Below are 55,722 nucleotides of genomic sequence, written 5' to 3' on the forward strand. Positions count from 1 at the left end.
TAAAAATTTTACAACAAACAAAATAAGTTCTTGCAGTCACCAAAGTTCACTTACATCACCAATTCAACTTATTCTAAAGTCCCTCTAATTTAATTGGATAAGCCTCTAAGTCACACTTTTAGACAAGAAAAAAACACAGGTAATACAACCACTTAACGTATCAGCAGAGGAAGTAAGCATCCTAAAACACCCCCTCCCACACACACCCACACACATGCGCGCACCCATACACACATATACATATGTCTACTATGAAGCGGGCTGTAATGCAAGTCAGAGTTTATACCAGGGAGACTCTATGGGGAAGTTCTATTCTTAAATTTCCAATCTCAACTCTTCAAGGGAATAAGAAATATATATTATCTATAAGAAGACAATGGGAATGATCTTGCCAAAAAAAGTACCTTTGGCTTCTTTATTACTGGAATGTGTTAATTGAAAATAATCATCAATCCAAACTTACTGGCTTTCAGTACTTTTCCTTAAATCAAGAAGGAATAGGTGCAATTCAAACCGTGACTATCAGATCCATTATTTTATAGCAAATTAACCAATTTCAATTAAAAAAATTTGTCTTGATTTTTTTACAGAGAGGAAGGGAGAGGGATAGAGAGTTAGAAACATCAATGAGAGAAGCATATATCAGCTGCCTCCTGCACACACCCCCTCCTCCCCCCAACTGGGGATGTGCCTGCAACCAAGGTACATGCACTTGACCAGAACTGAACCTGGGACCTTTTAGTCCGTAGGCCGATGCTCTAACCAGAGAGTCAAACCACATACCAATTTCAATTAAAAAAAAAATTTCTTAATGTATCCTAATAACTAATTTAAAAATGGCCAGCCCTAACCAGTTTGGCTCAGTGGATAAGAGTGTTGGCCCGCAGACTATAGGGTCTCAGGTTTGACTCTGGTCAAGGACACATGCCCAGGTTGCAGGCTTGGTCTCCAGTGGGGGACATACAGGAAGCAGCCAATCAGTAATTCTCTCTCATCATTAATGTTTCTGTCTCTCTCTCCCTCTCCCTTCCTCTCTGAAATCAATAAAAATATATATGTAAAGAAAGTCCAGATTTCTTTTCTAGCCAGAACAAAAATGCTGCTTTCAATATCAATCATAAAAACACATGTGCAATTGCCAGTTTACTTAGTGGCACCAGTTTTGCAAACTAAAGATTATTCCTACTTTTCATCTCACATATAATTTGCAACCATTCAAAGGCTGAATGAAATTTATCCAACAGACTTATAAACAAAAAGTACATTCTTAAAGTTAGAACGAATTCACTTCTTTCCCTTGGAACAGGAAATGATACGTAATACAAAATATATATTTATGGAATTTCATTAAAAGATTGGATCACATAAATTGCAGAGTTGATGAGTAACTAGAGAATTTTGTTATACACTGTGTTTAGGAAAAATATTTCTGCAGTTGTATTAGTTTTTTTACACGTAGAGATTTAAAAAATCTACATATTATACAACATGCTTTTAATATGTATATGGTCTCTCCACTAGTAACATTTATCATTTATACAAATTAAAAGAAATAATTTCAAGAGTGAAACTAAGCAGAAAAGGACATATTACTACAAACAAGTTACTTTCCTTCTGGTATGCTGTTGACTTAGTTTGGGCTAACCAGCTAAGAAAATGAATGGTTTTGTTTCAAAAGTACCACAAATGGGAAGTAAATAAGCTGTAACTAAACATTCAATTTTGGCAACAAATGGAACAGCTAATGATTTTTTTCATGGTAGTTATATTTTAGTAGAAATCTCATTAATCCTGTATATTGGCGACTGCATGTTAACATTCTGTATCAGTAAGTAAATATCTAATTCTTTGGAATCTGAAGTGAATTAAACATTTAATGAACTCTAACACCAGGAAGCTCAAAATCTGAGATCTGACTTAGTTAAACACGTTGTTTGTGAATATATTGCATCTGCACCATGAAGGTTAGAAACATTCCAGAAACACTCAATTTCTGTTTTAACTCTTTCCTGTTGACTTTCAAAAGTGGCAAAGTCAGATAATAATTTTATCCTCTGAAACTAGTTTTTCACCTTTAATAAATCTCCATTTCCTCAAAACACAACCTTTAAAAAGCATATTTTAATTCCAGGCTAGGCCCACATCTACCTTCCCTATTTTTCAAAAAGTGAAACAATTCCTTAAGAGTCAAATTATTTTGATGCCCTTGAAATATTTCTTATGGCTTTGTAGGAAAAGAGCTGATGCCCTGTTGTGCTATTGTATGGGATCTTAAGCAGGGGTCCCTAAACCACGCAATATTGTGTACTTCGTGGAGTTATGTAAGGAAGTCCCTAGGATTCACCAGTCTCAAAGGGCCTATAACCCTAAAAGATTAAGAAATTGTTATAGTGAATTTAAGCTTATACCCAAATCCAATCATTACTCAATCTCCTACAAAAATCTAACTTCAGATAGTACCATACAAATGCAAACATTATTAAATGTCTTTTACTGGGTCAAGAGTACTGTGTAAAAAGAAAGGAAAAATTAAAATTTTCTAAACATTTCGTTCAATGACAAAGCTATTAGTAAAAAACTGGGTTTGGAGCAATGAAAAGAACTGAAGATTGGGTTTTGTGGTGAAGAACCATTGCATTCATTTTTCTGTTTTTATGTTGAAGAAACAGTTATTATTATTTCTCTTGGTGGAAAAATCATATTATCTGAAGAAGCAAAGTGGGTTCTTGCAGGTTTACTTAATGCAACAGTTTTTAATATATAGCTGGGTCCAAGGAAGACCTTCCTATGACCTTAAAAATAATTGAGTAATCCTCCTCTTTTATCCTTACTGCCATATCCCCACTCCTCCATCTCCCAAGTTTTCTTATTTTTGGACATTTTACATACTATTAGTTGGCCTTGGTGAGGTAATACATTAAGTTTTCCTGCTCAAAAAAAGAATTGACCAGTTTCCATCTGAAAAAAGAGAAAACACCAAGAGGCTAGTACAGGAAATGAAGCAACATTTCATGAAGAATAAGTGAAAAAGAAAAAAAAAGTCACTTTGCTATTATATCAATTTAACCGCCCCCCCCCCCCCAATCTATTAAAAAAGTATAAGTTTCCAACTACAATTTCAATACAGTTGAGTTTTTCTAATTGGCACACTCATACCTGCTGGTAATATATTTAGAAAAAGATGAGATCAGAAGCCACGAGTTCAATATATAAAGCAGGTAAAAGAGAAATAATCTGTGTTGTGGTGAATAAAAGTGGAAATGTTCATTTGACAACGAAGTGGAGCCTAATGCTTCTCATCATTTCTGCATACAGCATTCTATCAGTAATAACTAACACATAACTGACACATTATTCTGATTAACAAAACAATAAAGTATTAAGATCATAACATTTAGAAAGTGTATTCTTAAAAATTTCAAGCATATTCTGAAGTAATGTTTAATTTAAAACAAATACAATCCAAAACTCATGGCACATTATTAAAAAAAATAAAGTAAAATTAGGATTCTAAAATTTTAAGCTATAAAGAAGTCTTCCTAAATCCTAAAAACAAATACACTTACACAAGAAAACCCTTACTAATGAAAAGACTAGATGACTCAATTAAAAAATGGTCACCTTACCAGCAGGATCTGCAAGCAAAAGTATATAAACCTCTTTAAACTTCCTTCAACCTCAAATGAGTGACATTTATATCCTGAAATATTTACATAATATTTTCTAATACCAAATCCTAACATAAAACTGTACAAATAGCAACCAAAACATTAAAAGGCTTAAACCTTTCACTCAAACTTTATGAATTAAAAGCATATACATCATGAAATTCAAAATTAAAACAGCAAAAGAGAAAACCCTTAACCAATTCAATCATTTCTTTCAGAAGTCACAAACTGAATTCCCATTTGAATTTGTCCAATAAAAATAGGCAGTGAAATTATTTTTAAAAATTAAAACACATAGTAATAATTTAACTAAAATTGGACATTAGCACTGGCAGTATGTTTTCAAGTAAAGAACAGAGTTTTACTTAAATAAGATAAATTTAGCTAACTATATATATTTTAGCTAAAATTTCAAAATCAACCAAAATTTTCAGGGTTGCAGAATGCTATGAAATCCATTATCCTTTTCTCTAACTTGCTGCTCTCAGCAGGAAAGTAAAGGCTATCAAGCATACTGTTCAAGGCAGTTAAGCATACTGAATAGACTTGAGCTTCATCAGTCCAACCTTATTCCTATGCTTAGCAAAATTTTCTTTTGAATGAAATTTTTAACTTTGTGGAGAAAATAAACAGATTTTTAAATGATAAAAGAAGTATAAATCAGCTGTGTAGGGTAGAGACCTGTGTGTTTAGGAAATTATCTGGCAGACAGGTGGACAATATTTTTTGGATGAGTGACCCAGTTTTATTAACATATCTACTCAAATGTAAACTCCTTGAGGGCAAGGACCTATTTATTCATTTCTTTATAGTACAAGATGTTTTGCCTAGCACAGTATTTTGCAGATAACTATTCAAAACATTTTGTGGAAAAGCTGAGTTATTAATTGGTCAATAGATGATCACTAAAAGTACTGCTAGAATTCAGAGCATCTGAATTACATAATTTATTCTCTGACCCAAATTGGTTATTAAGTTAGTTTTTTTTAAAAAACTAAGTGGCGGAAGCAGTACACTCATTGCATAGTACTCTAGAAGCAAGTTAATGCTTTATAAAAAAAATTTTGTTTCAAATAGTTCTAAAGCTGAGTAAGAAAAATATCTCTAGGATTTTCAAAAGTTTACACTAATATTAAGAACTGCTTTTGTTATCTGTAAAAGTATAGTCCCTAAGAAAGTAGAAATTAAGAGTTTAACTTGCTAAAACAATAAGAGATCAGTGAAATTCTTTAATGTTAGGGTAACAAGAGTTTGCTATACAAAATGGATCTCTCACAAAAGCAGCAAAGTGGGTTCATACTATTAAAACATTTAAGCGAAAGCACAATGAATAGTATATTATCATCACACATGAACTTTTTCCCTCCAAAGAAAATAACATATAACACATCAAACAAATTTTGAGGCAATGCCCTGAGATGCTAATTAGCACACAAAAGGGGGTGGGAGGTCAAGAATTTAAGTGGTACAAAAATGAAGTGCACAACAGAGGTGCAAAAGTGCCTTTTAAAAGTGTGGTTGGTTCCCAACCACCACCATTACCCCCAGGAATGAAGAACACAGTTTGCTGTTATAATGTATATTTTTTCCTATATTTTTATAATGAAAAAACTATATCTAGTATGGCAATGCTGATTCATGTAGAAAAGATTTAGTTTTCTCAGATCACACTTTATATAGTTTTCTCTCACTTCCAAGCCTAATTTCAGTACTAATAAACTTTAACAGAGGAATATTTAACTTCTTTTTTATTTAAAGATCTTCAAATTTTAAAATGCTCTATATATGCTGTTATGATTTAAAATATAGCTTTCTATCACATATCTTCCTTGGGATTTAAGATTTTTCATTTCAAAAACTAATTGAAATTTCCAGAACTAAAAACTGAGTCTACTTAAAAAATTAAGGACCTGGCTTCTCGCAATAGGGATTTAGTTTTCAGTACCAGTATGTCTGGTAATCAATCTATACTACAAGCACTGCTATTCATAAAATGCACATTTAGATGCTTGCAAAGCCATAACTTAAAACATTACCATACTTTGCACTTTACCACAGATTTTAGACATTAAGCATTTATTTGTAAGTTAAGTATGGAATTGGTTCTGTAATTCCAACTGTTATGAATTTCTAAATATAAATAGTACTTGTTTTTCTTCATTCATGCTAGATTAAAATATAAATTAAGTACAATTAAGTTACATTTAATCACCTCATGAATAAGAGGGATAATGAAAAGATTTTGTTGGTATGTAACTACTTAAATCTGAGACATTTCACATCACTTTTCCCACTATTCCCCTACCTTTAGATTAGTTTTAAGTCTATATATACAAATATGTATATTTTCAAATTATGGAAAAAGCAAAAGAAAACTGGTTATATTACCTTTTATACACAAAGTTTTGATCTTGTATTCAAATGTATTTTAATATTTTTCTAGTGGGGAATCTGCCTACCGAATGATTAAATTACATGGCGATAAATACAATATTCAACCTAAAGAGACAAAAAAATACAGAAGGGCACAGAACAGTAGTCATTTCAATGTGACAGATTTAAAAACTTACTTTCACATGCTTAATCAGAGGAATTTAAGCCTAAATTAAATTAGTTATTTTTATATCTACAGTTCTTTAAACTTTGAGTTATTTTAAAGGCCAACAGCTAAATATTATCAACATGCTGTATTTCAAATTACAAATACATCTTAACTACTAGGATTCTAAAGACATGGGCCAATTAAAAATCACAGGCAAACACACTCACAAACACACACACCTACCACAGAAAGTTAGATTGTCAAGCTCTGACAATTATTTTAATTAAACAGTAGGCAAATTCGAGCTGATACATATCTTAATGAAAAATAAGCAGCCAGAAAGAAACCCATTAAAAAATAGATTAAAGGACAACAGAGACTAAAATCTTTTAGTCTTGCCAATGGAAAAGAAACAGTTCCATCTATGCCTTGAGTGACAGGATGTTCCAATTAAAAGAGACTAACATCTTCCCCCTGAAGAACTTCTCATTTACAATGGCATGGTGTTTTAAAAGGGCAAGGTGAAGGAGGAATTACACATACATGATTAAATTTCTTGTTTGTTAAATCAAGCTTTATTGATAAAATGGAATTCAGAATATCTTACTAGGAACAGCAGCAGGCCCAGCCAATCATGATAGCAAAATGTGGCAGTCCCTACTATCTGTAGGAAGCTGCTGCTTATCAATTAATAATTAAATGTAAGGACTTGTAAAAGAGGTGCAAAGAATCAAGGCATTTTAGCCCCAAGACTGATATTCTTATGAATATACTGTATAACCTGCAATACTCATGGCAACAAGAAGAGAACAACCTAAAAGACAATTAAGTGAAGGGACCAGTTTATCAACAATGCCAATCCCACTGCTAAGAACATTAAGATAGTTTCCAATTAACTCCCTGGATGCTCCGCTTTATAAGATTTTGGAATTTTTCTCCATAATCATGTGCACAGTTGAGCGTCTAAGAGCTGACATGGCTGCTGCTCTCTCTGTCCCAACCCCAAGTCCAAACACAACATGACTTGAAAGTCTATATTTGTTGCCTCACACAACAAGCCAAACATTTCTTATAACTTTGATAATGATTTAAAGCAGTTCATAATTAAATATGAGCATTTTGTACAAGGACAGTTACACTTTACAAAAAACAAAATCATACAACAAAAATTGCTGGAGTCTGATTTACAACATGAATTATGGTTTAAAATCACGTTTACATAAGTCTCAAATTTACAAAAAAAAAAATAAATCAGTTCTGGGCTAGCTGTTGTACTGCTGAAGTTCTCTGGTGTGTAATCACTCTCACCCATGTCATATGCTCTTCTTTAAAGTTGAGGATGAATGTTAAAAGGTTCAATGAAGTTGAGTTGTACTCTCCTTTGGAGGTGAAGATAAACTCCATGGCTAGATGAGCAGTTTTACCACATATCATCAGTCGATGTAGAGTCCTTTAAAAAGGAAACAAAACAAAACGAACTAAAGTAAAGCACAGAGGTGCCACAATACATTACTTTCTGGATAATGAAGAAGTTAGGTTTTGTGAAGTTGACTTTCAGAATATGTTTCTTAAAGCTTATGTGTATATGTGTATATGAAATATCAATGTTTAATCTTTCAAAAAAAATTGTTAGCCCTTTGTTTTGTTTTGTAATACAATATTACTTGAAATATGATTTTACCATGATTTTGACCAAAAGTATTTCTAAGCCAATAAAACCACTAAAATTTTTTTCTTCAATAACTCAATTTTTTAGAACATTATTTTTATAAACTTTTTTATTGCATAGGAGATTAAGACCTCAAGTAATGTGCTATTTGAGGAAGATTCATATGTAATATATAAAATATTTCAGAACTTGCCCAAATGACTTGAAGTTACCACTCTTCTACACTCACCATACTATAACATAACTATAATAGGAAACTTAATTGAAGAATGGCATTCCAATGTCTATTTACATAAATAGAATTCTTTAATATTTAAATGAAGTATTAGTACTTCAGGTTCTTGGCAAAAGTATTCCCAACCATAAAAAAACTACTTAGTGGAGATGGGCATTCTTAAGTTCTGTTGTAGCTGCTTACAAACTCAGAATAATTCAAGATTCTGAGTAGATATATTATTCCCAACTTCAAAAAATATTCAGTGCAGGCAAACCTCTTGAAATTGACTGCTTGTAGAGGCTTAAAAAACCCACAATAATTCAAAGGGACTTTCTTCTTTTTTGAGAGAGGTGGCCACTCACCATGATTATGTCCTCAATCACTAGAACTGTGGTGCAGGCAGAGTTCAGAGCAATCAATCAGGGGTGTGTGTAAAAGAATGGGTGCAGTGGACAACTCTGCAAAAACAGGTAGGAAGGATATGCATTTAGAGTGGAGGGGAAGGAAAAGCAGAGGGAACTAAAATGCTACTTACAGTGTCATCATTTTTGTAAGGATTCAGTCTATTGTAAACGGCTTCAATTATATTCCGCCTAAATTTTAAAAAATGCAGAAAGTTAATTTTTCTTCAGAGCGTAAAGTTGTTTAATAACTCACAGACAGGTGTTCATTAAAATGTCAAAGATAATTTTATACTTGGAAATTATTTTAGTTCTATTTCTAACTGTCAATAAGTGAGCCTCACCTTAAATACTTGAGGCCCAAAGTTAAAGTAGAGGTAAATTTACTCTAAAATGTAATATTCTACCAACCTAATTAACAGAAGACTAAAGTAATAAAAATAAAAAAAAATCAGCCACTATGGTCCATTCCTATTTGAACTGTTTAAGTGGTTGTAAGTTGGCAATGATGTTGCAGTTTTTAAGACATACTAATATATTCTGGTTAAAAGTTGAAAGTTTTGAACTGGAAGTTAACTTCAACCTCTGTGGTAGTAAAATAATTTACATATACTTTACATTCCATTTGTGCTTTTTGTAATGCCCCTTTAAAACAGCTTTATTAAAACTTAATTGTGCCTGGACCAGTGGCTGAGTGACAACTCTGAACCATGGTTTGGTTTCCTACCAGGGAACATGCCCGGATTGTGGGCTAGATTCCCAGTTTGGGGGGACATGCATTAGGCAGCTGATTGAGGTTTCTCTCTAACATCAATGTTTATATCTGTCTTAAAAAAAGAAAATCAATAAAAACATATCTTTGTGTGAGGATTAAAAAATAAACTGAAATGTAAAATATAGTATTTCCATGACAAGTCTAGGAATTCGTTTTTGAATAATATTTTGTAAAAAAATCTGTAGTGGTATTTATAAGTTATAGCTTCCCTACTTCCAAAATCAATTTGAAAATTTTATAGACATTTATTTCACAGAAGGTCATATTGGAAAAAAGTGTTTCATAAAAACAAAAGCTTCAAACAGGAAGTTTTATGACTAAATGTGAAAGGATGATAAAAAAAAATATGGTTACACTTACAGAATACAGTGGAGAATCAATGAAATTAGTCAATATAGGTAAATTATATAGATATCTGAGGTAAAAATGTTTTAAGCCTTAAATTATAAAATGCCTTAAAATCTTTAGTTTCTAAAGATGTAAGCTTAATATTTAACATAGTAAGTGCAGCTCTGTGAGATAAAGTGCAAAGAGAAAAAGACAAGAAATGCAACCATACACCAAAACCCAACCTATCAGCAATCAACAACTAAAAACACTGGGAAAAGTCAGATGTAAAAAAATGGATCCAATGGAGGAGGAAAAAGATGCTAATCTCTGAGGTAAATTATCCAGGGCTTGACATGATCAAATACAATATAATAGTGGAAATAGAATTTTGTAGTGCTATGGAATTTAATTAAAAAATTCTTTCAACTATATTATCTCACTTATACTATATAAGGAAATCCAAACCTCCACTAAGGACAGCTTTCAGTGTAATTAGTTAAAAACAGTAACATTCTGATATCTATTCTAAACAAGCATCATATATCATTAATACTGGAAAACACTGAATCACAAATAAAATGTTCTGAAGATATAGATAATTGCATCACTTTAGAAATTATGTACTAATAAATATATTTAATCAGCAAACACCTAACATTTTCATATACTGAGATAAATCATAAGAGTATGCATAATGTAACTTACTTGCTTGCCAATTCACCTCCTGGTGGGAGGCTGGGGATGTTCTCACTTGCTAATGTGCGCATCACATGGACTAAGTCAGGGACGCCTTCTCCCTGCTTCTTTATGATTTCTGGGAATCAGAAGTACTTTTTTTGTAAGTGTTATCCAAATTTAATTTTAAAAAAACTGAAACAAAGATAACTTAGGTTTTTAAAGATGGCATTTACCATATCTGAGATTTTCTAAACTGGTGTAGGAGAAAAAAAAATCAAGTTGACCTTTGAACATTTGTGACAAAGGGATGTACAAAAATGACACAAGATACTTTCAACAATTAATTGCAAAGTGAAAATAAACAAGACAAAAATGTAAAAACAAAATTTCATGTTAAAATCAATGTGTTATATAATCAGATATACATGTGTACAAATGAAAATATTCTTAATAAGCCAACTAGTTACTTCTGAAAGCAACTCCTCTCTTTAGACTAGAAATATATTCCTTCAACTTTGCCCTGAAAATACACTACACAGATTAAACAAAAACAATTTCAAGACTTGAAAAAAAAAAATTTAACGTTTAAGTACAGAGGAATTTATTGATTATATATTAATGCAAATTATTTTTACATATAATTTTATATTTCCCAAAATGACTCCTAAGTACCCTGTTTCCCCGAAAATAAGACAGTGTCTTATATTAATTTTTTCTCCCAAAGTTGCGCTAGGTCTTATTTTCAGGGGATGTCTTATCTTTCCATGCACTAGGTCTTATTTTCGGAGGATGTCTTATTTTCGGGGAAACACGGTAGCATGTGCAGATTAGGTTATATACTAACATATCATTCTGTTTTTAATTTTTGTCTGAAGTATCTTTAAGCAATACAGAGATACATAATACCTTTTCCTTAGTTGATTATTTGAAAAAAGCCTATAGAATGTAAAAGCCTAATTTCATGACCAAATTTTTTAAAAGAAAATTAATAAATTATACAACTGTATTTGAAATCAATAATTCAGTTATTAAATGAGTATAATATGATCTGCAGTGTTGCCATGCAGATGCATTCATACCACAAAATACCAACAATTATGAGCAAGCAACCTAAACAACTCTCAAACTATTCACTTTAAGTATAAGTCTTTACTTGAAGTTTTAGAATACTTAATTCTAAATGCAAGATCATGCCAAAGATATTTGTGTAAGTTATATGTTCAAGTTTGTTCCATTTTTTTTTGTTTTGTAATGTTTATTATACTAAGATATTTTCTTTGTCACCATTGGGGCAAGAAAATTATCATTCTAGTTCTCAATTTGTAAATACCTTTGAGAATAACAATGTATATAAAGATCTTTCATTCTTTGATCGAATCTCAAATATTAATTCATCTTTAAAGCCACCTATTAAAAGACAGACAATACTACCCAGGTTTCTTTAAATGGCTCAAACTATCCTTCTAGAATTAAGGCCAAATATTACCATCTATTATATTTTGCCTTTAAAAAAGAAGAGTCTTAAATCTGAACAAAAAGCAAGGATCTCAGATTTGGTTTGCCAAGTTCCTTTATTGTATAATCTTTAACATCTAGTATATTTATTCTACATGGTTCTAATGCTGGAAATCTGCTATACAAAAATAAAGGGATTTGATGTTTACCTAACTGCACAATTTCACAATCTATAGCTTTTATTACACTTAACATACAGTCTCTGCTAAGCCAATACAATTATTGGGTAGATAACTAGACATAATAGAAATGAACACTGATGATAAATTCAATCAATGATGGTTTCAGGTCTAAAAAAAATCATTACCTTGAGTCATCTATGCTTGATGTATCTTACATCTCCTTTGTTAAAATATAAATTAGGATATTTTAATTGTTAAGAAAATTACAGGAAGACAAATTCTTAAAAAAATAATGTAAGACTTTAAAAACTGTTAATATCTCCTACTCCACAGGGGTAATACATGTAAATTATCTGACCATTAATACTACACTAGCCTTGCTTCTTTCTGCTTTGAAAAAATGAAAAGAAAGAACTTTAATAAATATTCCTTAATTGTTCTTGGACTGTACATTTTAATTAGAATTGTAAAAAGACTAAATGCCTTTTACTGAACAACATTTATGATTAGAAGATTGATGTTTCATGTACTCATATAAAAACACATTCTGCTCTTCCATCCACTAAGTCTGAGAGATTCTAGCAGTTATCTCCAAATTAGCAACTTTAAAGCTTGGGCACCCAGCAGCAAAGATTTAAAAAATATGTACATGCAAGTATAATCTTAAACTGACTTAGTAGGACCACAATCTTAGGTGATATGGTTTAAATTATGAGTGCAATCTTTTCACACACCAAGAGAGTTAAGTTTTAGATAGGTACAGATAACAGCAGGAGAGCTAAAAAGTCTGTTGTTTTTTTTCTGCGATGTGGACAGAGAAGCCAAAAGTATTCAAAACAAATAAAATGAGGTTTAGTAAGTCACAGCAATTTACTAAAGGCATATATTTAAAGAAATAAAGAAAAAGGTATTCAATGTCTGTTTTAGAAGCTAAATGCAGTATTTTTCACTTTTTAAAGTATAAGTTTTATAATGCAAATAGTCATATCCTTTCTGTTTTTTAAATATAGTAGTTTTAATGTAATATTTATCTTCTAGTTGCAGTTTCATCAAATCTCAGTAAAGAATATCATTTTTAGTTTATGACATAATAATCTTCAACTGAATGGTATAAGTGTAATAACACTACAATATATCAAAAACATTGAGTATTAATATAAACTGTTCAGGTGGCAATTCTTGTTGAATAATAAGCAACATAAAACTCAATAGTGTGCCACAAAATTATATATCTAAAGCAATTATTTAGAATAGCATCAAAATTAAGGGTGCACATTAAAAAGTAGCAATTTATTTCTAAAATTTGATCCCATTTCAGTTAATGAAACTACTTATTGTATCTTTAAATCGATAAGAAGACATCTATGCCCAAGTTACTTTAAAGTGCCAATAAATTAAATATCAACTTATCCCAATTCATATTTTTCTTATGGCTTCATACTTTTTCAATAACCAATGTGATATGATTTGCTATCACTCTAAATATTTTATTTTAATGTATTATATATAAATAACTTACATTTAAATGATTCATTTAAAATATAAAAATTCTATGATCCTTGTTGAGGAGACAAACTCACTGAATATTATGTCCAATGAATGAAATATTAAACAGTAACATATACACAGTACTAAATATATCACTATCAAGTGGAGAACTATAAAAACAGCAGCTATAGATAGTACTGCAAATCAAAAACAATCATGATTCTAATATCAGACAGATTATAACTGATATCAAACAGTAAAAGGGAGAAAACAAAATTAAAGTGCAGATTGATTTTAATAATGTAGACACAGCAGGATATAATAGTGTGTAGGTCAATGCTTACATGCTAGTAGAGGTCTTTAGCGTGCAAATTAATGACATTAGGAGCCCAAAATGCATTTTAATGCTATTATAGGCATGCCAAGTTTTTCTGCTTAAAGAAACTGCATAATTTACATGCTTATGGCATATCTGCAGTAAAATGGAATTCTCTGAGATTTAATATTTATGTCAAATAGTAACTGCATTAAAGATCATTTAAATTTTTTCAAGGATTTAAAGGCATTACATTTGAGAGTTACAAACATCTTTCTAATCATCTCAAAATAATTTGCAGAATTCTGACATATACACTCCTAGAATTCCAAACTTATTTCTTGATTTTATTCAGCATTTATATTTCTGCCAGATAGAGACCTAGTGTGTCCTCTCTTCAAGTCTATGTTGTCCAGGTGTGGCAGTTTATGATTTTGGCAAGAAAGTCTTAAAAAAGTTTAAAATAAAAATGGTGGCACATAGAAGTTGTTAACCATGCTGTGCTCTTCAAATTATTAAAAAACAAACAAACAAACAAAAAACAAAACCCCTAAAGATCTCAACTTTATATACATAGCTTTACAAAGATGGTAATCAAATTATCACCATCATCAATAATGTTTATAAATAAATGAACCACAAATTACTTTCCTGGCATAATATCACTCATATCAGTAAATTCATCAAGAATTTTAAAGCATACAAACACTTGAGCCTTTTAAAACAAAAGTATCCTGAACAGAATGTATAGGACCACACTGGTTGTTATTTCTAGTGATAACTGTGATAAAAACAATCACAAACATCTAAACAGCTACTACAGAAATGCTCTTTCCCTCTTTTGTACACTAAACACTAGATGTCAAAGGCATGTAAAGATATAAAACTAAAATGTTAAAGTTTGATTGTGTTGAGGTTTTCTTTAATAAAGAAACTTATTTTTTGTTAAATGATCCACCTTCTACTCTGCTTTCCAGGTATTTGTCCAACTCTGCCTCCTTCTTCACTGCTTCTGGCAATACTTTGGGTGCATTTGGGAAACAGATCAATATCACACTCATGTTGTCTCGACTTCCCTGGGAAGAAAAAAAGTTTGAGAAAATATTTTGGTTTTCTTTTTTGCTCTTGGAAGCCTTGAGAACCTTTACAGCCATGCCGATTATAAATATACTTGTTTTAGTGAAAATATATTGTTTTTAAGGAGGAAAAAAATTTATGAATATGTGGAAGGTACACACACCTATCCTAACACATATTGTGTGCGCATATATATATATGTGTGTGTGTGTGTGTGTGTATATATATATATATATATATATATATATATATATATATATAGTACATGTATAATCAACACTATAAAAACAGGACTGAAACACAAGTTAAATTCTACTGCAATAATAATTTTTAAAATTCTATAAAACAAAAACATTTTGAACATTTGTTGGTGGCCTACTTAACTTGAAGCGATATGATACCTAAAGACAAGTACACATATACACAGACATTCATTTAATTCAAGAAAATAGAAAATTCCAGTGGTGTTTTTAACTATATGACCTATAGTTACGTATATACTTGACAAACTTACATTTAGAAAATTATAATAAATTGTGGGGCTAATTTACTTAAGTAGATATACATCAAGTTTATAAACCAGATTTAACTTTCAAAATTCAAAGAAATTGACAACTTTTTGAAAGCAAATTCATTTTTAAAGCACCTAGATATTCAAAATACTATAATTAAAATACTTGAATCAATATGGAGTGCCTATACTTTCCCTTCCTATTAGTAATTGGAGTTAACATTTTATATTTTATTTAATCTCACTGTATGGGAAAACCGACCTTATATCATTAGTTTAAGCAACAATTCAAAGATTTAATAATAAAAAATTTTGGGGAATTGTATAAAATGTGGCAAATGATAAGGTACTGAATAATTTTTTTATGAGAATAGCTTATTTTTAGAGAGAGAGGAAGGGAGAAGAGAGAAACATCAACTTGAGAGCACAACATCAATCAGCTGCCTTCTGTATGCCCCCTATCAAGGATTAAGCCCATAACCTGAGCATGTGCCCTGATCAGGAATCAAACCAGCAACCACTGGTGCATAAGATGATGCCCACGCAACTGAGCTAAAACCGCCAGGGCTGAATAATTTTTAAAACAGAGTAGAATGCAGAAGAGAAAAAGTGGAATCTGAACCATATTTACTAATATCAGAATCTGACAACTTTTTTTTTTTTTTTAGCAGTCTTTCAAACTTTTAATTCTTTTTTTCTCAAAGACCCTACATTGTCTGAATCAGATTTTTCATAATCTCTGGGTTTTACCACACCCTCTGACATTGGGGTCAGGGCTGTGCTGAGAAAGCCTGCTTCTTTGAGATGTCCCAGCACACTGCCTCTGATTGTATGAGCCAATGCTAGGGTGGGTGTTGGTGGTGGCTGGGGTGAGCGAGAGCTGCCAGGCAGTGACTAGATTGCAGGTGCAGAATCTGACAACTCTTAAGAAAACAGCTTTTAATTTAGCTATCAAGCATTTAATTCTCAAATGCTATAGAAAAAAACCCCAACAAATAGATGCTATTTTTATGCATACTAAAAGGGACAAAGAGCCGGGACCGGTCTGGCTCAATGGATAGAGCGTCGGCTTGGGGATTGAGGGGCCCCGGGTTCGATTCCGGTCAAGGGCATGTGCCTTGGTTGCGGGCATATCCCCAGTGGGGGGTGTGCAAAAGGCAGCTGATCGATGACTCTCTCTCATTGATGTTTCGAACTCTCTATCTCTCTCCCTTCCTCTCTGTACAAAAATCAATAAAATATATTAAAAAATAATAATAAAAAATAAAGGACAAAGAACATATGCATCATTGTTTGATTCTCCTCAAATTCAAAAATTAGTAGTGTACACTATTTTTAACTTAAATGCTGAATGTTACATAAACTTGATTCGTGTTGGATGATACAAAAAACTGGTCTCTAAGCATGATCAGATTTTAATTAAGTTTTAGAGCTGGCAGTGTGCATATAAAACTAGAGTATTGCCCTGGCACATGTGTTCCGTGGTTAGAGTGGTGGCTTGCACACCAAAGGGTCATGGGTTTGATTCCCAGTCAAGGGCATGTACCTCAGCTTTGGATTCAGTCCCCATCCCTGACCGGGGTGCGTGCGGGAGACAACCAGTCAATGTGCCTCTCTCACATCGATGTTTCTCTGTCTCGCTGCCTCCTACTTTCTTTGAAAAGCAATGGAAAAAATATCCTCAAGTGAGAATAAACAAAAATTAAAATTAAATAAATTTTAAACTATACAGGGTATTATGTTGACTTTCTATTTCTGTATGTTAAAAGAAAATGAAATACATATAGCCTCAGAAGAGTTATACATAATCAATATTTGTTTAAAACAATAAAAAATTTAGTCAAGGAGCATTACTGACAAGAGAGAACAGTGTGGTAGAAAGAACACTAACTCTAAGTCAAGGCTCAGATTCTAGCCTTAGTGCTACCAGAGAAATAAATTGTATAACCCTCTAGAAGTCATTTTTAACTTCTCTAGGATAGGGAACGGCATGTACACAGTGCACACTATTTGATAAACTCAGCACTTCATATCTATACATTAGCTCATTAATTTAGTTCCTTAATAATCCCAAGTTAGATATTATCTTCAATAGCTGAGAGAAATTGACTATTTGTTCAATACTCTAGAGTACAAAAGTAATAGAAGTAAGCCTTGATTCTAGGTGTGTATGACTAAGTCAAAGAGCCTTCTCTGGCTTCAGCTTCCTCTGTAAAATAAAGGTGTTGAGCTGGCTCATGTTGACTCTATGTCCAAGACTATTTCTATTACATCAGACCAACTGATCACTCAGTTCTCTTTGTTGGTGCTATAGATTCATTAGACCACAGTCTCAAAGCAATAAATATACTGAGATATCACAAGATAAAAATAAAACATTAAAATTCTAAAATATTTTTCATTTACAGATACTGAGATCTAACCTTTTGTTATCCTCCTTTTTAAAACATGCACTTTTATATAATCGTTTTACCTTTGACAATGTTATACAATATTAAAAAGCTCAAGTAGTCATGATTACTAAAAGACTAAACATTCAGATTATAACTTGCATATTCAGTAACGGGGTTATTTATTTATAAAAAGTGTTCCTATAGTTTCATAGTGAAGAGTACCCTGAAATTATGGCAAAAATCTTATTTCTGAGAAGTACCAGGTTCTAAGATGATTCAATATTAGAATAGTAATTAAGATGGCATAAAATTATTTTATCTTAAAAAAAAAGTTTAGCTACCTTATACAAACAGGTGTCGACTACTTCATTGCAAACTTTCTCAAGGTCATCAGTGACTTCAAGTCTGGATCTTACAAAATCACAGAGCTCTTCATTTCCCATAACATCCCAAATACCATCACATGCAAGGATAATGAACTGATCATCTTCTTCAGATCTTTCAATATCATGGACTTCAGGCTCTGGTGAGACAAGCTGCTCTGTAGGACCTTTTCCATGGACACATTTGTAATCAAAGTCCCCAAGTGCCCTCGATACAGCCAGAGAGCCATTCACACGCTGAATCATTACAGAACCACCTGCATTCTGAATCCGTTCTTTTTCCAGCGGATTATTTGGTTTGTGATCTTGTGTGAAGAAATGAACTTTTCTGTTTCTACAAAGTAAACCTCTCGAGTCTCCACAGTTAATGAAATAAGTATGGTGAGGAGAAATTAACACACCCACAGCTGTTGACCCACTTCTATCTGCACCATGTTTCTTCTCTGACATAACTCTCATGTGTTCATCAATCTCCAGAAAACCTGTTCTGATTCCATTCTTTACATTTTCAACAGAAGGTGCTCCTGCAGACCCTTTAAAATCCTGGTTATTGGTGATGTGATCTAACAAATGCTCACAGCAGTATTTGGCAACCTGAGAACCAGCATGCCCATCATATACAGCAAAGAATGACCATGTTTCAAGTCCACTTGGCAAACCAATCACAGCTGTATGTGCATCCTCCATTTCAACTCGCCAGCCTTGCATGCTGCTTAGCCCATATCGCAACCCATTACCCTGCCCCTGGGCATTATGCTTTTCCATCTTTGGCTTGTCTAAAAATGCTCCCATTATGTCTTGATCCTTTAGGTCTGCAAAGGAAGAGAAACAAGAAAATTAATAACTATTTTGTAATCAAAATACATATACAACAACCTTTTAAAAGTGAAAGAGATACAAAGAAAACTTTCAATAAGAATTTACAACTCTCGTGATAATCAGACACTCATTGTATTGCTTACTTGGAACCTAGATATTAAGAAGGAAAAATTAGAGGAAAGACTGACCAGGAATAGCTAAGAATGGACAACAGGCAGAAAGAACTCAAGTATCAGGATAAAAACGGCAGATTCAACACTCTTCAAAGCATAACCACTTGAGGCAGAAAGACTTGGTAGTAGCCATCAACTTATATAAACTAGGCTTCATATTTGGGGATGCATTAAACATGTGAATCTTTTAGGGAATCTCAGAATTGTATGTGTATATATATTTTAAAAAGCCAAGTTAATACACAGGATATATGAAAGGCTTATTAAACCAAAAATCTTAAATTTTTAAAAATACATTTTATTGTTTTTTTACAGAGGAAGAGAGAGGGATAGAGAGTTAGAAACATCGAAGAGAGAGAATCATCCATCGGCTGCCTCTTGCACACCTCCTATTGGGGATGTGCCCACAACCAAGGTACATGCCCTTGACCGGAATCGAACCCAGGACCTTTCAGTCCCCAGGCAGACGCTCTATCCACTGAGCCAAACCGGTTTCGGCTAAATCAAAAATTTTAATGAAACATTAAAACTTTCCGAAGTTTAATTCCAAATTACCTAGTTTTATTCCTACTCCATCAACCCTCTGAAAAAGTAAAAAGTGATCTACTCACAAAGGTCCAAATCTGCACCCTTTCCTTTAAGCCTTAGCTATGTCAATCCCTTGCCTTTCCTACTTATTTAAAAAAAGCATACCTTTCCTTTAAAGTTTACTTAAATTCTACCCTTTCTATTCTATTGGTTTTTCAGTCTTTGATAGCCAGTAAGTTATTAAATTACCATAAGTGGTCCAGCTTCAAATTTCAAGTTGCAAAATAATTATACATACATATAACAAAGCTTACATATTAATCTACTGTAATGTACTGGTATTCTATTAATCTAATGTTAATAGCATGTATCACTATTATTATACTCTACCAGAGGCCCAGTGCACGGATTTGTGCACCAGCAGGGTCTCTCAGCCTGGCCTGTGCCCTCTCACAATACGGGACCCCTCAGGGGATGTCGGAGAGCTGGTTTCAGCCCAATACCCGCAGGCCCAATCCAGACAGAAGGGAGCCCGATCCCCGCAGGCCTGATCTAGACAGGAGAGAGCCCAATCCTGTGCATTTAGTGTCTGTCCCCTGGTGGTCAGTGTGCATCACAGCGACCAGGTGACTGGTTGTTTGGTCACTTAGACTTTTATACATATAGATGGTCATTAGGTATAAATTGTAAAGGAGACGAAAGGGACAATGGACAGCACTGTGGACAGCCTTAAAGTTTACCTAATCTAATGCTTAGCAATAATCAAAAACTAAAATCCCTGGTGTAAAAGGAGCCACACAGGCAGGAAGACAGTTGGTCAGGATTTAGGTTGGCCTTTACTTGAGTAATAGTCTAGGAATGTAGAGACTTAGGGTCCAAGCCATCAAATGAGTCACAACTGAAAACAAAGCAATCTGAAAAAAGATAGAATGAAATTTGACAGATGAAGGGGAGATGGGTAGTAGGGAGTAGGAATGGAAAAAAATTACCTAGGTAAATCAGGGTACAGTTATGAGACTAGGGGATTAATGAAGTTAGTGATGCTAAGCTCTGAAAAGAAGGTAGGAGAGAAAAGGAGAAAAAGAAAAATGAAATAGTTTACCAGCAACCTTTCCTTGTTCCTTTTCCTACTAGGGTCAAACAAATACACTGGCTGAGAAGTCTGGTCAACTGGTACTATAAAATAATCTCCTGCCTACTCCTCTACCCCTGTTGTAATTCCACTAATGGAAGGTAAATAATGAAAACTAATCACCATTTGTTTCTTACTTGGTATTCATCAGAGTGCTGTTCTGACACAAAGTTGATACATATTACTTTGGTAAATGTAGGGTGAATGTTTTGACTGAACAAAAATTAACATGATGACACCTTAATGGCATTGCTTAAGAATTCTAAAACTTTTCAGTGTTTTATAAGCATTATCTCATTCATTCTCCTCAAAAAACCCTATAAAGTACACAATAATAATATCTCCAATTTACAGGTGAAGAATCTTCATGAGACTAAAAACTTGGCCAAACTCATTCAATTGATCAATTTAGAGGAATCAGGACTCTAATTCAAACCTGCCTGACTCTAAAGCATCACTTATTACTAAGGCAATGGTTCACACAAAAATTATCTGTGGATCTTCTGAAAACTTGAGATGAACAAATCAGAATTTCCAGGATAGGGCTAGAACCTAGGCATCTGTGGAAAAGATCAGATAGAATGCCTAGACAGGTAGAGAAGTCTGGTAAGTAGATGACTGAGCCAGAGGAAGGTAAGCCATCTGCTGAAGGTAAAGCAAATTGCCTCATCTTGATACCTTTAGCTAGGCTAAAGAGAAAGAAGGAGGTATTATATTTAAGAGGCTTGATGACCACTAATTTAGCATTCCTTATCTGTGCAATTGGGCATATTAATATCTCTGAATATTGTTGCAAGACTTAAATGAGGTTATGAGTGCAAAGTAGCCATATAGAGTCTAACAAAAATGATGCACTCAGCAAATGGAAACTAATTATTATTACACTAGAGGCCCAATGCACAGTTGTGCACGGGGGGTCCCTCCACGTGGCCTACAGGGATTGGGCCGAAACCGGCAGTCCAACTCTGCCTGTCACCACTTGATAGGCTCGCTGCAGCTCTGCTGCAGTCTCTGGGCTGCGGCCAGTCATGAGTCCTGTGTCTGGCACTTGATGGCCAGCTGAGTGGCACTCCCGCTGTGGGAGCACACTGACCACCAGGAAGCAGCTCCTGCATTGAGCGTCTGCTCCCTAGTGGTCAGTGCACATCATAGCGACCCGTCGACCAGTCATTTGGTCGCTTAGGCTTTTATATATATAGAAGACAGATTCCTACATATGTAGCCATATCTAGATTCTGATTATCACCTAACAGGAGCCTGTTCCCTTAAAGAAAAGTCCAGAAATTATTTTCCAGATGGACATATGAAACTACCAAGTAAACAATTCTTTGAAGACAAATAGGGTATACTTCCTAAAACCAAAACCCAAACTTTTGAAATACAAATATTAGAAATATAAAATTTTAGGTCCAGCTCAATAGCAAATGTACAATATAGTCATGGCAAACTAATTTTGTGGTTGAACTTTTAATATACTGAAAATAGGCAATTCATAAATCTTACCTCCTGGAGTTCTAAATAATTTATAGAATCCTGGTGTAGGAGCAAACTATAGCTAATACATATAGCAGATGGTTGTGTAAATATAATTCTTACCAGGAATTATTTACTTACAAATACTACGTTTACATAGTCATCTTTCATAAGTGAAGTACTAAAGAATATTTTATTAAATTATTAAATTGGCATATATTTATAAGTAATAGATGCCCAAAAAAGATTCAATTTGCCCATGAAAGTTTAATTTTCTGAACTTACTTAAGAAATTTAGTTCTCACCAAGTCTTAAATCTACTCTCTCATATCTGTTTCTCTCTCTTTTCGCGCTTCCTTCCTCTCTCTCTCTAAAAAAAACAAAACAAAACAAAAAACCAATAAACATCCTCTGGCAAGGATAAAAAAATAGTGAAAACTGGTAAATTAAATATTCAACTCAAGTAGTGAAAAGTACAACCAATTACATACAAAACTTAAGAAAAACTGAAGGAGTGTATTATGAAAAATTAAGGTAAACATGATAAGTTATGAGAGACAAATGAGTAAAATAGATAAACCACCAGTTAGCCTAATTGAGAAAATTATTAAAATATCAAACTAGCCCTAGTTGGTTTGGCTCATGGATAGAGTGCCGGCCTGTGGACTAAAGGGTCCCGGGTTAGATTCCAGCCCAGGGCACATGCCCGGGTTGTGGGCTCAATCCCCAGTGGGGGTCATGCAGGAGGCAGCTGACCAATTATTCTCATCACTGATGTTTCTATCTGTCTCTCCCTCTCTGAAATTAATAAATTTTAAAAAATTAAAAAAAAAATCTAAAAAAAAAAAATAATCTGAAACAGGCTATCCATACCTCATAGATAGAAAGATGTTTTATTTCTTTGTTTTACATTTTATAAAACACACTGTACAATTCTTTGCTAATAAATTTGAAAATATGAAGGACACTGACAATGTTCCTAGAAAAATAATTACCAAACTTTTTCAAGCTTATAAAGACCTGTAACCCTCAAAATGAAATTAGAAATTTATCGAAGAACTATGCCTCAAAAAAAATGTTCCAGAACAAAAAGACCGAAGAACCATTCATTCCAGGTTAAATAAAACAAAAAGATATTATATCAAAGTGTAATGTGTGATCATGCACTGGTTTATATATATTTGTGTGTGTGTAAAGAATTTGCATGTGCATACACAGAGAGGAGAAAAATTTATAAAACAAATGCGGCTAATGCTAACAGTGGTTGGCCATTTACATAAATCTGAAAGCTCATTGTACTCTTTTCAAACTTTCTGTAAGTTTACAAAGAAAGCTCCCTATTTTTCACAAATCTACCATAATCTACACTAAAAGAAACATGCAAATTAACCATCACTCTGCTACACCCACCAGCCAATCAGGAGCGAGTATGCAAATTAGCTCAACCAAGATAGCAGCCAGCCATGGAGTTGTAGCAAGCAAGAGGCTTGGGTTGCCCTGGCAATGGAGAAAGTGAAGCTTCCCGCCTGCCCTGGCCTCTGCTCAAGGCTACAAAGTTTCAATTATAGAAGATAAATAAATCCCAACAAAGATGGTGGCGGCCACGGAGCTGGAGCTGAGCAGGAGGCTTGGGTTTCCTCCAGCGATGGAGGAAGCCAAGCTCCCATCTACCCTAACCTCCACTCAAGACTACAAAGCTTCAATTATAGAAGATAAATAAATCCTAGATATTTGCTTCCAGCCAGCCCTGGCCTCTGCTCAAGGAGACATTGGGGGGGGGGGGTGAAGGGGGGGGCTGGGACCTTGGGTAGCCGAAGGGTGATCAGGCCAGGATGGGATGGCAGGGGCTGTTGGGGATAAGCAGACCAGCAAGGGGGCCAGTTGGAGGTGATCAGGATAGCCGGGGGGAGGGGGGAAGCCTGTTTGGAGTGAGCAGGCCAGCAGGGGGGGGCAGATGGGGGCGAGCAAGCCAATGGAGAGGGAAGGTGGGGGCAAGCAGGCCAGCAGGAGGGTGAGTAGGCTGGCACAGGGGACAGTTGGGGGTGAGTTGGCTGGTGAGGGGCAGTTGGGGGTGATCAGGCCAGCAGGCAGAGTGGTTAGGGGCAATCAGGCAGGCAGGCAGCAGCTAGGAGTCCCAGATTGTGAGAGGGATGTTTGACTGCTAGTGTAAGCCTGATTCCTATAAACTAGCAGTAGGACATCCTTTGAAGGGTCCTAGATTGGAGGGTGCAGGCCAGGCTGAGGAACAATCCCCTCACCCCTGGGCAAGAATTTCGTGTAACAGGCCACTAGTACTGATAAAAAACTGACAGAGAGAGCACTAAAAAAACCTATAATCTAAATACACTCATTAATACAGATGTAAATAACCCTAAGTAAAACATAAGCATTTGTTACTAATCACCAAGGAGGATACATTTTAGGAATTTAACCCTGAGCCAACCTATTAATGTTTCATTTTTTAAAAAGTTCCAAGTAAAAAAACCACATCATCTCTTTATATGCTAAAAGGAATCTGATAAAATTCATTCCATAATATGATAATATATACATTTCAAGCCAAACAGAGAGCATAGTGATTAGAACAATTTCCAGAAAACCAGGATACATGCTCTTATCCCTATTATTTAGCAATGTCTAGAAATAGTGATCAATGAAATGAAGATTTTTTTTAAAGGGGCAAAAATTATGAGACAAAATCAAAGTATTATTTGCAGATAATGATTATATGATGGCAAACTCAAAATCTAAAACATTAGGAATAAAGAAAGTTCAGTAAGATTAGAAATAATAATCACTTAGAGAAAAACCAAATATATCTAATTTAAAAATCAACAAGAAATGATTCAAGATCTTTGAGAGAGCCTCAGGATAAAGGCACTACCTTTTCTTAGATAGTAAACATCTAAAGCCCACTATTGGCAAAGAAGTAGAAATATATCCTTTTCTTACGCAGGAAAGCAAACTGGTACTTTTCTGAAGGATATGTATGATATACATTAATTTTAAATGTTGACTTTTTTTTTAAATGTTGACTTTCATATAAATATTATATATTTACATTTTGAAGGGCTTCTCTGTTTCAAATGTTTTTTTCTTTAAAGTAGATAACACAGAACATTAGAGACCAAGCTACCTTTGCTAATGATACACTCTTAAGATACAAAGAACTTTGTGAAGCTGAAACTGTGAAACTTCGGCTCAAGTAACAGCGACAGAGAGAAGTCCACATCCTACAGGGAACTAACAATGTACTGTACAAGGCTGGAATAGACCCCAGGTTTACTGAAGTTACTAGTATGTGCTTAGTGAACAGAAGTATAGAGATATATAAGCCTAATCATTTTTTAAAAGTTGAATTTATTGGGGTTACATTGGTTGGCAAAACCATACAGGTTTCAAGTGTACAACTCAGCAAAACATCTGCACACTGCATCGTGCGCCCATCACCCCAAGCAAAGTATCTTTTCATCTCCATTCCCTAGCCCCCTTGCTCTCCTCTAGCTATTCCCCTACATTCCCACTTTCCCTCTGGCTTATCACTATGCTGTTTGTCTAAGTCTATGTGTTACGCATATATGTTGTTTGGCTAATCCCTTCACCATCTTTCATCCAGACTCCTCCTCCTCCCTGATAGCTGTCAGTCTGTTCCATAGATCATGACTCTATTTTGTTTGTCAGTTTATTCTATTCATTAGATTCCACATATAAGTGAGATCTTATGATATTTGTCTTTCTCTGACCGTCTGAGATAAGGCTAATCTTGATGTTGTTATCAATAATGAGGGGAACCAAGCGTTTAACCTAAGACATGGTTCAGACTGGGTACCCCAGGGACAAGATGTAGGCACATGCAAAAACATTAAATAAGAGCCGAAACCGGTTTGGCTCAGTGGATAGAGCGTCAGCTTGGGGACTGAAGGGTCCTGGGTTGATTCCGGTCAATGGCATGTAGTATCTTGGTTGTGGGCACATCCCCAATAGGGGGTGTGGAAGAGGCAGCTGATTGATGACTCTCTCTCATCAATGTTTCTAACTCGCTATCTCTCTCCCTTCCTCTCTGTACAAAATCAATAAAATATATTAAACAAAACAAAACACAAAACATTAAATAAGAAGGGTGAAAAGAAAAAGAAAAAATAGCCCAGTTGTGTGAACATTGTTCCATTCATAAAGAGCCTGCCAGATTGATTCCTGGTCAGGGCACATGCTGAAGTTGTCAGCTTGATCCCTGGGATGGGATGTGTGGGAGACAGCTGATCAATATTTCTATTTTCTTTCCTCTCTCTAAAATCAATAAAAGATTTTTTTTAAAGCAAGAAAACAAAACTAATAACTTCTATTTAACATGAGACTGCAAAACTGAATTCCAACATACCAGTATATAAGGAAAATTAAGATGGACAGCCAAAAAACCCAATAGTAGGAATTCAATCTAGAAGAAAAAAATAGCACTGGCCAGGTGACTCAGTTGATTGGTAGTAGTATCATTCCATAAACCAAAAAGTTGCAGATTCCATTCCCCATCAGTGCAAATACCTAAGGTTTCTGGTTTGACCCTAGTCGGAGTGTGTACAATAGGCAGCCAACTGGTATTTCTCTCTCACACTGATGCTAGAGAAACATATCCAAGGGTGAGGATTAAAAAAAATAGTAATAGAAAGAATGACAATTTGTAAGTACTTAAAAGACGTATGTTTAGGAGCCTTCCAAAGTTAAGAACAGTGACATGAAGGAAATTTTTTTTAAATTCATAAATCAAACCAGAATAGGTAGCTGTTAAAAGAGAGAAACAGAGACGCAAAGAGAGAGAATGTGAACAGGAGAAACACAGTCAGAGAAACAAAAACTGAGGCCAAATAAACTCAAGGTGTAAATTAGTAAATTGGAAAATACCGTATTTTTCAGACCATAAGACGCTCCGGACCATAAGACGCACCAGTTTTTAGAGAAGGGAAATGAAGAAAAAAAGATTCTGAAACAAATAGTGTCCTAAAATATTTTATGTGCATTAAAACCCAACATCACAGTCATAAACACATGTAATCAACCCTATAAAGTAAACAGCAGCATTTAGAACCATTTTAGAGCCGGGCAAGCACACAGAGACCACACAGAGCTGGGCAAGTAAAAAAACTTTTTTTAAAAAGTATATGTGTAGGCTATATTTGGACCATAAGACGCAGGGACTTTTCCCCCCCACTTCTGGGGGGGGAAAAGTGCGTCTTATGGTCCAAAAAACACGGTAATGCTTAGGAACTGCCTAGAACAGTGGTCAGCAAACTCATTCGTCAACAGAGTCAAATATCAACAGTACAACGACTGAAATTTCTTTTGAGAGCCTCATTTTTCAAACTTAAACTTGTTCTAATGCCACTTCTTCAAAACAGACTCGCCCAAGCCGTGGTATTTTGTGGAAGAGCCACACTCAAGGGGCCAAAGAGCTGCATGTGGCTCGCGAGCCATGGTTTGCCAACCACTGGACTAGAACACAACACAAAGATTAAGAGGAAACACTGGAAAAGCAATATTTAAAGACATGAAAACTAAGGAATTTTCTAGAAATGAAGTTTTCAGATCAACAATGTATTTCAAAGAGTACCCACAGATAATATAGCATACACATACTGAGGCATATCATGGGAACATCAAGAATGCTAAACAAACAACAAATCCTAATATTTACATCATACTTAAAATATGTAGGGCTCTGTCCTAAGTGCTTTACATATATTAATGTAATCATCACTACAAACTGCTCCCCATGATACAGATATTATTTCATTATCTCTGTTTAGACTTGCCCAAGATTTCACAATAAGCAGTGGTGACAAGATACAGAATAGGAATAAAAAAAAAGAGAGAGAAATTATATATATAGGTATAACAATTATATAGAGACCAGCCTTCTCAGAGATCAACTCTGCCAATTTTCATAATATGTACAATGAAATATCCTGAGGGTGTTAATAGGAAGGGGGGGAAAAACCTATGATCCAAGAATTCTTTATTTGCTTTAAAAAATATCTTATGCAAAATACACTTTCAGATAAAAACTAGCCATACTCTGTTATTATGATTACTAAAGGATACACTTTAGCAAGAAGAAAAGTAAACCTAGGAGTGTGATACAATGAACAGTAAATACCTCAGAAACTGGCAAAATATACTAGCTGATTAAATTAGGTATTAACTATATTTTTTAGAAAATCACTTTTTTGCTACAAAAAGGGGAAATATGGCAATTCTCAAATGGCTGCAGAGTGTTAGTAAGTGGAAGTTAACATTGACACTCTCCTAGGACCAAACTGGAACTACAAAACTGCCTGGAATATCAATGTAAAACTAGCTTGAGAAAACCCTAATAACCAAGTTGGAAAATGGAAACCATATAGAGATTGGTAGGAAGTGTGGAGGCATAAAAGGGCTGGCCTGGCTCCCACAGACAGCATCTGAAGCTCTGAAGATCTTTCTGAGCTGTGGAGAGTTCCCACTGAAAACTCCAGGATCTAAACCCCAAGCTGGGCTCCCAGCCCAGAGCACCAGAACTGAGAAAGGTGCATAATATCTGGCTGTGAAAAGCATCAGGGTTGCTGTCTGTGAGAGACAGTTGCAAATGCAAGCACCCTCTTAAAGAGCCAACACACAAAACTGTGTGTGCAGCCATTCACCTTGGGCTCCAATGAAGGGAGAACAGAGTGGAACGGAGCAGTATAAAGAAGAGTCCAGGGTTAAGAGCATTGGGGTTGGAGTCTGGAGGGCAGACACCCTAGTTTCCTGTGCTCCTGTGCTGAGTCATTCCCTCATGCTGCAGAGGACATCTTTCTCCAGCAGAACTTTGCTATGTAAGTAGATATTGCCAGGTGCAAGGCAGTTGCTCCACCCTGTTGGAAGACCTCTTGCTCCACTGTGTGGTTGACAGCCTGAAGCTAATAAAGTTTGAGGGTCGAGTGGACTGCAGGCAAAGGCAGATCTATGGAGGATTTGAGTCTTTGCCTGATCTCTTTCTGGGCCTGAGGCTAGGAAAAGCAGATCTTGGTGCACATCTTGGTATTTTCCAAAGGCACCCAGTCCCAGCAGACGGAGCTACAACCTATGGATTGCTGACAGCTCCAAACAGGGTACTCAGTCACAAACAGCATCTGGCAGATTTCTGCACTAGATATTGGGGGTTGTAGCAGAATTACCTAAAGCAGAAACACAAACCAAAAGAGGCAGCCAAATAGGGGTGACAAAAACAAAACAACAACAACAACAAAAAAAACACGCCCAAAATAAATGAACAAGAAAATTCTCCAGAAGAAGAGATAAATGAAATGGAGAAAAGAAAGTTATCAGGCATGGAGTTCAAATAAATGATGGCAAAGATAGTCAACAGCATGAGTAAAGATATAGTAACTATGAAAAAAGACCAGTCGTGAATAAAGAATGACAAAGCACTAATAAAGAACACAGTGGAAGGAATACACAACAAATTAGGGGAAGCTGGAGAACAGATCAGTGAATCAGAAGACAGGGCAGAAAAAAATTACTCAGGGAACCAAAAAAACAGGAGCTGTGGGCCAACATGAAATGGAACAACATTCGCATAACAAGAGTGCCAGAAGGGGAAGAAAGTGAGCAAAGGATAGATAACATATTTAAAGAAATCATGGCAGAAAGTTCCCCTAAACTGGAGAAGGAAAAAGTCACACAAGTGCAGGAGACACAGAGAGTCCCAAGCAAGAAGAACCCAAACAGGCCCACACTCAGACACATCATAATAAAATTAAAAAAATTAAAGACAAAGAGAGAATCTTAAAGGCAGTGCAAGAAAAGCAATTTGTTACTTACAAAGGAGATACCATAGGCTGTCAGCTGATTTATCATCAGAAACTCTACAGGCCAGAAGAAAATGGCATGAATTATTCAAGGTAATGAAAAGCAAAAATCTGAAACCAAGATTACTAATATCAGGCAAAGCTATCATTCAAAAGAGATGGTGAAATAAAGAGTTTTCCAGACCAAAAAGAAGTGGCTAAATGAATTTATCAACGCCAAATAAGCACTGCAAGAAATGCTAGCTAAAGGGACTGCTGTAATGAGAAGAAACAGAAACATAGGCATAAAGAAATAAAATGACATTAAATAAGTACCTATAAAAATAACCTTAAATATAAATGGATTTAGTGCTCCAATCAAAAGACATAGTGTAGCTGAATGGATCCAAACCATAACCCAATTATATACTGCCTGTAAGAGACCCACCTTAGAACAAAAGATGCACAAAGGATGAGAGTGAAAAGATGGAAATTTTTTTTTTCATGAAAATAGAAAAAAAAAAACCCACAAAAAAACAAAGAGCTGGGTAGCAATACTCCTATCTGACAAAAGAGACTGACAAGACACAATGAAGATCACTACAAGATACTAAAGAGATCAATCTAACAAGAGAATTATAACCTTGGAAAAAAATAGATGAACCCAATATAGTAGCACCTAAATATATGGAAAAAAAAACTTCTAGAGGACTTAAGAGAGAGATAGCAAGACAGTCATAGTAGGGGACTGTAACAACCCACTGACTTTCACTGGATAAATCTTCCAGACAAAAAATTAATAAGGAAACTCAGACTCTAAAGGATACACTGGATCAGATAGATTTAAGTGATATTTATACAACATTTCACTCCAAAGCTGTGGAATATATTCTTATCAAGTGCACCTGGGTCATTCACAAAGACAGATCATATGTTAGGACACAAAATAAGTTTCTTACAAGTTCAAGAAGATTGAAATCATATCAAGCATCTTCTTAGATCACAGTGGAATGGAATCAGAAATCAACTATAGTAAAATCACTCAAAAAAACATTCAAACACATGGAGGCTAAATAGCATGTTATTAAACAATAAATGGGCTACCAATGAAATCAAGAAAGAAATAAAAAAACTTTCCGGAAACGAATGAAAATGAATACACCACCACCCAATATCTCTGGGACACAGCAAAAGCAATCCTGAGAGGGAAGTTTATAGCACTTACAGGCCTACCTCAAAAAAACAAAAACTATTAACAATGAACCATTTAATCCTACAATTTAAAGAATTAAACTGTTGTCCCTCCCCCCCCAACTGCCCTCCCTTGCAGGCTCTGTTTCTCCCCCCAACCCCCCAACTGTCCTCCCTTGCTGGCCTGGTTCCCTCCAACTGTCTTCCACTGCAGGCCTTGTTCCAAATGTCCTCCCTGCTTGTCTGATCTCACCCACAACTGCCCTCCCCTGCAGGCCTGGTCCCCCCATCTGTCCTCCCCTGCAGGACTGGTACCAATTGCCCTCATCTGCTGGTCTGGTCACCCCCCAACTGCCCTCCTCTGCTGGCCTGGTCACCCCTAACTTCCCACAACTGCCCTCCCCTACAGGCCATCTTGTGGAAGCCATCTCTTGGTGGCCATCTTATATCCACATGGGGCAGTCATATTTGACCACATGGGGGCAGCCATCTTGTGTCTCGGTGTGATGGTCAATTTGCATATTATTCTTTTATTAGATAGGATAATGAATTCTCAGAAAGAGAAACTAAACAATCCCATTTACTACTGCAACAGAAATACTAAGATACTTAGGAGTAAACTTAACTATGGAAGTAAAAGACTTGTACTCAGAAAAATATATTGAAAAAAGAGATAGAAAAAGATATAAACAAATGGAAGAATATACTGTGTTCCTGGATTGTAGAATTAACACCACTAAAATGTTCATACTACTCAAAGCAATCTACAGATTCAATGCAATCCCCATTAAATTACTGATGGCATATTTACAGAGCTAGAACAAATATTCCAAAAATTTACATATAACCAAAAAAGACATATAACTGAACAGTCATAGCAAGCTTGAGAAAGAAGAATAAAGTTGGAGGGATCACCAGATATCAAGTTACTAGTATATTACAAAGCCACTGTAATCAAAACAGCCTGATACTGGCACAAGAATAGGTATATAGGTTGATGGAACAGAATAGAGACCTCAGAAATTAACCCAAGCCATTACACTTAATTAATATTTGACAAAAGAGGCAAGAACATACAGTTTAGTCAAGACAGTCTCTTTAATAAATGGTGTTGAGAAAATTGGACAGGCACCTGCAAAAAAAAAAAAAAAAAAAAGAAAAGAAACTAGACCACCAATTTATACTACACATAAGAATAAACTCAATAAAAGACTTAAATATAAGTTGGGAAACCATAAGAATCCTAGAAGAAGCCATAGGCAGCAAAATCTCAGACATCTCTTGTAGCAGTATGTTTATGGATACACTAGAAGCCTTGTGCATGACACATGTGTGCCCGGGTAAGGTCCCTAGGCCAGGCCAGCTATCTGGGGTGATCTATGGGGAGACCGGCGGGGCAAATGGGGGGCCCCACACTGGCACTGGCCTTGGCTGGCCTGAGGGCAACTCCTGTGTTGAGCTTCTGCCTCCTGATGGTCAGTGCACGTCATAGCGACTGGTCATTCCACCATTCGTTCAATTGGCATATTAGGCTTTATTATATAGAATCTCCTAATGCAAAGGCAAGTAAGGAGAAAATAAACAAATGGAACTACATCAAAATAAAAAGCTCTGGACAGCAAAAGGAAACATCAAGAAAATAAAAAGGGAGCCTACTATATTATTTACTGCTGTATAGTGTTTCATGGTATAAATGTACCACAGCTTTTTTAACTAGAATCTATGTATATTTGGCAATGATAATCTGATAAAGGATTTTTTTCTTCAAAATATATAAGGAACTCATACAACTTAACAAAAGGAAGACAAACAATTCAATTTAAAAATGGGCAAAGGGCCTAAATAGATACTTTTCCAAAAGGGACATACAGATGGCTAAGAAACATGAAAAAAATGCTCATAGTCACGAATTATTATCTGAGAGACACAAATTAAAATGAAAATGAGGTATCACCTCACACCTGTCAGAATGGCTACCATCAACAAATCAACAAATAACAAGTGCTATCAAGGATGTGCAGAAAAAGGAACCCTAGTACACTGCTGGTGGGAATGTAGACTGATGCAGCCATTATGGAAACAGTATAAAGTTCCCTCACAAAATTAAAAATGGAATTCCCATTTGATCCATGATCCCATTTCTAGGAATACATCCTAAGAAACCTAAAACACCAATCAGAAAAAATGTATGCACCCCTATGTTCAGAGCAGCACAATTTATAATTGCTAAGATTTGGAAACAGCCTAAGTGCCCATTTGTAGATAAGTAGATAAAAAAGCTGTGGTACATTTACACCATGGAACATACACAGCAGTAAAAAAGGATCTCTTACCTTTGAGAAAAGCATGGAGGGATCTGGAATATTATGTTCAGTGAAGTAAGCCAGTCAGAGGAAGGTAAGTATCACACTATCTCCCTCATTTGTTGAATATGATGAACAAAATAGATCCAGAGATATAGAAGCAAGGAACAGACTGTGGAATATCAGAGCATAGGTGGGAGAGGGTGGATGGTAGGATTAGATCAATAAAAATTTGTATGCATATATGCATGACCCTTGGACACATACAATACTGTGAAGGCTTGGAGTGGGAGATGGAGGAGGTCTAGAAGAGGTCAATAGGCAAAAAAAGGGGACATATGTAATACTTTCAAAAATAAAGATAAAAAAAATGTTAAAAAGGGGAAAAATACAATTGCAGGTAATTTTACAGATGATGGAGGCAAGTTTATTAGTGTTTAATCAAGTATGAGCTTTAAAAAATCACTAAATATAGAAGGAAACAAGCTGCTATGAGTAGGGGTTAACATATAATAAATCTATATCCCTTAAAACTTCAAATAATTGAAATCAGAGAATATAAGATATAAAATAAATATGTATGAAATGTTTAACAAGATTTAAAAAAAGAAACAGAAAAATGAGTATTTAAAAAATTACCAGGCAAATTGGGAAAGAATTAAATAACTATTTATTTATTTGTTTATTTAAAATATACTTTATTGATTTTTTTTACAGAGAGGTAGGGAGAGTGATACAGAGTCAGAAACATCGATGAGAGAGAAACATCGATCAGCTGACTCCTACACACCCCCCACTGGGAATGTGCCCGCAAACAAGATACATGCCCTTGACTGGAATCAAACCCGAGACCTTTCAGTCCGCAGGCCGACGCTCTATCCACTGAGCCAAATCGGCTAGGGCTAAATAACACTTTAGAAATTAAATAAAAAATTGAGCTATTAAAAACTCAAAGGATGAAAACAATGGACTAGAAACAAATGCAGTATATTAGCTTACTGGGTTAAAAAAAATTTTTTTTAAAGTTTGCTTAAAAAAAAACCAACAACAAAAAAACTTCAACCAACAACAACAGAAAGGGGAAGAAAAATAAAATTCTCCAATGATAATAGCATAAGTACTCTACAGATGAAGGAACTAAGAAATTTAAGACTAGGACACTAATAACTATGGAAGTCCAGAAACTATTAACTAATCTTTATGTTAAATCCCTGCAATAGGCAATGTATTATAATAGTAGAGTTCTGTAGACTTTTAGTATCAACACATTCTACTGAAAGAATCAGAAAACACCAGCCAAATAATGTTACCTTAATATAGTAAAGCTTAATCTCACTGAACAAATGCTTCTCTGGTATTTAATTTTTGTTCTAAACATATGCATAGCAATCTTTAAATTCTCACATCTTTCTTTAGTTAACAGTAGAAATTTCTTATAAGACCTATTAGTTTGCAATCCTCAGGATCATGGTCTTTATGTTTCTCCAATTTCCCTCAGGACTAAATTTACACAGGTTATTCTGATTAAATATTCATTTAACAAAGGGAAATATGCCGAAACCGGTTTGGCTCAATGGATAGAGCGTCAGCCTGAGGACTGAAGGGTCCCAGGTTCGATTCCGTCAAGGGCATGTACCTTGGTTGTGGGCCCATCCCCAGTAGGAGATGTGCAGGAGGCAGCTGATCGATGTTTCTCTCTCATTGATGTTTCTAGCTATTCCTCTCCCTTTCTCTGTAAAAAAATCAATATATTTTAAAATAAATAAAAAGAGAAATATTACAGATTAGTCAGTTAAATCAACAATTATTCTTAAGCCTCTTCTTCTACAATTTAACTAATATACAAAATAGTTATAAAAATTTATAGCTGACCTTTGAACTACATGGGAGTTAGGAGCACTGCCCTCCCCCATGTGGTTGAAAATCTGAGTATAAGTTTTGACTTCCCCAAAACTTAATTAGCAATAGCCTACTGTTGACCAGAAACCTTACTGATAGATTATATAAAAAGTCAATAAAACTTATTTTGTACTAGTGGCCCAGTGCAAGAAATTCGTGCATAGGGTTGGGGGGGTCCCTCAGCCTGTCCTGCACCCTCTCCAATCTGAGATTCCTCTTGCAATCCAGAACCACTAGCTCCTAAGCGCTCACCTGCCTGACTGATGTCCCTAACTGCTTTCCCCTCCTTGTCTGATCTCCCTAACTGCCTATCTGCACTCTCCTCCTGGTCTAAACCATCTAACTGCCTATGTGCTCTCTCTCCCTCTCCGTACCTTCAGATCCTGGAGTAAGAGTGATAAGAACTCTTGGCTAAGACCCTGCCCCCATCCTGATGCCCCCTCCGGGCCGGGGGGCTCCACAAGCCTGCATGCACTTCTGCTGGGGGGAGGGAGGGGCAGCCATGGCCAGTCCTGATGCCCCCCACATCCAGCCTCATGTCCTGGTGGTGCAAGTCCCCGTCCACCAGCTCCTGTGTGAACACACCTTTGACTGGTCGTCACCAGGACACTGTTAGGACCAATTAGCATATTATCCCCTCTCTCTCTCTCTCTCTCTCTCTCTCTCTCTCTCTCTATATATATATATATATACACACATCTAGATGTTTTATTATATATTGCATTCTTTTCTTATCCTCACCCCTGGATATGTTTTTATTGATGAGAGAGAGAGAGAGAGAGAGAGAGAGAGAGAGAGAGAGAGAGAGAGAGAGAGAGAGAGAGAGGGAAAGAGAGAGAGAGAAACATCAATTGGTTGCCTTCCATACATGCCCTAACCAGGAATTAAACCCACAACCTTTTTGGTGTACAGGACAACACTCCAACCAGCTGAGCCACCTGGCCAGGGTATATACTTCATTCTTGCAATAAAGTAAGCTACAGAAAAGAAAATAATCCACTTACAGTATTTACTAAAAAAAAAAAAAAAAAAAAATTCTGTGTATAAATGGCCCATGCAGTTCAAAGCCATGTTGTTCAAGGGTCAAATATACATGATGGGCAAAAGTAGGTTTATAGCTATGAGTATACAAAACAGTATATCTTGTACTATTCTCTATTAATTACTGTATTATTTTTCCATACCCACAATTGTGAACCTACTTTTGCCCACCCCTGTATGTAAAACTCTTTAAGAAAGGAATACTTGCTACCTCAGAGGGAAAGTAGGGGAGGGTGGGATAAGGGAGAGAGATCAACCAAAGATCTTGTGTGCAAGCATATGAGCCTAACCAGTGATCATGGACAACAGGGAAGTGAGGGTATGTGTGGGGAGGGGTTTGGGATGGGAATGGGGGGATGACAAATATGTGATACCTTAATAAAATAATTTTTTAAAAAGAAAAAAATTATATACACAAATATTTGGTTAAACTTAGTTTCCAATACTAAAAACATTCATTTAAATTATATAATATACTTTACCTATTAAATAACAAACCTGTTATTCTAAAAAAAAAAAAAAAGAATAAATTATTCATAGCAGGCTATTTCATGAGATATACAAGATGCTGATATAGGCTAGAAATCTCTGATCAAAAAGTTATCTAGATTCTACCTATAGGAAATACCAAAAGGCAAAAACCTATAGAGACAAAAAAGTAGACAAGGGCTGGGGGAGAGAATAGGGAGTAACTGCTGAGTATCGATACAATGTTTTTTAGGGGTGATGAAAATGTTCCAGCCCTACCCATTTGGTGTAGTGGTTGGAGCATTAGCCTAAGGACTCAAGGGTCTCGGGTTCAATTCTAGTCAAAGGCATGTACCTAGGTTGCAGGATCCATCCCTGGCCTGTTGGGGCATGTGCAGGAGACAACCAGTCAATGTGTCTCTCTAACATCAACGTTTCTCTCTCCCCTTCCCTTCCCAATCCTTCCTTAAAAAAAAAAAAAAAAAAAAGTTGTAGAAGTATATTTTGTGGTAATGGTTACAATCCTATCAATATAATAAAAAAACTACTGAGCTATAAATTATATTTTTTTGAGCTATAAATTTTAAATGGGTAAATTTATGCTAAGTTATATCTCAACTAGAGGCCTGGTGCATGGGTTCATGGACGGGTGGGGTCCCTCAGCCTGGCTTGTGGGGATCAGGCCGAAATCAGCAATCTGACATCCCCCGAGGGGTCCTGGATTACTGTGAAATGTCCAACTGGAAAAGAACCCCAAAGTATTTGTCTTGAAGAGATAAGACTTATATCCATACAAGCTAACATTCTTAAAACAAAATTATTCACTGAGTTAGTCCAGGAGATGCTTTGTGTATATGGAAAAGGGTGCTGGAAAAATAACAAAGTTTTTTTCAGTGAAAATTTCATCTTTTTAAACACACATACACCCTTCTGTACTTTATTAGCCTCACGTTAAATGACATGGACCAAAATGGCATTTCTCAATTCCCTACCACTTCTCCTACCCAGTTCCATGACTCACGAAATAAATCTACATTAGTCATGAGCTTACAGAATCCTGTATTTTCCTTATCAAAGCACATAAAACCCTGTGAAAGAATTATCTCATTTTAGATTTTAAGATCCATGAGGGAAGGGATCATGCCTTTTTATTCATAGTGCTTACCATATCATAATATTTAATATGTAAGACAAATGAATGACAGCCATCATTGAGCCTTCTTCCTCAATAGTTAGGAATTCTTTTCTACCCAGGCATTCCCATAGAAACTGACTTGCAAATAGTATCTTGCCATTTCCATTTTATTATTCTTTAGAATATAGATCACACTAGGTGGCTCAGTAGCTATTGAAGTACTCGCTTGTATCAGGAGGCATGTTTGCAGATGGAGAAAATGAAGACAACAGATAAGGAGTAACACAGGATTAAGCGGTGGGTTGTCTACAAAACAAAAGTTGCCAATTCTAAGATCAGCCTCTTGACATCCAAAACAGCCTACAGACTCTCAGCAAAGATAATATTCTACTGCTTTATAAAAAGTGAAAATTTTATGTATTGTCTATTTACATTCTGAAGCATGATGGCATACTTCAAAGATGTTTATCTAAAGCCTGGTTAAGTTTTATGATTCTGTTTGCAAAACAAAACCAAAAATTATACACAGCCTTTCTTCACTTATCCTTACCATTAACATTTTCATTTCTGAATTTTGGCAACAAAGGTAGTAAGTAAGCAAGTTGGATCTCCTAAAGATGAAAGTCATAAAATTGTGTTTGGCTTGTGGTACTAGTTGTATTACAGGAGTATCTTATATGTTTTTTTAATATTAAAAATTGAATAGTTCTTGGTGAAAAGTTCTTAAAAGGAGTTGACATGACACATAATACTGTAACCTCAAATTTAGCATACACTTCCTCACAAGATTCACTTTTCGGGTACAATGAAACCAGTCATACCCTCCCCATACAGATTTTCTAATCCATCACAACTGCCAACATATTTTCTTTTAGAAATAGCAACAAAACTGCTAATAACCCACAAATATAAGTACTTTGAAGAGTCCAATGGCATGTGTTTGGTTTCTGTCAAACTTTGGGCAGGTAATTTAACCTCAGTCTATTTCTTCATCTATTAACAGATAAATAATAGTATATATCCCATATAGATATGAATATTTAATGAAATAATACTTGAAATTTTCTATAATAATACTTCGCATGTAAGTGCTCAATTATGCTCTATAATTATTAGCTAATGTCAAGGCTAGAAAAAATGAAGAGGCACACAAAGAATCAAATTCATGATTCTGGTCTCTTTAGTATCATACACCAATAAGTTACTCGAAGCTGCCTATATAAAATTTCCATTTAAACATTTAATAAAGGAAATTTTATATGTATTTTGAAAATATATTTTATTGACTTTTTACAGAGAGGAAGGGATAGGAATAGAGAGTCAGAAACATCAATGGGAGAGTAACATCGATAAGCTGCCTCCTGTACACCTCCCACTGGGGATGTGCCTGCAATCAAGGTACATGCCCTTTACCGGAATCAAACCTAGGACCTTTCAGACTATAGGCTGACGCTCTAGCCACTGTGCCAGAACAGTCAGGGCTGTATTTTCTAAATACTGGAAATAGTTTTAACAGTTTGATAAGGTTTAAAGTTTAGCTTAGAGGTTTTAATGAACAAACTATTCATATATTAAACATTGGTTTGGTTCACATTAAATCAGTTGATAGTTGTAATACACAATTCTTCTGTTTAAAAGAATGTATAGTTCATAATATCTGCAAATGTAACTGGAAACAGAGATGCATGTTATGAATGTCCTATGAAGCTTCGAAGCTTAAATACAGAAAATTAAAATGAAACCTTTAAGGTCCAGAATCAGTCAAGTTAATTTTCTATACCGACATAAACTCTGCCACATTTCAGATTTGGGTAATATTCGCTCTTAAAGGTAATAACTTCTTCCACCACTGCCTACAGCAATCACTCCCACTCTCGGGTAGATTTTGCCTAATCCTAACAAAATATCTGAAAGGCATTGTGCTAGGCTTTGGGTATAATAAAAAGTTATTGTACTGTCCTAGCCAGTCTGACTCAGTGGATAGAGCAGTCGGGCCTGCAGGGGACGTCCCGGGTTTGATTCCAGCCCAGGACATGTTCGGTGGTTGCAGGCTCCCCGCCTGGTTGGGCTCATGCAGGAGACAACCAATCGATGTGTTTCTTTCACATTGACATTTCTCTCTGTCTTTCCTTCTCTCTTCCACTCTCTAAAAATCAATGGAAAAATCTCCTTGGTTGAGGATTCAAAAAAAAAAAAAAAGTTATTGTACTTTGCGGAGAATTGTATAATTAAAATGAACAAACAATTATAATTAAAACACAAATACAGAATAAATTATATTATTAAAGCAATAGATACAATAGATATAATACAACAGATACATGTAAGTGCAGAGAAAAAGAGAAGAAATACTCTGGTGATCAGGGAAGGTTTTGTGCAAGAGGAAAAATTAGAACTGAGCTTTAATAAAGGAGAAAACAAAAGGTGAAGAAAAAGCAAGAATTTCAAACTACTAGTTAGCATAAACAAGGATTCACTGAAAGTACAGGGTATATTCCAGAGATGGCAAGTGTACCAGTTTGGTTGAAATTAGGTCAGTGCTGAGGTCCAATCATGGAAAGTGTCAAAAGCCAAACCAAGATTTCCAAACTTTATTGTAGAGGCAAAAGAGTCATTGAGTATATTGGATAGATAAATAATATGATGAAAATAGCATTTTAGAAAGAATTTTGTTGTTTATAGAATGGGGGAGAGAGATACAGTACAAGATGCTAGTGGTAAAGATCAGTTCAGCATTCTAAAACCATGGTCTGGGTATGAGGTAAGAAGACTGGAATTGTTCCAACGCAATTCTTCAACTTTAAGTAACCCAGGACCCACATATAAAGCTTTGTACCTTTTATGAAAACTCCCTATTTCTTTTTTTACAGGAACAACTAAGTTCATTAGAATAAATTCATTTTCTTACTCTTTCATCTTTTCCTGTAGCAATATCTCTTTGCCCATTTCTAATCATGAACTGTTAACTCCTCTTGAAATATCAACCCTTGTATTTCCCTTACTGAACATTCACCTTTGCTTTATTACTTACTTTTTTAATCCTCTACTTAATCTACTCCAAACCCATGACTCTTCTCCAACTTCATAGTCAAATAAATCTACTCATATGTAACTTTCCCATTATCTCTTAACTTCTCATCTATTCATATGTAAGTTTTATAACCCCAATCTCTTCTAAAGTCGCTTCTCACTCTCTTAACAGTTCTTTTAGCTTCCAGCCCAGCTGGCATGGCTCAGTGGTTCAGCATTGACCTATGAACCAGGAAGTCACAGTTTGATTCCCAGTCAAGGCACATGCCCAGGTTGTGGGCCCGATCCCCAATGTGGAGGCATGCAGGAGGCAGCCAATCAATGATTCTCTCTTATCACTTACTAGAGGCCCAGTGCATGAATTCATGCACCACTGAGGTCCCTCAGCCTGGCCTGTGGGATTGGGCCCAAACCAGCTCTCCAACACCCCCTGAGAGGTCCTGAATTGTGAGAGGGTGCAGGCCAGGCTGAGGGACTCCACCAGTGCATGATTGGGGCTGGAGAGGGCTCCAGGGCGTGTCCGGCCTGTCTCACTCAGTCCCAATCAGCCCAACCCCATCAGCAAGCTAACCCACCAGTGTCTGGTGGTCAGTGCACATCACAGTGAGTGGTTGAGTGGCATTAGTATATCATTAGCATATTATACTTTGATTGGTTGAATGGATGACTGGACACTTAGCATATTAGGCTTTTATTATATATGATGTTTCTATCTCTCCCTTCCTTTCTGAAATCAATGAAAGTATATTTTAAAATAAATAAGTAGCCGAAACCAGTCTCGCTCAGTGGATAGAGCGTCAGCCTGCAGACTGAAAGGTCCCAGGTTCGATTCCGGTCAAGGGCATGTGCCTTGGTTGTGGACACATCCCCAGGAGGGGGTGTGCAGGAGGCAGCTGATGGATGATGATTCTCTCTCATCCATGTTTCTAACTATCTCTCTCCCTTCCTCTCTGTAAAAAGTCAATAAAATATATTTAAAAAAATAAAATAAAAATAAAATAAATAAGTAAAATTATACTCAAAGACAACCTTCTCATACCCACTAAGTCTCTATGTCCCTAGGTACCTGAAGATTTCATTTACTCAATAATAGCATATACTCAATAATAATAGCTTCCATATTTCTTTGGTACTTCATGGTAGAAGATATATCAATTGCTTTTCATAATTATTTCATTTAATTTTCAAGATTACCTTATGAGAATAGCTTTTCCATTTAACAGATAAAGTAAACTGAGGCTTAGAGAAATCAAGAAGCTTGTTTAAGATCACCCCACTAGGAAGTGTTACCTTCTCTTTGTAGCCTTCAATGTGGCTCTACACAATGAGAGTACCCAAAAACATTTCCCTTAGTATCAATCTTTCAGTACATCGATTCATTCCTCAATTTGAGCAGTGATAATTAAAGACATAAAATTAACTCTGCTGACTTCTGAAACTTTGGGAATGGGGAAATGAACTTAGCTTCTTAAATCTTTCCTGAATGTTTTAGAAGAGACCCTTGCATTCAAAGATTTAAGTAAATGTATAAATACTCTTAACTCTAGGAATCTGATCAAAAGTATTAATATTCAGCTTTTCAAATTTTAATTCCTAAGAACAAGAAGGATCATTTAATTGGGAAAAATCTACTAAAATATTTTGGAAATAATTTTATATCTATACAGATCTGACCTTGGCATGTAACTTTAATTCTGAGCCAATATTTAATTTCTGAAACAGAGATAGCAACATCAGATAATTTAGAGGGTTGTGGTGAAAATTACAGTTTGATACAAATAAGTAGTAACAAATTATGGCTTTTCTTACTCACTTTCTTCTGATCTAAAAGTACTTTGGTCTCATAGAATTTTAATTAAAATCTTTTCAGCCACAAAAAATCTAATGACTTTCAACCTGAATCCTAAGTATGAATGCTACATAAAACTGGTCAATGGATTGCAAATAAACATATTAATAATTATAAAAACTCAAGTTCCCTCATTTATTGCACATTTAACTCAAGCAATATTTAAACCTTTTAATTTTATAAACACAGTAGCAAGTTTAGTTTATTAATATATGCTAATATCCAGTATCTTTCCCTCAGTTTCTCACAAAAACTCTAAAGTGTGTATTACATTTTAGATAAAGATTACTGAAGCTCACCTCTCATAACTGTTTATTTTCTCAGGCTTCTCCTACCTGCCTCAGCAAAACAAGTGTAGAGATTATCTAGGTAATACAGAGACAACTAGGACATGCAAAGGTCAAAATTATCACGGAATACATCCTGGAGACTCAAAATAAAATATAAAAATTTTACCTGAATAATATGGAGCACATTAGATATTAGAAAGAGGCAAAAAAGGATATAATCAATCTCTTGATTTTGATATAATTTAACCCAAGCTTCTTTCATATAAGGATCCAGGTGGGAATAATCCCAGGTGGAAATTCACAGAATTTATACATAGAGGTTAACAGTAAAATAATAAATGAAACAACTCAACTTAAAAATTTTTGGTCTCCAATGTGATTTGAGATGGAAAGTAACATATTCTGGAATAAAAAATACTACTCAAAGGAATAGGAAGACAGAAACTTTTCCTAGTAGCCTCATAACACCTTCCTTCTTCCCAAGTCCATATATTTTACAGGGCCACACCTTGTTTTACCTTCTTGTTTAACCCTTATAGCACTCCACAAGAGTGCATTTTCTTACATGGCTGCCTCCTTCCTCTGATTGGATTAAGGATGGAAAGTAGTCAAGATTAACATTCATTATCAAGTCATGTTTATGCCCTCATTTTATACTCTTGTATCTATCAATAAACATTGTGATACTTGGGGGGAGTGGGGGCAGGGAGAGAGGTAACATTCACGGTCAGGTGCCTAAGCCAAGAGTTAGAGAATCATTTCGGGTGATCAAACTACCAAGGGTCATGTGATTGTTCAAACCTACAGTCTCAACCACCCTTTGTCTCTTGTGTAATTTCAATCGCCCTTCCTCCCAAGAGTTTTTCCAGACTTCCCAATCCTGATAGAAAAGTCAATAAAGGCTACCTACTGGATATCTTTCCTAAAGAACAATCACTAACTTAAAATTCTTTTAAATAAGAGAAAACCCCAGGCAGAAAATTAGCTTTAGAATGCTGAAACATTAAAGTACATACCAAGCATTTGGTCAAGGCACATTGAACAAGGTAAAAAAAAGTAACAACTGGACAGTACATCTGATAATTTAATCTACTCTTTTGGCTTTACCAATTTGTAAGCTGAGATTCAAAAGGTTAAAAGACTTGTCCATGGACACAGATATGTTGGAGCACAGCCATGACTAAACAATTCTCGTCTCCTAGTGCAATGTTCCCTTCAATAGTTTATACTGTAATTATGGTCATCACTCAGCCCTTCAAACTAAAATATAAACAGATACAAACCATGTTAAAAATAATAAATAAATATATATATATACATATGTGTATATATATATATTTATTTATACCTATGCCATGTACAAAATTTTGATGAATGCAGACTTCAAACATGTTACTTCTCAAATATATGAGGTACCTAGCCAAACCTTACTTCTCTCAAAATGATTTCACTGATGTGAAAAAAATGTTTATAGATATCAAATAAAAAATATCTTAAATAACTTCCATGTGTAGTTCATTAAATTAAAAAGCAATCATGCCTACATGATTGAATGTTTAATCAGAAATGTGAGTTACACACAAGAAGAGGACTGTATAATGAGACAAGGAATGTTTGTGCTTCAAATTATTTACAGGAAAAGGAAATACTAAGTTAATAAAGGTAACACGTATGATTAGGAAACAGGCAGTGGGGTGGGTCACTGTCTTCCTAGTCCGTTTTCTAATCTGTAAAGAGTTACAGAAATACCATCTTTGGCATAGGCCCAACATATAAATAAATGAAAGTATAAAAATGAGGTTGTTCCAATTAAGGAGTTGGGAGAGCAAGCCCTGCTGGACCTCTGAGGGCTCTGGAACCCCTAACGCTCAGCAGAGTACTCTTTAAGTAAATAAATCCTCTTGACTCTTCAGAGCTGTTTGCATCTAAAAAAATGGTTGTATTTAAAATGCCAATGTGCAAATTTTAAAAGATTAAGCCTTATTCCTCAGAAACAACTTTTAAAATGTCTGATTTCTTTCAATGTCAAAATCATTCACTGCCCCCCGTATTTTTACACCCCTGATACTCTCCCAATCACTTATTAGAATGCATTAGGTTCATTATTTCAATTAGCAGACAATGTAAGGGGGGAGGAGGCGCATAGATTTCTTGGCTTGGACAACTGATGACCTCTGTGGATTTTTAAGTACCACGTGCTTGAGGAAAAGGAAAAATAACTCAGGTGATGAAATTTTCAAAACTGGCTCTCCACAGCCAGAAAAAAAAATATTTCAAAAATCTACAAGCAGAAAAGAACTATATACCTCAAAACCAAACGTTACCATCAAGAACTTTCACCCACACAATTAACACGGCTAAAGAGACGGGAAGAAATCAGTGGGATTTACTTCAATGGATCTGTTCGATGCCTTAATAATGAATGAATCGGAGGCATCACTGACTTGAGTTCTGAATCGGCCTCACCCTCAGCTCTGCGCCCTATAAAACCTGAAGCAAATTCTACAGAACTTGGTGTATCGAGGCCAAATTCGGTCCCAAGGAGGGCTCCCCCGCCCCCCCTTCTCTCCGCGGGCCGCCCTCCCGCTGGTTGGAGTCCGGGGCGGCCAGGCGGGCGGGGGCGGCGGGAGCCCCCAGGCCGCTCGGGGAAAAGTTCCGCCGGCCCGGCCCGGCCCAGGGCCCTCACCCGCGTCGCCGCCACCAACACCCACCCCGGCCGAGGGTCGCGCCCCCTCCCCTGCCCTCGCCGCCGCCGCCGCCGCCGCCACCCCGCCCCCGCCTCCTCGCCGACGCCCTCGCGGAGCGTTAACCCCTCGCCGCCCGCCCGCCGCCCGCCGCCGAGGAGGAGGCCGGGCCAGGGGGAGGAGTTGTCGCGTCTCCTCCCGGGAGCGCCCCGGCAGACGCCCGGCTTGTTTACAGGCCCCAGGCCCCAGGCCTGGCCGCCGCCGCCGCGCAGGCCCGCGCCGCCCGCCCGCCCTCGGCCCGAGCGTCGCGCTTACCCGGAGCGGCCGCGGGCGGGCAGGTCCCTGGTCGGCCGAGGCGGCGGCGGCGGCCGGGCAGAGGGCGGGATGGGGGTCACCCAGGCGGCTGCGGACCAGGTCAGACTGGGGAGGGGGCAGAGGAGGGGAGGAGCCGGGCTGCGTCCGGGCCCCCGGCTCTCGGCGCCCTCGCGGCTCAGATCATCCGGGCGTTGGGGCGGCCAGCGGAGAGCGGGTCCCTGAGGAGGAGGAGGAGGAAGAAGAAGAGCCGAAGATTCATCGCTTTCGCGGCCCACCTGCCTGGAGTCCCCCCCACCCCCCCTCCCCAACCACCGCTTCCGGAGCTGCAGCCGCCCGAGCACCCGAAGCTGCGGGCCGAGCCGGCCCGAGACCACTGCTCCTTCGCTCCTGCGCGCGCTCCCGCCCCTAGAGCCGCCGCCGCCGCCTTGAGCGCGTCCTCGCGCAGGCGCGCTCACGACGGAGCCCTGCGGCCCCTCCCCCACCGCTCCGTCCGCCCCGCCCCGCCCCGCCCCGCCCCGCCCCGCCCGGCTCCGCCGCCGCCGCCGCCACCGCCACCGCCACCGCCGCGGCGCGGCCGGGCAGCCGAGAGACCCGGATGTCGTCAGGCAGGAACTGCGGCGAGGGCCGGCCGGCGGGCGGGCGTGGGCGGGGCGGCCGCGGGTGACGCCACTCCCTACCCAGGTCTTCTCGCCGCGAAGGCCGGGACACCAGGCCGAAGTCAAGGAAGTATTCGAATCCCGTTTCGGAACCGGGCACCGGCGCTGGGCAGTGTCGCCGACTGTTAGGAGCAGTGCGGGGGGGCGGGGGGCGGGGAAATGGACGGCCTCTCTAGCCCAGCAATTGGCCTTGTCGGACTCGGAAGCGCTCCCTCGGCCGTCCGCGCCTCCCGCCCCGCGCTTCCACCTGTCTGCAAATCCACAACCCACTCCCCGCCAAGACGCCGTCCTCTGAGCCCCGAGGACGGACCTGCCCTTTGGCCAGGTCCTCTCTCCGGCGCGGTCCCGGCCTGTCCGCCACCTGGCGGCTGCGTGTGGCTCCAGTGCGCGCTGGATTCTAGGCCGCCGCCGGACCTTCCTCCCCTAGGCTCGCCCTCTGTGGAGCCATTCTCCCCCAGTGACCCCGGGAGATCCCTGCAAGCACCCCTACCACAAACCTCGCGGCCGAAAGGCGAAGACACACACACACACACACTCTCACACACGCGCACGCACTACCCCCGCCCACCCACAGGCACGCACAGGGCACATGCTCTGAGATTCTGGCAGGTTTTCTGTCCAGCTCGTGGGATCCCACATTGTGTTTATCTGCACATGTCAGTCACATGATCCTGCCACTGGGAACCGCCAACGACCTCCCGTGAAATGAAAGGAAAAGACGTTTTTCAAAAGCTAGAGTATAATCTGCTGCTGTGAGGAGTCAGAGATGGACTAAACCTAATTGCAATTGCACGCAGGAGGCCGGAATCCAGTTTAGCTCGCTGGCTGCAGAACACCCGACCCACGCCGTCTGCAGACGCGGGGGTAGGATGACAAACCCTAGCCGGCCAATGAGGGAGAGCTTGGGAGCAAGTACATCACCAGCATGGGTTCCCATTGGCTGGGTGCCTTTCCCTCCTCTCTTGTCAGAAAGCTTAACCTGTTCATGGATTTGGCCTACACCCCATTTCCAGGAATAGAAGTTTAAAAGAAATATCTGTTTTTAAATACTCTGATATATACAAAGAGAAGAACAAACATATACGTACTTGATTGTAGTAGACAGGTACTTTAAAAAAATATTAGGTAGTCAGATTGGGTTCTGGACAATGAAATGGTAAATTTTTTAGGAGGCCTCTCCATTTTATTTCAGGAACTTACTCTAGAGGGCAAGTTGTATCTCTCCTAAAAACCACTTTTTTGCTCCAACTCTTATTTTGTCTTTCTGTCATCAGCAACCATTTAGTTGCTTTTAGAACTGTAAAAGTCATCTCCAATTTCTTCAACATGACTTTGTTGGGAAGATTCTGTTTGTTTCACTTTTAGGGCTGGGATCTAACAGGATCAAATATCACCAAATGGTCACTGGCAGGCCAAATCTTTAAGGAACCCCCAAATCATTCTACCCAATATGTTTGAGGTTATAATTTCTTAGAGTAAGATGAAGATGGATCATTTCCATGTATACAAAGTAAAATAAAATTCACTCCTGCACTTAGTCCCAGTATCATGTGAGGACACATTTCCTAACTACCTCTTGCCAAAAGAAAAAAAAAAAAAAAGGAAAATTAGATCAAAGATCTTTGAAACTGAAATCCCTAATACTTCAGACATGTAAAAGCATGATTAGCTCATGTGGCAACCAGTTTTTGGAGTGTCTTAGGAAACAAATTTTCTTATTCATAAGGCAGAACCAGGGTTGCCAATGGCAACAGTGGCATTGAACTTGAAGGTTTTGTCTGTCTTTCTACTTCCTTCCTTTAGGCATCCATATCTTCCTTCTCTCTGCTCTATATTTGTAGGAAAATCTGGGTCAATTATAGAAGAGGAAAAAGAAATTCTGAGCATAAAGAGATTTTTAAGGAGTCTGTACAGTGTATCAAAAACTGCCAATAAAGTTGCATTTTCATCTATTATTTTTTTATACAGCTTGCAGGGACATTTTTGAAAACTTATGGGAAACTAAGAAACTCATGGGTTATAAGATTATCATTTAAAAATTTGGAGCAAAGCTATGTTAATATTGCCTGGATATATATGCCTGACTTAATATTCCCTTCCTTATAATAACTTATTTCCTTAAGTTTTATATAAATATTTGTTAAATATTATACTATCTAGAAAGGGGTAAAAGGACATTGAAAAATAATGTTAAAAGTTTTGTTTTCTTTTAAATTATAAGGATTTTATTGGGCCTACACTTGTTAGGGATGTTCATAGTTTTTGTGAAATAGTTTGAATAGACTGCAATAGCTGTAGTTTAGTAATTTTTATAGGTATATTTTTAAAACTATCCTACTCTGCTTTGGAAATCTGTTTATATTTCAGTTACCAAAGAAGAAGAAGATGTTCTGACAGATTGCCTTTCAAGTCCTGAATTTAAGTACTATATGCTATTAGCCTAGTAATCGGGAGGCTTGGGTGGGACAGGGGCTGCAGTGAGCAGTCTAAAGCTTATACTGATGAGTAATACTCTTTTTTTTCTACCACAATCATGATTTAAAAAACAAAACAAAACATTCCTGGTCCCAAAATTACTGTTGTGAATCCTCCCAAGAGAGTCACCCCTGAGACAGCCTTGCTTGGACCCCAACAATTTAAGTGACTCCTCAGGGAATCCCCGAGGATCCCCCTCACTTGACCCATTCATCCTTTTATACAAAAGCCAGGAACTACCCAAGTTACAAAGCCCAGCAGAACATAGGTTCAGCTCTTCCATCCTCCTCCTCTACTACCTGCTTCATGCTTTTTCCTCATGAACATCCTCTTCATTTGTCTTCTCTCTTTTCTTTTTATTATGCTTTTCTTCTGTTTTCTTTTTTTCTCCCTTACCTTTTTCCCCATTCTTTTTTCCTCTCTTTTCTTTAGCTTAGTCCAAATTACAGCTTCTGCTAACCACTTTCTACTGAGGCAATGCATATTGGCGAATAGGGCCCCTACCCTAATTTTGTTGGAGGGTGCACCCTCACACCAGTCCTTCCTCTACTCCCCTTCACCCCAACATATCAGGTTATGAAAACGTAGCTGTTTAAAGGACTGTTACAGAATGAAAAGGGTTAGAGAATTCTATCCTGTGTGACATCACTGAGGCCCATTTAGGGTGGAGCAGAGGGAAGTGAGCAGTCTTCTGCTGCCACTTGGGCTCCTCCTGGTCCCTGAGAGCAATGGGCACTGTGAACACCACAGGCCAAGCCTTGGTTACGCTTTAGAATAGGCTCTTGCCTCAAGAGAATTGTATATTGCTATGCCTTACGACATTGATGTGGTTCTTGTTAGACAAGTTCATCTGTTCAACAGATAGTTATTGTGTGCTGGGTGCTCGGGGTAGGTAATGACACCACTGGGCAAATGCCCAGCTCCCAAGGAGCTGACATTATAATGAGGGATATAGACAAAGAAGTAAATAAATAAACAGATTATGATCAGTGCTGTAAAGGAAATAAGAAACTATATCAGGGAGATGGCTTGAAACAAGGAGTCCCTTTTAAGAAGGTCGCATTTGAGCTGAAGGACGAGAGTCAGCTTTGCGAAGAATGACGGTGAGCTCTCCAGGCAGAGAGATCAGAGTAGACAAGGGGCTTGACGAGGGAAAGATTGTTGGCAGAGAAATAGTTGTCTGTCTATAGACCCAAGAGAAGTTCTGCAAATCCAAGGCAAATATTTTGTAAAGCCACTCAACTTTAGAATTTCAACTTAGGATACTTGGGGTACTTAAGCCAGTTTACAATTAGGCCACTCACTGGTTCCATGACTCCAAGCAGAGGAACATGATGCATACAAACTAACTTAGTGAATTGGTCTGGGCCAAAACAGCAAAGCAGTTTGAAAAATCAAAATTAAAAATCAAAGGACCTTTATGTAATTGCTAAAATTAAGAAGCATTCCACAAACTCAGGGAGAATTCCCTTCAGACAATCCAACAGCAGCTAAAAATGAGTAAATTGTAAACTTTGAAAACATTGTTTTTTCTCCCAATAAAGATAGCTGTTCTTGGTGAGTAAAGACTAGCAAAAATTTGGACTTCTTGAGAGCATTTTTTTTTTCTTTTCTGGGCATTTACTGTCTAATGCGGGCAACACAGAAGATCTCAAATTAAATCATACCTTTGAAAGCTGCAATACATTTTGCATCCTTAACAATGAAAACCAGTGATGAAATGACTGTCAACATAAAGGTCTTTTCCTATTTCTGGCTTTGAATTGCCACTCAAACCAATCAATTTAATCCTCACAAGAACTCTTGTGGGCAGGCAGGGCAAGGACTGTTGTCCTCTTCCTTAACAGAAGAGAAAACTGAGTGTAGGAAGGATAGCAAATACACAGAGCCACCAAAAGTAATAATGGGTACCCAGGTTTTTCCGGTAGCCTATGGATCAAGCCTAGCTTTCATATGCCAGTAACAAAGGCAGCAAAGAGAATCATGGAGTAGAAAGAGCATGTCATGGTGTGTGGACCTGGCTTGTACTAGCTCAAGAGAGTTGGCTGTTAAATCTTTAGCAATTTTGCCAGCTGTAAACTTCTCATTAAGAGAATTTTAAACAAAGGTAATGTATACTTAAAACTCATCACTCTCAAATTATTTTAATATATTTTTATTATCTATACTTGAGATTACTTATACATATTGTATGTGTATGATAAAAATTCTCTATAACATGTTACTTCACATCTCTTCTCAACATCGCATTCAGTGACTTCACTTTGGTAGCTTGAAATTGGCTGTGGAGGGAGTATTTACACCTCCACAGATCAGGGCTGACTTATGGCTTTGTTGATTGTCTAGACCACATGTGTCAAACACAAGGCCCGCGGGCCAAATCCGTCCCGCCAGGCCTTGCAATGTGGCCCGCACCGCGCTGTCATCACTGCACTCCGCTGCGTTTCCATCACAATGACAGTTTATGACTGTTCAGTAAACCATTCGGCCCGCGATTTAGGCTGGATTTTAGATTTTGGCCCCTTCTCTGATTGAGTTCGACACCCCTAGTCTAGACCTAAGAAAGTTATGGAAAAAATGTTAATAATGCAGATTAAACTTAAAAAGCATGTTGTGTGTATATAGCTGTTACATGGTGAATAGCATAAAAGCATCTGATTCAGCAAAGAAGTCACTCAATCATAGACAAGTATGTTCCCATATAGTATATTTTTTTTGTTTCACTTTTATCTTAAATGAAAATATTAGCCTACTGGCAAATGAACTACATTTGAAGAGCTGGTTGTTAAATATTTACCAGAACACCACTGGACCTACATCCACTGTGCCAGCTGGCCACTCACTGGTTCCATGACTTTAAGCAATAAGTTACTTAACTTCAATAAGTCACTTAACTTTCAACAAGTCACAAACTATAAGCCCAGTTTTATTCTCCACAAAATTCTCCCTCTCAATATGTATTAATAAGAATTAGAATAGACGAGACACTCTTGACATGTCCTTCTTCCTTCTCACTGGTAGACCCTTCCTCTCACTAAAGTTTATATATGGATACATGTTCTCTGGATCTCCCATGTAGCCAAGAGCAGAGTGTTCTATATCTTTGTTCCAGCATACACTGGTATGTCTTGAATGGGTTATAGACATGATGAGATATTGATACCTTAAACCTCAGAACATTCAAGGGGAGTTCAGCCTCTGAAGTTCTGAGATGATCCCATCTGGCCACAGGCAACTTCATCCAGGTACCCCTTTGTTTCAAAAAATTCTATTTGAAACATGAAAAAAATTGGGGAGCACTGGCTTAAGGCATGGGTAATGTGATGCAATTCTGACAATGGAACCTCAGGGAAAGACCTGGGGAGATGGATGTGGGAAACATTTTTCTCCCTAATAAAAAGAGTCACAAGAGAGATAATGCCTTCTTCGGCCATATGTTGTTATATCTATACTAGAGGCCTAGTGCATGAAAATTAGTGCACTCAGTGGTGGGGGTGGGGGGCAGTGTTCCTCAGCCCAGCCTGTGCCCTCTTGCAGTCTGGGACCCCTGCAGTCTGGGGAAGCGGGCCTAAGCCATTATTCAGACATCCTTAGTGCTGCTGCGGAGGCGGGAGAGGCTCATGCCACTGCCACTGGGCTGGCCAGCCATGAGCCAGCATCTGATGCTCCCCTGTGGAAGCACACTGACCACCAGGGTGCAGCTCCTGTGTTAAGCGTGTGCCCCTAGTGGTCAGTGCATGTCATAGCGACAGGTTGTTTCAGTTGTTCTGCTGTTAGGGTCAATTTGCATATTACCCTTTTATTACCGTATTTTTCGAACCATAAGACGCTCCGGACCATAAGACGCACCAGTTTTTAGAGAAGGGAAATGAAGAAAAAAAGATTCTGAAACAAATAGTGTCCTAAAATATTTTATATGCATTAAAACCCAACATCACAGTCATAAACACATGTAATCAACCCTGTAAAGTAAACAGCAGCATTTAGAACCATTTTAGAGCCGGGCAAGCACACAGAGACCACACAGAGCAGGGCAAGTAAAAAAACTTTTTTTTAAAAGTATATGTGTAGGCTATATTTGGACCATAAGACGCAGGGACTTTTTCCCCCCACTTCTGAGGGAAAAAAAGTGCATCTTATGGTCCGAAAAATACGGTATATAGGACTAGTGGCCCAGTGCACAGAATTCGTGCATGGGGGGGGAGGTATCCTTCAGCCCAGCCTGCACCCTCTCCAATCTGGGACCCTCAAAGGATGTCATACTGCCAGTTTACAGAGATTGGGGCTAAACTGGCAGTCAGACATCTCCCTCACAATCTGGGACTGCTGGCTCCTAACTGCTCACCTGTCTGCCTGCCTGATTGCCCCTAACCACTCTGCCTGCCAACCTGCTTGCCCCCAACTGCCCCATGCCACTGGCCTGCTCGCCCCCAAATGCCCCCTCCTCCACCAGCCTGAACACCCCCAACATCTCCCATGCCAGTATGCTCACCCCCTAATGCCCCCCCTGCTGGCCGGCTCCACCCCACCTTCCTTCCCCACTGGCCTGCTTGGCCCCAACTGCCCTCCCTCTCCCCCGCTGGCCTGCTTACCCCCAACAGCCCTGACCCCCACCAGCCTGATCACTCACAACTGCAGTCCCATCCTGGCCTGATGACCCACAACTGCCCTCCCCTATTGGCCTCTAACCGCCTCTACCTCGGCCCCGTCATCATGGTTTTATCCAGAAGAATGTCCGGAAGGTCTCCTGGGAGGTCTCCCAGTCTAATTAGCATTTTATTAGTATAGATAGAGGCTTGGTGCATGGATGAGGTCCGAATAGTTTGACCTGAAGAGTGTCCCAGATCGGTGTGGGAGTCCCCTGAAGGCATGAGGCGGCCTAATTGAAGGACCTGTGGTGGTTTGCAGGCTGGCCACACCCCCATGGAGTGAGGGTCCCGGATGTCGCCAGCCTGGGTGAGAGGCTGAGGGCTGTTTTCAGGCTCGTCACACACCCCCGGCAATCCAGACTCCCAGCCCCTTCTTTTTTCTTTTTCTTTTTTTTGTTCAGCGCCTCCTTGAGCAGAGGCCAGGGTTAGTTGGAAGCAAGTATCTGTGATTTATTTATCTTTTATAAATGAAACTTTGTAGCCTTGAGTGGAGGCCAGGACCTGCCAGGATGGGAGCAGGAAGCTTGACTTCTTCCCAAGCCTCCTGCTCACTCCAGCTCCATGGCAGTTGCCGTCTTTGCTGGATTAATTTGCATACTTGCTCCTGATTGGCTTATGGGCGTGGCTGGTGGGTATAGCAGAGGTACGGTCAATTTGCAAGTTTCTCTTTTATTAGTATAGATGTGAGCCTGGAACTCCTGGGTCATCTTGCAAAGAACCAAGGTACTGTGAAAAAGGGGAATGATGGCAAGAGTTTGAGTTTTTCACATTGTTGAGCCATTGAGCCCTCCCTGGAATTGTCTACCTTGGGAACTTATTTTTTGGGAGGAGGGGAAAATAATAAATGTTCCTCATTGCTTAAGCCACTTTTGTTTTTGGTCATTTGTAGCTAAAAGCACCCAAACACAGTATATCGCTGACTCCTAGTGAGTGCTCAAAAAGGTTAATTACCAAAATAGACCCTTTGACTTTATTTTTATTTATTTTTTAATTGATTTTTAGATATAGTGGAAGGGAGAGGGAGAGAGAGAAACATTGATAGGCCACCTCCCTCATACCTTCTACCCCACATTCCCTCCTCTGGCGATTGAACCCAGCAGTAAACCTAGGCATGTGTCCTGACCTGGAATCAAACTAGCAACCCTTCAGTAGAGGGGATGATGCCCAACTGAGTCTCACTGGCCTGGGGAATCCTTTTCCTTTAGAAAAGTTGCCAAGGTCAGGTGAATATTGATCTTATCCTTTAAATATTTAAGAATTTTTTTCCACTACTTAGATTGCTTTTAATATTTATCTTTATTGTTCCTTTCAGGAAATAATAGTAAAAGCATTAAATGAAAAATGAAGTTCTTTTTAGCTTGAGAATAATTAAATACAGTTATATTAAAATGCATTTTTCTTTTCTTGTAGGATCTAGACAAACTTTTTCCATTACAGAAAAAGGTAAAAACTCCTTTGTGTTCAACAGAGTAGAACTAGAACCAAATTCATGGGAATTTCAGAGAAGGTAATTTTAGTTCACTAGAAGGGGATGAGAATGACCTTGATCTAGACAGAATGTGCCAAGCTCCATACCAAGCCTCTTATGAGTATCATTTAATTCTCATAACAACTTGCAAAGAAGATACTATTTTTCCATTTTACAGAAGAGGAAACTAAGGTTTAAAAGAACAGCTCTTTTGCAGACCTAGTACCATCTGATTTCAAAGTCACTGCTTTTTCTGTTGC

At 37.6% G+C, this 55,722-nt stretch overlaps 1 protein-coding gene across 7 annotated transcripts; it reads right to left on the reverse strand.

Annotated features, from left to right (window-relative positions):
- Nucleotides 1-2,672: 2,672 nt before the first annotated feature.
- PPM1A (protein phosphatase, Mg2+/Mn2+ dependent 1A) lies at nucleotides 2,673-46,368 on the reverse strand. Of its 7 annotated transcripts, none has more exons than XR_004987365.2 (7): nucleotides 46,215-46,368; nucleotides 18,044-18,897; nucleotides 14,680-14,797; nucleotides 10,308-10,416; nucleotides 8,632-8,689; nucleotides 8,459-8,554; nucleotides 2,673-7,660 (listed from the first exon to the last, which is right to left on the reverse strand). XR_004987365.2 is itself a non-coding variant. In XM_036434931.2 (6 exons), exons 2-6 carry the CDS (start codon nucleotides 18,875-18,877, stop codon nucleotides 7,631-7,633), a joined length of 1,149 nt encoding a protein of 382 aa, XP_036290824.1. In that variant the 5' UTR covers nucleotides 18,878-18,897; nucleotides 46,215-46,368; the 3' UTR covers nucleotides 2,673-7,630. The 7 variants fall into 7 exon arrangements, 2 of the variants coding, with proteins under 2 accessions (XP_036290824.1, XP_036290840.1); XR_004987366.2 differs by lacking the exon at nucleotides 46,215-46,368 and adding an exon at nucleotides 38,479-38,519; XR_004987367.2 differs by lacking the exon at nucleotides 46,215-46,368 and adding an exon at nucleotides 20,595-20,618.
- Nucleotides 46,369-55,722: the final 9,354 nt, after the last annotated feature.

This window comes from Pipistrellus kuhlii, unplaced genomic scaffold (genome assembly GCF_014108245.1).
Source record: "Pipistrellus kuhlii isolate mPipKuh1 unplaced genomic scaffold, mPipKuh1.p scaffold_m20_p_1, whole genome shotgun sequence".
In the NCBI taxonomy this organism is placed as follows: Eukaryota; Metazoa; Chordata; class Mammalia; order Chiroptera; family Vespertilionidae; genus Pipistrellus; species Pipistrellus kuhlii.

Excerpts from the sequence above, each read along its gene's own strand:
- PPM1A (XM_036434931.2), bottom strand. The coding sequence starts at position 18,877 with ATGGGAGCATTTTTAGACAAGCCAAAGATGGAAAAGCATAATGCCCAG. Across the intron at positions 14,798-18,043 it reads TCGACACCTGTTTGTATAAG|GGAAGTCGAGACAACATGAG; the intron begins GTAGCTAAACTT and ends TTTTCTTCCCAG. Across the intron at positions 7,661-8,631 it reads CTTACAAAAATGATGACACT|GACTCTACATCGACTGATGA; the intron begins GTAAGTAGCATT and ends TCCTTTTTAAAG.